This window comes from Panicum virgatum, chromosome 1K (genome assembly GCF_016808335.1).
Source record: "Panicum virgatum strain AP13 chromosome 1K, P.virgatum_v5, whole genome shotgun sequence".
In the NCBI taxonomy this organism is placed as follows: domain Eukaryota; kingdom Viridiplantae; phylum Streptophyta; class Magnoliopsida; order Poales; family Poaceae; genus Panicum; species Panicum virgatum.
The window spans coordinates 19,342,280-19,412,854 of NC_053136.1; the positions used below are offsets into that span (position 1 = coordinate 19,342,280).

At 43.8% G+C, this 70,575-nt stretch overlaps 6 protein-coding genes and 2 long non-coding RNA genes across 12 annotated transcripts in view; 2 read left to right on the forward strand and 6 right to left on the reverse strand.

Annotated features, from left to right (window-relative positions):
* Positions 1–1,770, forward strand: part of LOC120698650 (protein DETOXIFICATION 16-like) — a 3,448-nt gene extending 1,678 nt beyond the window's left edge. The window contains exons 5-8 of the mRNA XM_039982357.1: positions 1–104; positions 833–951; positions 1,058–1,144; positions 1,232–1,770. The exon at positions 1–104 is cut by the window's left edge and continues 135 nt beyond it. Of these exons, the coding sequence (XP_039838291.1) occupies positions 1–104; positions 833–951; positions 1,058–1,144; positions 1,232–1,357 (436 nt within the window). The 3' untranslated portion in view covers positions 1,358–1,770. The remainder of the gene's footprint in view (positions 105–832; positions 952–1,057; positions 1,145–1,231) is intronic.
* Positions 1,771–20,341: 18,571 nt separating this feature from the next.
* On the reverse strand, positions 20,342–21,626 carry LOC120653653. The gene is made up of 2 exons (XM_039931351.1): positions 21,437–21,626; positions 20,342–21,084 (listed from the first exon to the last, which is right to left on the reverse strand). The coding sequence occupies exons 1-2, from the start codon at positions 21,624–21,626 to the stop codon at positions 20,342–20,344; spliced, it is 933 nt and encodes a 310-aa protein (XP_039787285.1).
* Positions 21,247–25,820, reverse strand: LOC120698659. The gene is made up of 2 exons (XM_039982368.1): positions 23,099–25,820; positions 21,247–22,998 (listed from the first exon to the last, which is right to left on the reverse strand). Exons 1-2 carry the CDS (start codon positions 23,160–23,162, stop codon positions 22,088–22,090), a joined length of 975 nt encoding a protein of 324 aa, XP_039838302.1. The 5' UTR covers positions 23,163–25,820; the 3' UTR covers positions 21,247–22,087.
* An 8,022-nt stretch (positions 25,821–33,842) lies between these two features.
* On the reverse strand, positions 33,843–35,611 carry LOC120698666. The gene is made up of 2 exons (XR_005684977.1): positions 35,363–35,611; positions 33,843–34,952 (listed from the first exon to the last, which is right to left on the reverse strand). It is a non-coding gene; the product is annotated as an uncharacterized LOC120698666 (long non-coding RNA).
* A 428-nt stretch (positions 35,612–36,039) lies between these two features.
* Positions 36,040–40,150, reverse strand: LOC120653663. Its single transcript, XM_039931359.1, has 3 exons — positions 39,913–40,150; positions 37,414–38,239; positions 36,040–37,303 (listed from the first exon to the last, which is right to left on the reverse strand). The coding sequence occupies exons 1-3, from the start codon at positions 40,148–40,150 to the stop codon at positions 37,243–37,245; spliced, it is 1,125 nt and encodes a 374-aa protein (XP_039787293.1). The 3' UTR covers positions 36,040–37,242.
* Positions 38,588–43,204, reverse strand: LOC120698671. Of its 2 annotated transcripts, XM_039982389.1 has the most exons (3): positions 42,423–43,204; positions 41,975–42,045; positions 38,588–41,231 (listed from the first exon to the last, which is right to left on the reverse strand). In XM_039982389.1, exon 3 carries the CDS (start codon positions 41,218–41,220, stop codon positions 40,501–40,503), a length of 720 nt encoding a protein of 239 aa, XP_039838323.1. In that variant the 5' UTR covers positions 41,221–41,231; positions 41,975–42,045; positions 42,423–43,204; the 3' UTR covers positions 38,588–40,500. The 2 variants fall into 2 exon arrangements, 1 of the variants encoding a protein (XP_039838323.1); XR_005684980.1 differs by lacking the exon at positions 38,588–41,231 and having other exon boundaries at positions 41,472–42,045; positions 42,416–43,179.
* Positions 43,205–43,679: 475 nt separating this feature from the next.
* LOC120698682 lies at positions 43,680–46,406 on the forward strand. 3 transcript variants are annotated; one of them, XR_005684983.1, is made up of 4 exons: positions 43,680–43,855; positions 43,941–44,066; positions 44,573–45,236; positions 45,818–46,406. It is a non-coding gene; the product is annotated as an uncharacterized LOC120698682 (long non-coding RNA). The 3 variants fall into 3 exon arrangements; XR_005684981.1 differs by having other exon boundaries at positions 43,680–44,066; XR_005684982.1 differs by having other exon boundaries at positions 43,680–44,066; positions 44,573–44,668.
* Positions 46,407–48,040: 1,634 nt separating this feature from the next.
* LOC120698691 (ubiquitin-conjugating enzyme E2 variant 1C) lies at positions 48,041–51,298 on the reverse strand. 2 transcript variants are annotated; one of them, XM_039982409.1, is made up of 5 exons: positions 51,114–51,279; positions 49,817–49,936; positions 49,209–49,348; positions 48,691–48,816; positions 48,041–48,588 (listed from the first exon to the last, which is right to left on the reverse strand). In XM_039982409.1, the coding sequence occupies exons 2-5, from the start codon at positions 49,866–49,868 to the stop codon at positions 48,448–48,450; spliced, it is 459 nt and encodes a 152-aa protein (XP_039838343.1). In that variant the 5' UTR covers positions 49,869–49,936; positions 51,114–51,279; the 3' UTR covers positions 48,041–48,447. The 2 variants fall into 2 exon arrangements, with proteins under 2 accessions (XP_039838343.1, XP_039838347.1); XM_039982413.1 differs by lacking the exon at positions 49,817–49,936 and having other exon boundaries at positions 51,114–51,298.
* Between the last annotated feature and the right edge of the window lie 19,277 nt (positions 51,299–70,575).

Sequence of the window (70,575 nt, forward strand, 5' to 3'; positions counted from 1 at the left end):
ATACGCGTACAGCAATGAGAAGGAAGTGGCCTTGTACACCGCTAAGCTGACGCCGATCCTCGCGGTGTGCACCTTATTTGACAGTCTGCAGTGTGTTCTTTCAGGTATGTGACACACCTTATTTGACAATAGCAGCATCTAGCTATGTCTTTCAGAGGGTCGATTGTGTCAGGGTTCAGTCTATGATCTCATCTTCTCCGTGTCATTTTTTTCCGAAGGAGGAGGGAGGGTATGGTCATATGGACTATCTGATGATCTTATCTAGCTCAGTCTAAGTTGTAACTCATGGAAATAGGGTGCTGCAAGATTCTGTAGCTGTATTGTGCCGCGCAGGAAAATAGATCCATTTCTAAAACGAAAAAACAGAGAAACAGAAAAGTCCAGACACTTTGACATGGAGCATCTCAGCTCAGGTCCACGTGAATGTGGAGATTAAGCTTGATGGGAGAAGAAGATTTCCACAAATTTAGACTTTCAGCATTTGAGCTAATGCGCGCTTGCCATTTTCTCAAAATCTGTACTGTGCAGAAACAGGAAAATAAATGATTTCTTATATTAAAAAAAGAGAGAAACAGAAAAAATCAGATATTTTGACATTGAGCATTTCAACGGTGGATGCCCACATGAACGTGGAGACTAAGTGCGATGGGAGAAGAAGATTTCCACACATTTTGGACATTCGGCATTTGAGCTCATGCCTTTACCATTTCCTCAAAATGATGGCAGTGTCAGTAATAATTGACATTTTTTATTTTTACTAAACAAACAGGTAGTTTTTAGGTGTCATGGAATCAGGTAATTTACATAGGCAGGCTATGTACTTGATGTGCAGGTATTGTTAGAGGCTGTGGCCGGCAAAAGATTGGTGCCTTTATCAACTTTTCTGCATTCTATATTGTTGGCATCCCTGCGGCATCCATATTCGCCTTTGTCTGTCATCTCAGAGGAATGGTATTATGCTTTCTCATCAATTTCCTTTTGGAATAAGAGAATTTCCATTTCTTTTCAGTTTCGCAGTTAAAATACTTTCTTAAAAGGAACGGTTTGAACTGAGCAGGGACTCTGGCTTGGTATCTTGTGTGGAGTAGCAGTGCAGATGCTCTTGCTTCTCTGCATCACCTTGTGCACCAACTGGAACAAAGAAGTAAGATTATTAAGTCTGACCTTGAGTGCATCTTGATTCAGACTCTTTGTTTCATCTTGTTCTCAATGTTGCTTGTTGGGTTTCTAGGCACTGAAGGCCAATGATAGAGTTTTCAGTTCTTCTCTTCCTGTCGGCAACACGGTAACATCAGGTGGTAGCGAGCATCCAAATGGATGCAGTTTTGTTGGTAAGGGTGCGCAAGGGACCATTTGAGGGGACAAAGGGTTCTACCACTCCGAGCACAGGTTGATGGCATCATGTACTTGCTGCTTTGCCTTCAGTTAGAAGCTTTCTCCATCCTTGTCTCTAAGAAAAGAAATGCACTTAGGAATGTGTAGCAGAGCACTGAAGATGTATTCAATTGGTTTTAGAAGTCTGAAACCTCGGTAAGCAACTCGGTACCCGCCCCGCAGATTTTGTGGCATGGGATCAAATCCAGATTTGAAAATGCGTTGTAAATGCTGACGAGCGTTAGTAAGACAGATAGATACATAGCGCCTACGCTCTGAGGTTGAGAACTCGTCTTCAGCTCCAAATTCGAATGTGTCGCCATGCCAATAGGTGCACTGGTATGTGTACGTAGCAAATTTACCAAACAGTTACACTGTTTGAATTTGTTTCGTGAATGATTTGATTGGGAGATTGAGCGCTGTAACATCAAGAAAATCAAAGTTCGAAAAACAATCAAACTCAAAACTATTTTCAAAACCTTTCTCGAGCTCTATCTCCCCTCTTCTGGTCGAAACCTCGCTCAGCACCCTTCCCTTCTGGTCCAACCCATATATCTCCGCTGCGACTACATGTCGCGTGCACTGCAAAATTAATAGCCATCGCCTGAAGGAATTAGATGGGCCACCATAGGAAATCGGCCCAGTAAATTTGGAACCGCCAGCTTTGGATCCTGCTTAGCATGTGTATATGTGTTTATAATACCTGCACATCAAGTACATCAAGTAGTTTTTAGGTGTCATGGAATCAGGTAATTTACATAGGCAGGCTATTTATTTTTTATACACTAACTTGTTTAGCATGTGTATATGTGTTTATAAAAATATTTTTTACAATATAGATGCATTTGTTGTCATGTAAAATTATTTATATGTGTATAACTAATTTGTTCGCAAGGTCAAATTATTTGTTCGCTTAGTGGATTAAATTATTCCGTGATAGTGACTCATTTGTTCGTGATATTAATTTTTATTATTTATTCTATACAAACAAATGTTCGTGATATGTAATATTTTGTTCGTTGTACACTATTATTTGTTCATTATGTTTAACTTTTTTATTCGTGTAAAATATTCAGTTGTTTGTGTAGTTAAAATATTGTTCGTATGAGCTGAAAATAATTATTTAGTATTAAAAAATATAATTATAAAAAATATCATATAAATATAGTCAAGTGTGGTCTTGTTTTGAAGATCTTGTTATAAAAAAGATAATGGTGCAATCCAAAATTGATTTGGATGCTCGGTTTGATAGATATCAATTTTTTTAATTTCAAATTTGTCATCTCCTCTGGCGACACATAGTCTCACCCATATATCTCATGTTTCCATTTGGCCGGCCCAAGTCCCAGCCCACCGTCCATCATCTCGGCTTTGTACTACTCTACAAATTCCACATCCAGCTTGAAGAGAAATGGTACCTCAATTCGGCCCAATGTGGCCCAGCAGCTCCTCATCCTTCTTTCTCGCGCTCCCAAGTCACGAGTCTTCGGGTTTGGGTGTTTGGGTCCGGATTAGAGTCGGTGTTGCTCCCCGGCCGTAAAGAAGGGTCCTTGGGTGGCGGTGGGCCAGCAATGGCGACCGGTTGTGGGCGGGACTGTGAGATGGCGGGCATCGCCAGCCGAGGGTGCGGAGGATATCCGGTGGGCGAACTAGACGGTGGGGGAGTGTGGCAAGCTTCGCAGGCGGTGGAGTTGGTGGCGGAGACGGCGGTGAAGTTTGGCGGCGGCTATTGCGGCGAGAACCGTTGGAGACAAGTAGCGCAGGAGCGGGGATCGTGAAGTACTTGCTAGGGCAGGGGCAGAGGCCAGTCGCGGATACGAAGGCGAGAGCTGCCGGAGAGAAGGATGGTGAGGGGGGGGGGGAGCGAGGAAGGGGAAGAGGAGTTCATGAGCCTCTTTTCATGGGCCATCTTTCACGCAATGGAAATTATTTCCATCGCCCAACTATTTCAGCCTCTCAGATCTAATTACTCTTGAGCCTACTAGATGCGACTTCGTGTGTACATGTGCACATGTGCACAATGGCGACCTAGAACTTTTCTAGAGCCCGGGCCATGCATAAGAGAATGTAATTATATCATGTGATCTTTGCTATAGGTCTATCTTTTTTTAGGGCAAATTGTGTCATGCAAGTACAAGAAAAAGCATCATTCAGCAGGGGAGCCCGGGCACGTGCCCAGGTGGCCGGGCCCTGGGACCGCCCCTACATGTGCATTCATAGCTAGTGTGTGCTAACATATATATGAAAATCATTGTCTTCCCCCCTTTTTTGGAAAAATTAGATATTTATACCATTAAAAGATCCAAAAATTAGATATATACCATTGTGACCCACATGTCATTGACTCATGTGCGCCCCACACGTCAGTGAGATAGCGATGATATATATCTAACTTTGGAATATTTTAGTGGTACATATCCACCTTCCTTTTTCTCTCTCAACTTTTGACCGGTCTACCATTTGTTTTTTTTCATAATTTGTACCGTGCATTATTTTTTTCATCTCTTTTGTGTCATTTTTCCTTTTTAATTATCTTATATATATTTTTCTATTGCAGCCATGAGAGAAGATTAGTTTCTTTATATTCATTTATCTTTTCCGTGCCTATAGTTTTTGTTTTATTCTATTTATCATTTTCTACTAACTTTTTCCTTTTCTCATACTTATTTTTCTTTCTTTTTCTATTATAATCCACGTATGATGTCTTTTTGCTCTTGTTTATAATTCATGACATACACCTTTATTTTTTATAATTGAATTCAAAGATATGTTTATAATTCAAATATATTTTTAACAATACATATACTTCAAATGTGAAATAACTCCAATTAAAAGGAATAAATACATTTAAATCATAAATATATATTATTAATAAAAAAATCAAATTATTTACATAGACAAGCATATGAAATGAAGGTATTTAAAAATAATTTCTTTATAATTTAAAGATACAATTCATAATAAATGTAGTTCAAAATCTTCATTGTGCCTATAAAAAGGCAAAAATACATTTTGTGATGAACCTACTTTTGTCATGAAATTGAAACGTCACTAATGATTCCATATTTGACAATGAATTTGTCAAATCGTTACAAATTATTGCATCTTCTGTGGCGAAAAATTGTTTTCATCACAAAGATACTTGCCTACCTCAAATCAATGACGAAATTGCTTACATTGTCATAAAATGGCAACTATTCTTTGACATTTTGGATTTTTTTTCACAGCAATTTTCGTCATTTATACGAGTATTTCTTGTAGTGATTATATTTATTCATTCTCATGCGCGGATTTTGGAAAAGTTTCGTTAAAGCCACGAATGTGATATCAATGAAGAATGTGACATCAAGATAGACTTTCCGATATGTACTTGGTACTACTTTTGTATGTCTCATTTCAGGTGTTTCATGACCATAGACATTTGATGATTTTTTTTCTCCTAATAAAGTGTTTGAGACAGAAATAGGGCAACAATTTATATGAAACTAATTTGCGAGTTCATGCAGAGTCCAGTAGGTGACAAGTCATTTACTAATTGGGAAAATGAAATAAGTAAACAATATTTACAATTTCATTTTCTCCAATTTCTATGTTATTGAAAGTGATCTAGACCCCTAAGTGGGTTTTGGTGAATAATGACAAACCACATGTATATTTAATTGTGTAATTGAGCATGTGTGCTGGTGATGAATATGTATAGGTGAATCAAGTGATGACGTATGGCCCCCCAAAAAGGAAATGAAAAGGCGGTGTTTAAGTGTACTCATGATATTAGATGTTGTATTTGAAATTTGAGTATAGAGACGCCGTACTATCAAGAGGGACTTGATTTAAGGGTTTCGATTTAAATCTTGTGCTCAAAAGAACCTAGACAAACACATGTGAGCCACAAAATACACTCAAAAGAGCAAAACATGAGCTTTCATCCTGCCTAACCTGGATACTCCGGGTATAGGGCCGGATACTCCGGACCCCGTTGCCCGGAGTGTCCGGGTGCTGTTCATGGGCTGAAAAATTAGGGTTGCCCGGAGTCTCCGGGTAACTGTTCGCTCAACAGCTATTTTTGGGTCAAGGAGTATAAATACTCCCTCCCCTCCTTTAGTTCACCTACTATTGCCATTCTTTCGAGCTAAGCTCCTCCTAAAGCCAAAAGAGAGCTCTCTCACTCCCCTCTCTTCATTCTTGAGTGATTCCTTTGAGGGATTTGAGTGAGAAGCAAGCAAGAGCAAGGATTCGTGCTACTGAGCCTTATTCCCACCTCTTGAGCTCTTGGTTTTGGTCAAGCCCGTGGATTCAAGTTCGTTACTCTTGGAGCCTTGTGCTCCTAGACGGCAAGGCGTGCTTGTGACTGATCAATCAAGGTTGTGAGCTGCACAAGAAGTTTGTAAGCTCCATTCCTCGCCGAGGAATCCATAGTAAGTGACCTTGGGCTTGAGAGGTGATCTCGCCCTTGGGAGAGGAGCATAGGGGTTATTGAGCACCATCTCTCGAATTCTTCCCCAACGGAGACGTAGCACCTTCGGGTGTGAACTTCGGGAAACAAATCCTTGTCTCTTTCGTGTTAATTTACTTGATTTCATTGCTATTTGCTTGTGAGACTTCTTTTCTAGTGTTTGAGCTCGATCTACTCACTCACGAGTTTCTAGTGAGTTTTGTTTGTTGGATATCAACCTTAAGGAACCCCTGGTACTCGTACTTTAGCTCGATCTACTTTTTATACATAGATTCCTGCAGTTTCTTTTCAGTTTGTTCATATCCGGAGACTCTGGTTATAGCTCCGGATACTCCGGACCACAAAACCCGGAGTATCCGTGCTTATACCCGGAGTATCCGGGCTGAGTCTGCGTCTGACAGTTTTTAAGTGTCTTTGAGTTGCAGATTGGCTATTCACCCCCTCTAGGCATCTTAAGATCCTTTCAGTTATACATATATTCTTATTATTCATATTTTCAAATTTTCATATGTTCAAATTACTAGTTTCATACATTTTGTATTATACATCAATTTGTATATGCACTAGTGGGTTTCATACTCAAATGGATGTATAGCAGTAGTGTAGAATACATACATTAGTATACGAAAGTATGATTGAAATGAAAAAGAATTGAATGGTAAAAAGCATGAAAAGAAAAGGTACCTAGAGCAGCTCCATACATCGGCCGAGTCGTTGCCCCTTATTTAGTTCTATTTGGCACTTATCAACCCGAGCTAAAGGTTGGTTTTAGTCATAGGTGTAAAGATCGCGACCTTTAGAACCTAGATTTGTAGTCTCAGTTGGGAAATTAGGATAAATCTGATTCCACAATTGGTACCAAACAGCGAGCACCAATGGATGAATGTAGATAGGATACACATGCATACAACACATTTAAAAGAGGACAACAAAGTCCCATGCAGAGCAAAAAAGAAAGTCGCAGTCCAAGAAGGTAAACAAAAATCACAGCTCAAAATAACCACAACAGGATAATATGGCCAGGCAGTGAAGAACAGCAAAATCTAAAATTAATAATCTCACCTGGAGTAAACACCAATAGGAGCGCCAAAGACCCTGGAACCAAAGCATCCTTGTGGCGGTCTTCTTGGCTAGATGGGCAAGCACCAATGGATGTTTTCCCAGATTTATTTAGGCTGGCACGGAGGAAAAATTGGGTGATGAAAGATGAGCTAGTGAATTAAAGTTGGACAAGAGGGCTATGGCGTATGAGCACTATTGAGGAAATGGCCAGCTTTGTTAAACTGTGGGGTTGTGTGCAGCAAATTCAGCTTACAAGTGAACCAGATCAGTTATTTTAGAGATGGACTTGGGAGAAGATGATCGAACACACGCACACACACACAGAGAGACTTGGGAACTCATCTCTCTCTGGTCTGTTTGTAACCCCCTACTGCAAACTGAGTGCAAGAATACGAGCCACCTAAACTGGACGTAGGGACATTTGGCCCGAATCAGTATAATCCTTATGTCTCTTTTTGTATTACCATCCGGGTCCGTGACACGCGCACATTAATATACTCACCGGCGATACCCAACGCCGACACTTCCGCTCGCCGGGTCTTGCACAGGCAGGCGTGCGCGGCGCTGTCCGTTTCCCGCGGCCTCGCGACACAGTCGGGGGACGGGGCCCTCTGGAGCTCCTCAGCTTCCGCACACCAGGCGTCGCATTGGTGGGCGACTGGGCGTGCGGCGGCGACGGAGCCGTGCGGCGCACTCTCCTCAGCGATGCAACTGAGAAAAACGACGCACAAGTGAGCTGAGGGCCAACATAGCAGGCAACTGCACAGTAACGATGTGGCGTAGGAGGCACCGAAGCAGGCAGCAGCAACCAAAACAAGCTGAAATAATGCAGAGGCACGGACGACGCAGTGAGCGGACCACAGGAAAAGAAGACCCAAGAGAAGCACACAAAACACAAGAGAGGCGATGAGCAGACCAGCTCCCTTAGACTGTTCGCGCTGGCATCCCCTACAAGATCCTAGAGGACGCCGGTACAGGAAAATTGCCTGCAGCGGCGTCCCCTAAAGACTCCCCTAGGTCCAGGACGAGCGAAGGATCCTCCATTCCTAGAGGCCTTCGGGGACGTCGTCTATCCATTGCGGCCCCACCTCGCCTCCAGGGAAGCCGTTGCTCCCCGCGCCTGCCCAGGCCGCTGCCCGTCCGCGCCCGCCATGGCCGCCGTGCCGCCGAGCTCAAGGCGGCCAAGCTCGAGGTGGGGCTCCGCCGCGCCGCCAAGTTCGAGGCCGCCGAGCTCGATGCAGGGCTCCGCCACGCTCAGCGGATCCGGCCGCCGCAGCATGTCCTCGGGGCGGATCCGGGCCCCGCGCGGCCGGTGCGAGGCAGGGACCGCCGCGCGCGGAAAGGGAGGATGCCGGCGCGGCCGGAGCAGAGAGAGGGAGGGAGTAGGTCACCGCGCGCACGGCAGAGGTTGACGCGGCCCACCATGGCCCGCCTCTGGGCCCACTCACAACCGACACGCGCCTGCCCCGCCGCCCCGCCGCCGCTCTACCCCTCTGCGACCGCCGGATAGGCGCTCCGCCCGGCCCCACGCCACACCTGCTCGCTGGCCGCCGCTGCTCCTCCTCCTTCCCCTATGCTGCTCCGCAGAGGCACCGCCACCGCCGCCGGACGAGAGCTCCGCGGGCTCCGCTATGGCCGCCGGCCAGGGAGGGGGAGAAGGGGGGCGGACAACAGGGGGGCCAGATCCGGCCAACGCGCCGCTCGAGTAGGCGGAGCTCGAGCAGGCGGAGCTCAGCCGCGGCGCTGCACCCGCCGTCCCGCACGTGTGCCATGGGTAGCTCGTCCCCTGCCGCCACCGGATCGCACCACGGCGGCCTTACGCCGGGCGATGCGGAGGAGGGCGCCACCACGGCGGCCATGGCGCAGCGGCCGCCCTCGAGGACGCCTAACCACCGTGCGCGCAGGGCTGGCGGAGGATCTGCCCGGGGAGAGGAGGGAGGGAGCTCGAGGCCAGTGCCGCCTCACCGCCCCGACGCAGGGGGTCGGCGGAGCTCGAGGCGCAGGGGCCGGCGGATCCGGCCGCGGTAGATCTCGAGCAGGCTCACCGGCGGCGAGGAGGCGGCGAGGCCGATGGAGGGAGGAGGCGTGGGGGCGGCGCGGCGTGGAGGGAGAGAGGGGGGGCAGGGGCGGAGTGAACGATGGGAGGGGGGAAGAAAAGGAGGAGAGAAGAAAAGAGAGAATGACGGATGGGCCCCACTTTTGGTAGTTGGTATAGGGAAGAGATTTAGAGTATGGATGGGTGCAGAGAAATATAGTGTAGAGGAAAGAATCTCGATGACCAGGCTAGGAATATTCTTATAAGGAAGGGGAATAGAGGAGGATAAGTGTGGATAGCCTTAGCCCACGACCACGAGGATGGGGCACGCAGAACACATAAAGCAATATAGCAGACAGGAGGAGAGATGGGTTTGGCAGGAAGTACGCAGAGGCTCGCTTTTGGTTCAGCGATATAAGTTTTACTAGGTATATTGGCGCGCTGACGCTGGGCCTGTATGTGATGTGCGTTGTATGGCCTGTAGGTATGGGAAAAAATTGTGGAGGTATTAATGGCACGTTGAAGCCCATTTGTTAGATTGGGTCCATACTTTATCATTTGTGGGAGGTGAGAAGAAATGGCTGGGGCCCATTTATTTGCTGTACAACGACAGGTAAGTGTTGGTGTTGGCAGGTGGCAGTATGCCTGCAGTGTTTGGTCCATGGGCTGCGTGACTTGGCTTTGCAATATTGCTGCCACCTATATTCCACGGGGCTTTTTTATAGTGTGTGAGGGTGGATAGTGCTGTAGTAGGCTTGGAGCAGGTCGACATTTCTCGTGGACATCGATGGAAGCGGACTCATCAAAGGTGACAGAGATGAGATGTGGTGTCAAGAGGGCTGCTGAATGGGATCCGGGTGTCCGCTGTGAAAAGATGGCTCGTCAGGTGTGTCATCTGTTATTGCGGTTGCCTATTTGTGGTAGTTTTGAATTCTTAGTGGTGGATCTTTATATAGGGTATTGTGTCTGGAGAGGTGGATGGCTCGAGTACTGGTGTTAATCGATCAGAGTATCATCCTGTTGTGTTCATTAATGCTCCATTGGAGGCGTCCTCTGCTTTTGATTTCTCAGCTCTTACTGGTGCTCTGCAATCTGAGGTTTTCATGGGCCGACAGGGTTCTGATGATAAGCTGTTTGCTGATATCTTTGCTCCAGGGGTAAGTCTATTGACATACATTATGTTGCGTGCACCTGCATCTTGATGGCTGTTGTGATTCATTTTTTTTGGATTTCCTAGCAGATGTGATCGGTTCGTAGTTTACTTAATATTTTCTGTTTGTCTTTTAGGTTGCACGACCAGTGGTTATATCAAAGCAGTTGATTGCAAAGGAAATATCACGTTGCCTTCAGCATCAAGTACACGATTGGGGTATTGTTGATGAGTCAGAGGGTGGCCTTCGTGGTTGGATTGAGATGGATGTTCCCTGTGAGGTCGATGGATCACACGTGAAGCAGAAGTTCATTGGTGATAATGCTTTCAGTAGGTATGATGCTATGGAAAGTGCTAGTGATGATCTTATCAAGTGTATGTTTAAGCGAAGTGGTGTTATTATCAAGGATATCAATTATGATGAGTTGAAGAAATTAGAATGGAGGTTATCTGCTGAGAAAGATTGGTCAAAATTGTTCTGTGATAAGTTGGATCAAAGAATGAAAGAGGAGAAGCGAACGCGCCTTGTGTTGGCGCAGAACTAGGGCCAACACACGAAAACGCTTGAACGCGCAGCGAGCGACGGCACGATGCAGCGCCGATGCTCAGACCGGTTAGACCGGTCGGGTATACCGGTCAGACCGGTTGTCGCCAGGCAGGCCGGCGGCGAGACCAACGAACGTCGCCCGGGGAGGACCCGTCGGGGCAGGCGCACACAGGGTTGCTCTAGGGTCGGCAAGTCACCTAGAACACCCTCAATCGACGTAGAGATGAAGGAGGAACAGCAGATAATAGATGGGAAAAAGCTAGGGAAAAAAGAAAGTAAAAAGATAAAAGTTGTATTGATTTGATCGATTCGATTCCCTAATCGGCCGTGACCCTTTATATTTATAGGGTATGGTCGACTTATCCCGCAAGATATCCTATTACAAGATCTAAATCTATTAAAATCCCTAGTTGTACTCGGATTCCACTTGGACCGGTCAGACCGGTCGACCCTAACGGTCAGACCGGTCGGCTGCTGCAGGACCGACTACAGTGTCTGACCGGTCATACCGCTAGGGCGTACCGGTCAGACCGGTCTGTATTGTCTAATGCCAATTTTGGTCGTCAACATATGCCCCCCTGTTCTTTGGCAAAGCTTGCGTGCCATAGAACACTCTTCTGGACCAAAATTGTCTAAGGGCGATGAATACATCGGCCATTTTTTTTTGTGCTAAGGGCGATAATAATTTATCGGTCATATCTTGCTTCTTCTTCAAGCTGACGACGAAACAACTTGCTTGGGCCTCCATACCGGCTTCATGGTCGCCGACTTTGCTGGTATAACCTCCGCTTGCTGTTCCATAGACTCTTTCTTGCGCATCCTTTGCAACCTCCGCTTTTAAATGTGAGACAAACCTGAGGGACACCACCTCGGCTGTAGATATTTTGAATCTTGTTTTATGTTCTTCTCACACTCCTTGCTGCAGTCAGTGTCCCTTTTGACCAGATTATCGCTAATCGGTCTTTGCGAAGCAAAACTTGAATATATAGGAGGATAATGAATATAATATGACTGCATGTGCATCCTACTATAATCCAAAGGCATATAACAAGGATACCAACAATACCAAGGAGCAATCGGCCCATTAAATAAATTACCTTGGCTCAAACTCAATTGCACTTGAGATGATGATGGCTTTGTATCCTTAACCTTACCTGGCCGTCCCTTCTGCTTCTGGACGACTCCTTTCTTCTCATATTTGGCCAAGGGTTCTTTAAAACTCGGCCTTTCTTTTTCCTTATTGTTTCTGGAATTCTTTCCAGAACTCCCAGAGTGACCGGTCAGACCGGTTTCCTGACCGGTCACCGGTCTGAGCAGACCTAGCGCCCTTTTTCTGTTCTTGCCCCCCGAGCGTTGAATCCTTCAATAAATCTTCAGGGATCTTCTTCGCTGGAGCTTCCTGGTGAGATTTCGAGGGCTCAAATCTCTCTTCACCGATAATTACATTTTTCTCTCTTGTTGACTCGGCTTGATTCGGCCGAATTAACACTTTGGGATTACTCAACTCAAGCACATATGTATGTGCAGGAAAAGGATTCTGATCCACTTTCATTTGTGGAACAATTATTCAGCCTTCATTAACAGCCGATTGAATCTGTCTCCGAAGCACATTACAATCATTAGTCGCATGAGAGAAAGTATTATGAAATTTGCAATAAGCTCGCCGCTTTAATTCTTCAAGCGGCGGTATGACATGCGACATCTTGACGTATCCATTCTTATACAATTCATCAAATATTCTCTCTCATTTGGATACATCAAAAGTAAATTTTTCCTACCGATCTTTGTGAATCGGCTTAAGAGAACCGCAAACGCAAGGTTTATCATTGGAGGGCCAAACAAATTCAGCGGTATAAACATCTTTACCTTCATCGTCCGAACAATTGGAATCACACCCAAGCACATAAACAGGACGATTAGGTTTTTCGTTGGACTTTTGAGAATCTCTAACTTCTTTAGCTCGGCTTTCATTAGCCAGAGCTTTTTGTAGTACTTGACTAACATCTAGAAATTCTTGTCCCTCTAGCTTTGCTTTATGAAAATCAAGTAAACCAGCAAAAGCTAGATCAGCCAAATCTCTATCAGAAATTGTCAAACTATAGCATCGATTTCTAGTATCTCTAAATCTTCTAATATACTCAGAAACACCTATATGTATTTTTTGTTTAACCGATGAAAGATGTGACAATCTCAATTCAGTTTCACCAGTAAAGAAATAATCATGGAATTTCTGCTTTAGATCAGCAAAAGTAAAAACTGAATTGGGTGGCAATGAAATAAACCAAGTAAATGCAGCACCCGATAGAGATAAAGGAAATAATTTCAATTTGTAAATGTTATTAGTGCTAGCTTCACCACATTGTATTTCATTGCAACATAATTCAGGAATTTGCAGCACCAGTGAATTTAACAAATTCAGGAATTTTAAACCCTTGAGGATATGCAACATAATCGTAATTCTCAGGGTATGTTCTTTGATAAGATCGACATTTGGCTTTAGGCTCTATACCAAAAGTTTGCTGAAATATCTTAATCACCTCCTCTTTAATACTATCTGATCCAACATCATCGGCGTTAAGCCGATTAGTGATCGGTGTATTATTAGTTTGAGCAAAGTTCGGCAGTGTAGAATGTCGCAACAAACTTGATGTCCCATATGGCACATTGATGTTAGGTGATGTATAATAATTAATTCGGCTTCGCTGATTAGCCGAATTAGTCACAATAGCATTATTAGTTGGAATTGCCGAACCATACATTGTCTTATCGGTATTAGATGTAGATGCATTATTACCGACAGATTTCATACCAAGATGTATTTCAATTCGGCTAAAGCGATCGTCAAACATATTATGCATATTTTGGCCAATAAATTCCAACTTATTATTCACATGAGAAGAAACAGCATCATCTATAGCATTAGCTATTTCGGAATTAAGGATAGGCTGTTCGTTCTCATCAAATTTTACCTCAAACTGTGAAGCGTCGAAGGCGTCATCCGTCGTGACCTTCCCTTGCCGGTCGTTGGAGAAGTGCGAGATGTACTGGTTCATGGCTTCTTTCTTCCAACTTCTGGATCTCTTTCTTCTTCTCTTCTCTAATTTTCTAGATCTCCTTCTCCTTATCTTCTCTGATCTTCTTCTGGACGCCATCAAGAATCTTCTGATGCTCGATCGAAAGTTGTTGAACATTCAGCCTCCGGATATTGGCAGAATTAACTTCACCAGGTTTAGGAATACCGGCCATGGCAACCGATTTATTTCTTCTTTTCCCCAGCGGAGTCGCCAAAAATATGTTGGCACAGAACTAGGGCCAACACACGAAAATGCTTGAACACGCAGCGAGCCACGGCACGATGCAGCGCTGATGCTCAGACCGGTCGGGTATACCGGTCAGACCGGTTGTCGCCGGGCAGGCCGGCGGAGATACCAACGAACATCGCCCGGGAAGGACCCATCGGGGCAGGCGCACGCAGGGTTGCTCTAGGGTCGGCAGGTCACCTAGAACGCCCTCAATCGATGTAGAGACGAATGAGGAACAACAGATAGTATATGGGAAAAAGTTAGGGCAAAAAGAAAGTAAAAAGATAAAAGTTGTATTGATTTGATCGATTCGATTCTCTAATCGGCCGTGACCCTTTATATTTATAGTGTGAGGTGGACTTATCCCGCAAGAAATCCTATTATAAGATCTAAATCTATTAAAATCTCTAGTTGTACTCGGATTCCACTTGGACCGGTCAGACCGATCGGCTGCTGCCGGACCGACTACAACATCTGACCGGTCAGACCGCTAGGGCGTACCGGTCAGACCGGTCTGTATTGTCTAATGTCAATTTTGGTCGTCAACACCTTGGTTACAAAAATCTTGTTGCAGATGCCAAGAAAATGTGTCAAAAGTGTAAGGATGTTCTGCCTATCGAGACAATTGGTGAGGAAGATCTACTTCTTGGAATGAATGATGTGAAGGTTGTGTACAATGGTCCAAGGCATCCTGCATCACGAATGGAGCAGATCGCATTTGATTTAGTGTCTCTTGTTAATAAAAGCGCTGATATGGAAGTGTTGTTCCGTCAGATGGTAGGTTCTTTATGGTTAGCTGTGTATAAATTTATTTCTGGATGTACTAAATTGGTTAGCATGTTGTGAAGACTAATTTGATTTTAATTTGTTTCAGGAGGACATGGGCCAGGGGTCTTCCAAGTGCAAAATATATCGCCGTGTCTGAAGGAATGGAAGGAATTATTTTGGGCTTTTGTGCTGCAATATTTGAAGGCATTTTGGAGAGTGAATTAGCTAGGAGGGGCCTTTGATAGTCCGGTGTGATGGGGTTCTGAAGCTGCTATGCATTGTTGCGTGGGAGAGGGCAAGTGCAAGTCCTTTGTATATAGGTTAAAGTAGTAGCCTGTGGAGTCAGCATGTGTTGTTTGTAGATACTGTAGGAATGGTGTTTCTGCTATGGATGCAGACAGTGCATGTGTTGGACATGTTTGGATGTTTAATGTTATGGATCTGTGATATATTGCATCGCCTGTTGATGTTAGCTTTATTTTTTGGATCGTTGTTGTTGGTCTGGTATGTTTTTTCTTGAATTGCACTGGTATGTGTAGAATGGAATGTGTGATGGACAAAAAAGAGTAGCGCGGCAGTATCTAGAACATGTTTTAGGGTACGCAAGTGAAATACCTTGGGAGTAGATAAGAATAGTAATATTTTCATTGTCGATTGAGACTAAAAGATTGACTATGGAATATATTTATGGAATATACAAATTCCGTTAAGTTTATTCTACTTTAATTTAGAGTAAAGGAAAAGGAATTCTACAGTATCAGGTGGGTTTGATCGGTCAATAAATTGCATTACTTATAGAAATTATGAAAGATTAGTCTCTGAATACATTTTGAAGTTGCAAAAATTTAATTGAAACAATGTGAGAAAAAGATGGGCTAGTTGTACGTTCATGGACTGCTGCAGGCTGTGACATATTATATGATTTGCTTATTGTACGGGAATCTTTCGTGCTCTGCTGATTTGTAGCAGCCGTAGTTAATATAGACTTTTGGTAAACAACATCGCCTAGGATGGGAGTAAGGTGATACATGGCGTAATGTTTGGCAGACTGCGATAGTACAGATTAATAATTTACACATAGTAGTTGTTTGGAAGGCATAATAATATAGATGCTTAACTCGTAATTGGAGGCATTTGTTAGCATGGGAGTACGACAACACATAGAGCAGTGTGAGAAGGCATAATATAGATGCTCAGCAGGTGGCTAAGGATCTTTTTAGAAGGGTGCAGGCACTGTTTCGTTCATTAGATGGTCTAGATGGGCAGCGTAAGGAAGCACACTGCTGTGCTGCTAAGAGTTGATAGCAACTGTAGTTGACTACTTAATACACAAGGTGAACTGGCTGGCACAGCTATACAGTGCTGTGTCTAGGAAGCCATCATCTACTATTTAATTTACATAAGGTAGAGGTACGTCGGCTGCCGCAGTTTGGTAGGTAGCAGCATTCGTTGCCGTAGCTGTATCAGGTCCGTGTGCAAAATAGAAGGTGCTTATGTGTTGCTTGGCTACCCTGCATCGGAATAGTAGGTTTAATTTTGCAGTTAGGCTATAGCAGGGGAGCAAATTAAGGGGTGTACAGATCACCTAGAGTTCTTCATCTGGATTGGTGAGGTGTAGCCATCTCTTGGTATTTTTTTTTGGTGCTGTATGGATATCACTGCAACAAAGAGGAAGGCAGATTGTTTTACACATTATCAATATGGAAATCACTGAAATGTTGATTTGAAATGCATTATAAAGTATAAATTGCAGTATATGATATGATGTACTACTTTGGACTAAAATATTTGTTCTATTTTGTTAAGTCAGTGTAGTTGTCGTGGAGTTTAATATACCCTGGATCATCTTCTCTGTTGCTATGAGATGGTTCATCAGCTGAACGCTTGGTCTTTTTGGTCTTTGGGTCACGAACCTGCATGGGGAATGCCTAGTATAAAATTTTCCTACTATCTGATGAAAAGGTAATTGTCTGTCTATGCAATATGGTAGACATGGAGTTATGAGACATACCTGATTTTTTTCTAGGTCTGTAACTGACGGCGGAGTTGAGGCCAGTTTGGTTTCAGGTGATTGAGGAGCCTAAAGTTACATGGACACAGGTAGTGCATAAATATACTGATAATATGATTATGAGCACCAAAAACAATTACTGGTGTGGAATTGTACCTTGGTTCCTGCAAGGACTTGAACCTCCAAGTTTACTGCGCCCGAGACATCTACATCAGGTAATGCCGAGCTGGTGTCCTGACATAATTTTAAAATCATTAATTAATGCGCTGGTTATTTTTGTAATGGAACCAGGTAGCCTTTGTGTGTTATATGAATACCTTGCTGCCTTGAGATGGTGTACACCCAGAACCACTTGGTGCAGCGATGAATGCAGATTTATCAGTGGAGCTGAGTTCCAGATTTTCAGTTGCCGAGTGATGAGGAGACTGTCCTTCAAGGGCTGGGTAATAACAATTGGATAGGTAAGGTAATCAGCAGGTCAACTTAATATATAGAGCTGGGTTCAGTTTGTTTTGTGACATACGGAGGTGCAACGGAGGCTGTGTAGATGCAGGAATGTTGCCAATTCCTATAATGGCATCAACCTGATAGGTGATGTTGATCTGCTGTAGTGACATCGAAGAAACACTTATACGGAGGTCATAGTGCCTTCCATAGAGAGCAGTGATTTTTGTTGGGAGAAAGACTCCCATGCCTTTATTAGCAGCAATAAGTGCATCAACTGGACAGCCAATTATTTCTTCAGCTATGGATCCAAAGAACACAAGTTGAAGTGTTCTCTCACTTTGTTGTTCTGCTGGTGGAATAGGATCGGTTGCAATAATGGAAAGACGATACCTGCATAATATATGCAAATATTTAATGTATGGTATTATGGTGTACAAATATAATAATCTATATGACAGGATAAATTTATGTGCTAATAACAGCGTAAGAAAAGGCTATATGTAAGAACAGTATCACACCTAGGTCCTCCTGATGTTCCGGAACATGTAGGGTCAACACATCTATATTTTTCTCCATGTGGTTGCATTGATTTATTGCATAGCTCACAAGCCCAATACCATCATGGTTGATTAGGAACCATATGCTTGATCTTAATGTACCTGTTGCTCTGTGTGGAATAAGGCAAATAACTGCATGAATCTATAAGGGTTTATAAACCATGTAAGTATATAATTGTTACAATCTAATACTGAGTAAGTAGTGACATACGTAGATAACATGGGGATTCGTAAACTGGGACAGTTTTGTTAATGTTGTTCGTTCTGGTTCCATTTGTGATGCAGTTGGACCAAACCATGTAGGTGGAGGAAGTCGGCCAATACAACTGCAGATATATCATGTTTTGAATTACAATATAATTGGGATGTTATATCAGTACTCCTAGTGTGTTGTACTGATTTTGTAAGACAATTTATAATAAGTACCTGTCCTGTAGGGCAGCAGTCTCCAGTAGTTCTGGGTTGGCATACCATTTGCATAATGCAGATCCTTGAAGTGTTAGTTTATCTGACAATAGAAGTACATGATAATTAATCAAATGAATGGTGCAGTGTGTTCAGATAATGGAGGAGAGCATTATGGAATTGCTTGCTGAAGCAGGAAATGTATACCTTCAAATATGCGACATGTCATGCCAACAAAAAGGAACACAACTGGACCGTGGCCTGCCATGTCCATGTAATGCTCAGCGTCGAAGCTGTTCGCATGTTGATTCCATAAAGAAACAACGGCCTTCTCTCTACAGGAACACAATAGGAACTGTAAAGAACTAAAACCAAAAATGGAAATCTGATTGCATGGAGAAGAAAAAATTTTAGACCTGCCATCGGTGAGATATACATTTCGCAAACTCTTAGTTCCTCCTTTTGTTTGTTGCAGCTTGACATGTGAAAACTCCAATGGCATCTGTACAAAAGGTGTTGCATGCTTATAAGAATTACAGACTAATTGGTGGAGAAATGTTAGCCTAATTAATATCATGAAAGGATTAGTACTGAAATGGAAAAAGAAAAGTGTTACCTGAGCAATACTTTGTAATGCCTACTCTGTTTCGAAGCACATCATATGTGGCCAGCGCACATGCATACTTTGGGAAGGTGTCTTGGACATGCTTGACCTCATTTACTTTAGTATGAGCAGTGAACCTCATCATGTATGGATGGTCAACAGGAGAGTATGTTGCACGGGCATTGCGAACCTGGAAGTACTTGATATAGTAAACAAATCCTTCCTTTAGCTGTGGTTTAAATAATGGTACCCAACTCTCTGGAATTTGACCTTCCATGGCTTTTCCCTGAAAAAAAAAACAGTTTATCCTGGTAGCAAAATATGAAATTCAAAGAAGCGGCAGTGCAGATCTATAATTACCTCTTCATCGAGAAGTATTAGATCAAGCCTGAGGATCTTAGGGGGGTTGTCATTGCTTAGATACTCTGAAAACCTGACAACGCGTGTCCTTACAGTCCAATGTTGCAACTCAGAAGTGACGTCTTTCAACAATGAATACTCCATCCTGGGCTAGAAACCAGAGTGCATAACTGTTACTTAGCAATATTCTGTGCACTGGAAAATAGAAATGCAGCTAAACATAATTAACGGTAGCAGCAGCAGCTCCAAGGAAAATAGTAAAATAGAATATTAGAAGTGTAGAGAACAGCATGTAAATAAAGACGGTGCATTTCTTTTGAAGGGTTAGAACACTGTGACTGAATCTAAATATTAGAAGTGCACACAAGAGCATGTAAATAAAGGCAATGCATTTTTTTAGAGGATCACAACACTGTGACTAAATCTTTCAAAGGCAAGGAAATGACAGCAGAGGAGATAAAAAGAAAGATCAAAGAATCGTCATAGAAGAATAACTCGAGCAGTTCTAATAGCAAATATTAGAAAAGGGAAATGATGGACCAAATGTTTAGCTAAAACGGTGACACCTATTAGCGGCAACAATGAAGGGAGCAGTACACATATTTAGATAAGTTGTAATTAAAATAGATGGCAGTGCACCTGCATGATTTTTTAACAATGACAGCACACATCGAAAGATGAGGAAGCACACAGCAAAAGATAGAAAGAAACTACTAAAATAACTAAGGTAGAACACATAGAAAAAGGATGGAACATGTACAATAGGGATCTGCAAAATCTAATCAACTAATGGCCTTGATAGTGCAGTTGTTACACATGTTTTAAAACCTCCTGGTAAACAATATTTCTGGTTGTATCAGTCGGTTCACCATCATCATCCTCAATGAGTAGTTTGAGACCATTATCTGAGTTTACTCTTGACACGGCAACATATAGCTGGCCATGAGTGAATACTGGCTCGCGAAGATACACACCAACTTTTTCTAGTGTCTGGCCTTGGCATTTGTTTATCGTCATTGCATAGCAGACTCTTACTGGGAATTGTCGGTGTTGCAAAGTGAAAGGCCATTTTGGGCTTGTACCATTAAGAACAATTCTGGGTATGCAAACTGTATCTCCAACGTGAGTTCCGGTCATGATTGTACCTTCCAGTAAACGGTCACCTAATCTCTCAATCAGCAATCTGGTGCCATTGCAGAGTCCAATTGATTGGTTTATGTTCCTTAAAAGAACAACAGGAACACCTATTTTGAGGTCAAGACGATGCTACGGGAAATTATTAAGAACTATGGAGTTTAGAAACTCTGGTGGGTATAGCATTTGGAAATCTGAAGGTTGTTCAGATGAGTTAGCAATAGTATCAAAGCTCAGGTACTCACGAGTACAACCAGGCACTTTATCAAGCATGAAGCTGTTTATTTCATCAACGATAGTATTGACAGGACATATTATAGATCGCTGGGCAAGGTAGGGCATGGATGCATAGAAGAGGTGGAAATCATCATATATAGCAGTAGCAATGGCCGGTATCTTAGGACCATTTGGTGAGAGCACATAATTCTGCGGGATCTGTATCCAATCATCTTCTAGCTGGCGATTATTCTTGGCTGTCATTGGAATTCTGCCCTCACCGATTTGAAGAACCCATTGTGCAAACTTGTCCATTTGAATCTTTTCTTCTATAGAAAGAGACGGATTGCTTAGTCTCATATTTATGGAGAGGCGCATAACTTTCACATGTCTCCATAAGTATGATCCTAGTAAAGATGCTTTCACTATCTCAGTACGGTCACCGCCTTGAATAACAGGTAGGACCTGCCTAAAATCTCCACCAAGTAGCATTGGTTTGCCACCAAATGGCAGTGAAGCATTTCTCTGGTCATGAACAGCTAGAATATCACGGAGTGAACGATCCAGGGCCTCAAAACAGTGCTTGTGACTCATAGGAGCCTCATCCCATATAATTAAAGAAGATTTAGCAATAAGACCAGCAAGGTTAGTCCCTCTTCCTATTCCGCAAAGACTGTTCTCATGAATATCAAGCGGTATTTTAAACCTTGAATGGGCTGTACGACCTCCAGGAAGGAGAAGTGATGCTACACCACATGAGGCAACAGCCAACACAATGTGATCATGTGATCTCAGAGTTTTTTTTTTCTCGAACACGCAGGAGAGCTGCGTATCAATATATTAAGAAGAATAAAGGGGAAAAGATCCCCAAAGAGTTACAGAAAAAAGGGCCTGTAACTATGCTAGTCAACTATTACAAGAAAAAGAAACAAGCTAGACCAAACAACCAAGACCCGTATCACCTAGGTGACAGCAGCTGCTGGGGCATCCATAAAAAAGTTTTCCCAGTACCGCCACGTCCAGAAACAAAATAAACAAATGATTCGTACTTGGAAACAACATCAATAACAGAGTCATATATGAACCTCTGATCAGAATTCAAGGAAGCAGCCATCTTAACTGAATCAGCAAGTAATGCAACCTTATCGTAGCACATTTCTTCCATAATAAGTCTATTAGCACCGGCATCCATGGAGTTCATCCCTAAAACGGATAGATCATAGGATGATATAGAAAGGCAATTGTTACTGAACATAGCACTGAGTTCTTTCATAAGACCCGATTGCAGCACGGAATCAGGCACTATATATGATGGATTATCAAGTGCAATCCGAAGGCGGTAGCCAATATCATCAGCCATATATTTCCAATACTTATCAAATAAAGCTCTGACATTACCGACATCGCAGTACACTAAAACAGTCATAAATAAATTTCTCAGTTGATATGCAGTTGCCCAAATAATGGCCTCATCGAATAAAAAGGCCCATTCAGTGTCATCTCCAATGAGGCCTCGAGCCTGACATGCCTCTCGGAAAGTAGAATAGACAATTCCTTCATGGGTGCGTACCTCCTCATAGCTTCTGGCACCACGAACTACCATCAACAACATTCTAAGGTAAAACGTTTCACCAGTGCTAATGTGCACGAACCTGAGCCTTCCTAATTTAGTGCCCCTCTTGCGAACTTTCCATGTCTTACTATCCGAATCCCAGGTATATCTAGTTGGAAACTGACAGTAAGTAAGATCATGCCCAGCTGGGAAATCTGGTTTGCAGTGAACCATTCAGTTAACATGCTCTTTTCTGATTCAGGATCATCAATCACCTCTTGCAGGTCTGCATTTTCATCAAGAGTGACAAAGTTCATTCCTGGAAGATGCACAAAGAGTCTTTCAACAGAAGGAAATTTTCCATGTATTTCAAATCCAAAAAGTCTCCAAGTTGCTTCACAGCAAGATAAATATCTAGATCTGATATATTCTGCAATTTCATCTACACCACCATCACCAGGCTCTTGCTGAACAAATGCACTGTGTCCATGATTAGATTGCACAGCTGAACTGGATTGCTTTGTCTGAAATCCCACTCTAGCACAATCGAAGCCCTTGTTTACATACTTGAAAAGGTACTTGATAAGATACGTTTTATTGCAGGACTCAACATTGATATGTGCTTGATACTTCTTCAGCGCTGTAAGATTGTGGGGCACAACCCATCTATTATCCAGTTGGACATTGTTTTTCCATACTTGAATGCCATTATCTCTGCGCTGATATAAAGGATATCCATCCAAATCAAAGCTCGTTTCTGAACGAAAGAGCTTTGGATAATTTTTTGAGCACCTGCCACTCTTCATACATGGACTTTTTGGATTAGCTGCACCACATGGACCATGAATCATGAATTCTTGGACCAAAGAAAACCCCAATGGATCGACCTTTGGATCAGGAAGCTCAGCAGAAATATACTTATCAACTTCGGAAGCAGATGGTTCACGACCTGTCTCAACTTGCCACACAAGGATATGTGAATGCGGCAGCCCACATTTCTGAAATTCATTTGTATGTGCAACTACAAAAACATTAAAAAATGGATAGAATTAGAATGCATGTAATATGGAATCACACATAATAAAAACAGAATGGAAAAGAATTACTATGTAGGCACAAACCTGCACGGACAGGTCCAAAAATGCGTCCTTCTTTGATATCAGTAAGATATTCCTCCAATTTCATATGGAAAACTCAGACAACCATGTCGGCTCAGTCACAAGGTTTCTGACCTGGCTCAATCCTAAGTGCCTCGGTAATCTCAGGCCACTTGGAATTGCAAGTGAAAGTAGTGAATTTGTCTGGTGGGCCATATACACAGCAAATAGCCATGCAATCATGAAAATTCTGCTGCATGTATCTCTTACTTCCAATATGACTGGCAGGTAACATCTTCTTAATGCCAACATCTCTTCCTGTTGATGCTCCACGACATATTGCATCGGATATACCTTGGTAGGTCTCACAGCGAAGCAAATCTTGATTGAAAAAATAAAAGGCTAACTTATTGGCCTCAACACAGGAATAACAATTAACTTCGTACTGCTGTGATAATCTTCCACAACAAAGAGCAGGATTAGGTTCTCCTCTACGATAATGCATATAGTATGCGTGGTACTATAGCATAGACACCTTGTCTCGGCTAGTAGGGTGGTCATCTATCTGTTTCAGCATTATCCCAGTATGGAAACCAGGATCGCCGTGTGGGAAAAGTAGTGGATATTGCAATGACATTAGTGCTGGATGAATCGGAGAGATGTGCTTAAGCTCAGATGTATGGGCCTCAACAACAACATCAAAGGATGAAACGTTAGTTGACAAACCACCTATAAGCAAGCCAGCCAACTCAGGAACTGCAGGTAAAGACTACCTATCAGCATGACCATCTATAGTGCCAGCAAGCCTAATAGCAATTTCTGGCGCAGTAGGTGATAAGAGCCTATCACGGGCCATCCTAAATTTATGAACCAAAGGATTATTCTCATTTAACATCTGGATAACATCAGCAACAATTTGTGGATCTGGCCGGTCAGAGCCTTCAGCAGAGAAAATATCAAGCCCATTCTGCACTTCATTAAGCGTGTCATAAATATACAATTGCGTGTATTTCGGACGCCTTCCAGGAGCAGGAAGCAGCGAGCCAATACGGTGATGGACAACACCATTGATACGGAAAACATAGGGACCATCTCCGGTATTGATAGATTTGTCAACATGAACACCCAAAGAGGTGAAGGCAAACAACGAATTATATTGCCTAATAAGTCGCATGAAAGAATTGGACCGTGCACCTCCATCAAAACGCACTAAATCTTGAAGAAGTGGGGGAAAAGCCCTATGCTTAGGTAGGGAAACCCTGCCTCCATGACAGCAACCCTTATAAGAAATTTGATGGCGATTACTTTGGTTTTGTATTCTCTCATGGTACCAGAAAACAGCAAAGCAGTATTGGCACACATAATCAGGGCCGCCATAATAAGACCGTTCAGAATACATAGCTGCAGAGACACCAAAGAACGCGACAATGCAAATACGGCCAAAAAACAATAGTGGAATATTACCTAACTGCACAAAATCATCTACAAACGCACCTTTCAGCATATCAATGTACTCCTTAGGAAATGAGAATACAAGCTCAACAAAAGGAGCACGATAAAGACAATCTACAAATAATAGTGGGTGGCATTGCAAACATTAAATGAAGAACAAATAAAACACGCAGCCAATGAGGAAAGGCACGGACCTTGCCTCGCTGCCGCCTTGATTCTATTACAGCACATTCTTTTAGCACGATTCTTGTTTGAGTCAACACGCGGGACCAACGGACAGTAATGGTCTCCTATATTAACAGCATGACCATAGCTGGACTGAATAAAGGATCGAAATTTTATATGGCTGAGAATTGTATAGCAGAGAGAAGGAGAGGCACTAACTGACGACGATGCCCCATGAAGGAACAGCCGTGGAGGCTGCGCCTGATAGAGCAGAAAGGGAAATAAGAACAACCATACACATTGACAGAGGTGAGCAACCCAACAACAGCAAACATCGGGCAGGGAGACAAAATTGGAGCAACCGAGCATAGAATGAGCCATACTGAGCAAAAATGATCCTTAAAAAACCACAGACCTGCACTTAAAAATGCAGCTGGGTGACCTCCAATAAGACCTGTACGCACAAGACGGCCACGACAGCTCGCTGGACCTCTACCACGCACACGGCGAACAGACAAAGAAGAGCGGGCTGACGTAGAAGACGATGCGGACGCGGGTGACCCAGCCTTTTTTGGCCTTCTAGAAGGCATCGAAATAGAACTCAAGACAGCTATGCAATCCACACAGAGGAATAAATGCACTGGAAAAAATAAACAATACTGAGGCAATTTAGCAAGTGAGGATCGCAACTGAAGTAAAGTCCAACAGCAGGAGCAATTTGAAGGCAGAATAAAATGAGTGACAACCCCCCAAGAAAAGATCACTGCATAACAACAATATCCTAAGTACAAAGAAGATGTATTAAACCTAACTATGAGGCCAGTAACAGTAAAAGCAAACTGCATTCAAATAATGTAGCAAGCACATGACAATTACAGACCGAAATTGGGCAGAGCAATAATTAAATGAGAAAGCAAAGACTTTATGTTGACACTAATTTGCGCCAACACACTCGAAAGCGCTAGAACGCGCGGATCGTCGACACGATCTTCACCAATGGGCTCCCTGTGCACAGACTGGTCAGACCAGTTATGGCGACCGGTCGGACCGGTTCTATAGAGAACACCGCGAAAACCTAAAACCTCGAGCTCGGGAAGGACCCCATCGGAGCTCGTGGATCTAGGGTTGCTCTGAGGTCGGCAGGCCACTCAGAACATCCTCGAACGCCGTAGAGACGAGCGAAGAACAACAGATGAGATTGGAAAAGTTAGGGTTTGGAGGTAAAAAATAAAGGATAAATGTGTGAATCGATTGGGATTACCCTCAATCGATCGTTGCCCTTCATATATATAGGGTGAGGAGGTCTGTACCCGTTAGGAGTCGAAGCCCTAACAAATCCCGTGTCAAAATACAACTTCTAACTCGGATTGGGCGTTTCGGACCGGTCTGACCGGTCTCCGGACCGCCCCTGGACCGGTCTGACCGGTCTGACCGGGGTGCAGGTCTTCCAGGAGGCATAACTCCCTCATCCGGACTCCGAATTGGACGTTCTATATATGCATTTCGATCGTATCGACGAGATCTACGCAATGGTGCAGTCCAATTTGTAATTTGACAAACTTGTCTAGACCGGTCTGACCGGTTCATACGAGAGGTCTGACCGGTCTGTCCAGATTGTCCAGAAAATCTTAGTCGTGCCAATTTTGGGTGTCAACATATGCCCCCATGTTTCTTAGTACAGCTTGCGTACTAAGAAACATATCTCCAACCCCAAAAATGCACTTGAACAACGAGAAGCACCTACACATCAATCATGTCTTGCTTTGAAGGACGATATCATATATTGGCCATGTCATCTTGTATAAGTGAGGCAAGCCTGAGTATATACAATCTCGGCTGTGAATTATGTCCTTCAAAGGAACTGCTTCGGTCCATTTAATAAAATAATTTGTAGCAACTAACACGAAGCAATGCCTCTTCGAAGATGGAGGATTAATTTGAACAATGAAATCCAATCCTCAACCTCGGAACGACCATGATTTGATAATAAGATGTATCATCACAGCGGGCACCAATAGTAAATCACCAAACCGCTGATACTCTTCACACCCTTTTATACTTCTTGAAACAATCAAAGTTCATGATATACTAATACAAACCGGCTCTATCAAACAACCACTTCATCCCGGGAGCCGATTGATGTGTACCACAAACGTCTTCATGAACTTTCTTCATGGCAACTCTGGCCTGATCCGAGCTCAAACATTTAAGAAATAAAACTTCGGCTGTTCAACGATAGAGCTTATCATTGACTAAAATGTTTTTGAGTGTTATCCGCCGAATATCCCTTTTTGCATCACGACCAGGATCTTTAGATAGGAGATCATATGAACCCTCCAGTCCTGATCTTCGGCTTTAGTGATGAATCACCTTTCATAGCCGAATTGGTATTTCCAGTAATCTGGGCGGTCAGACCGGTCTCATGATCGATCAGACCGGTCTGGGCGGTCAGACCGGTTGCATCGACCGGTCGGACCGGTTCGTCCAGAACCTGCAACTTGGCCTTTGCTTGCATCGGCTTTCGAATATGAAAATATTTCTTCATAATTGATTAGCCAGATGCTTGCTTAGCCAGAGCAATAGCCTGTCTATTCTCTTCCCTTAGTATATATCTTATAATAAATTCATTGAAGGAAGAAATAATATCGAGGCACTTGTTAAGATATGCATTTAAATATCTATTATATCATTAGCATACCTCGAATACTTGCTGCACCATCAGAAGTGAATCACCAAAGGCTTCAACACGTTTTACGCCCGTAGATTGCAAATATTCCAAGTCAAATAAGAGGGCTTCATACTCAACTTGATTATTTATGCAATCCTCCTTTGATCGGTTTGAGAATTCAGAATACCACCACTTGGAGAAATCAAGACAGCACCAATTCTTTGACCATCATCACAAACCTATCTATCGAAATATAATTCCGTGGTGTGCAAGTAACATAGCCGATTTCCAAAGCATGCTTATCATTAATCCGATGCTCAACAATGAAATCCGCTATGATTTGACCTCTCATAGATTCCAAGGATTCACAAGCCAAATCATATTCAACTAAAGCATAAACCCACTCGCCGATTCTATCACTTAAAATCGGCTTTTGTAACATGCGCTTGAGCACATCGGTTTGACATACTACTATGCAAGTACTAGATAGTAGATAATGCTTCAATTTGGTACAAGCATAATAGAGAGACAAACATAACTTCTCAGTAAGAGTATACCTTGTCTCCGCATCAATAAGTCATCGGCTTATATAAGTGATGACATACTCCTTTTCTTCGGTTCTTGAGTCAAAACAGTCCCAATGACATTATCTTCAACAGCCACATAAAGCCTGAAAGGAACCCCTCTCCTAGGCGCCTTGAGCACAGGTGTTGAAGACAAATAAACCTTGATCTTTTCAAAAGCCTCTTGCTGTTCTGCCCCCAAGTAAATTAGGTTTCATTCTTTAACCGAAGAATAGGAGTAAAAGCATCGATCTTACCAGACAAGTTATAAATCTTCTCAAGAAATTCACCTTGCCCAAGAACTTCTTCAAGTCTTTTTCGCAGGTAGGAGTCTCAACATGCTTCATTACTAACAGTTTGCCAATTTTCCAGCTCGAATTGAAAAATTTCTAATTCGGCTTTTATCTACTGATGTTACAATTTTCAACCAGCTCAACACAAATACATAATCAAAGTCTTGAGAGCCCATTGCAAACTGATCTGTTGCATAGAAAATTCATGAGGTAAATTATCATTTGCCAATATTTTGCCCCCCGAGCACTTAAATGTCGTTGAACTCCATATCATTGTGCTTTTGGTGTAGTCTCATGTTCCACTAGCTCTTCATTGCCTTGTACCGAGAATGCTAGCGGTGTTTCTCCATCGCAAAGAGCCGAAACAGGCAATTCCAATTCGGCTTTCTATTCTGCTGCAACCTCAACCGGTCTGACCGGTTGCTCCGGGCGGTCAGACCGGTCGCTTGTACCGGTCAGACCGGTCGCCTGAGGTGGTTCGACCGATCGTGCTGGCTGGTCAACTGCTTTGACTCTTCATACCTTTTCCCGAGGGACCATAGGTCTGTAGTTGTTGAATTGTTTATCCCTCAGCCTCTTGAACTCTTGGTCCTTCTTCTCCTGAGCACGTAGGCGCTGCAACTTTCGTCTTTGAGTACGAGTCAACCCTGGAGGACACCACCTTGGTTGAAAGTACTTTGATGTTGAATTACTGCTGCTGGCCTCATGATCATTATCCATGATCGGCCTCTGGACAGGAGGATTGACCGATTTATCAAAAACTATAGGTCTTGTGCTCGCAACACTGACATCCACTTTGATATTGCAGATCTGCACCTCATCATCGGCTTTAGCTTTTTCTGGATCAACAGTGGTATGTACCTCATCTTTCTTTTCCTTGACACGGTACACTTGTATTGGAGAATGAACTTTGACCGGCCTCCGATGAGACCGGCCTGACCGGTCAATGGCGACCGGTCTGACCGGTGCAGGCTGCCGCCTCTGACCTGATTGGTGAGGTCCCAATCGGTCATGCACTGGTCGTGAAACCTTATCGAACGCACGCCTTCTGCGATCCTCCTCCCTGTGGTGAGATGGTGGGTATAGCATCGGATAACAATACATCCAAATTCCTTCATGCCCCCATGTAGGATAAGAAAAACCCGATGCCGGTGACGCCGACAGTGTAGTAGCGTACACCTTCTGAGGAGGGAATAATGTAGTGCTATCACCCCTACGCTTGCTGGATTCTCCCCTAGGAGAAGAACGCTTGCCTTGACGTGAAGGTGAACTTGGTTCTTTTTTTAGTAGCCGATCTTTTGGAACGGCCGTTGTGTACTTGTTCAGTAGCTGAGCAAAGGTGAGCTTCTGCTTTGTAAAACTCCCACGCACCTTTGACTCATTAACCTTTCTAGTACCTTCTTCCGGGCGCTTAGGCTTGAAAGTTCTGGGCCGGCCTTTCATCTGACCGGTCTGACCGGTTGAGGCGACCGGTCTAACCGGTCGTGCCTGAGCAGCAGGCCGACGCGTGTCTCGTGAGGAACTCTCTTGCCGCCCCAGGCCTTGAAGCTTTGACAGTGATCTTCAGTGACTCCTCTCCATCAGGAGTCTTCTCCATCGTCACTTCCCTAACCCGAACCTTGTCATTGATATTTTTTGGCCTTGGCTCACCAATGATAACCTTTTTTCCTTTTACTCCTTCGGCTTGTTCCGGCCGAATGAGTACCTTGGCTTCATCCAAATCAATCGTATGGACAGGGAATGACGCTTTGTCATCTTTTACCTCATGCATTGCCAATCGTCCTTCATTAACGGCCGATTGGATTTTTCGATGAAAGATATTGCAATCATTAGTTGCATGAGAAAAAGTATTATGGCACTTGCAATATGCATGCCGCTTTAACTCCTCAAGCGGCGGTATGGCATGAGACAACTTGATGTTTCCACTTCTAAGCAATTCATCAAATATACGATCACACTTAGAAACATCAAATGTGAAACGAACTTGTTCTTCCCGATTCTTTGGAATCGGTTTAAGCGATGAACAAGAACATGGCTTAACTTCTGATGGCCATATGAACTCAGCAACTTTCTTTTTCTCATCGTCCGAATCAGATTTACAATCAATATGTATGGACCGATGAGCATCTTTGGCGTTCTGGAGTCTAAATTCTAAACCCAAGACTTCCATGTGCAAATAATTAATAGTATGGTACTCAAAGCCTTCGAGTTCTTTTTTTCAAATAAGAACGCAAACCATCAAAAGCCAAATCAGCCAATTCCTTTTCAGAAACTGTTAAATTGAAGCATCGGTTTTTTATATCTTTAAACCTTCGGAAGTAATCCGAAGCAGGCTCATCTTGGCCTTGCCTAACCGATGCCAAATCTGACAGTTTAGTTTCATTGTGCCCATTATAAAAACGATCATGAAACTTACATTCCAACTAATTCCAAGATTGAATAGAACTCGGGGCCAATGAAGAAAATCAAGAAAAAGCGGTTCCAGTCAAAGATAATAAAAATAAGCGAATGCGCAAAGCCACATGGAAACCAGCTTTTCCTAATTGTAAGATATATTGGTCAATGTGCTCCCAAGGTGCTCTATTATCATCACCACTAAATTTCACAAAATCAGGAACACACCAACCAGCAAGAAAAGAAACTAAATCAAATTCAGCAGGATATGGCTTTTGGTATAATGTAGAATTACCTACATCCACACCGAATTTAGTTTTCATCGCACTAGCCGGATCCTCTTTTAACCTAGCGGGATCGGCTTTGCATCTACCACTCGTGGATGCTTGTGCTACAGAAGTAAGACGATGTTCTATATGATTATCTTGTACCATTGTCTGAACCGAACTTATCGGTGCATGTCCCGCAGAATTTTCATGTACATTAACAACAATAGGTTCATGTGGAGAACCAGATTCTTGTGAAGGAGAAGGCTGCACACAATTTGTCATCTCATTGGTTCGGCTAAGGGTTGCCGAGCAAGGAGTAGACGTGTTCGGTGTAGAGGTTACTGGGCTAACCACTGATGCACCGGTCTGACCGGTCTGTTGGACCGGTCCGACCGGCCTGTTGGACCGGTCCGACTGGCCGGTCCAGCCATGTTTGGCTGTGACGTCTGCGGTAGTAGTGTTTGCCCTTTATAGTAGTTCATCGGCATGGCATATGATGCTTCTTGGGCAGATGCTGGTGTAGCCGATGAACTAACAATTTGGAAAGCACAATTATCATCTACAGATTTTCCTTTTTTCATGATGTCTAATTAATCTTTTAAATCATTCATGGGCTTATATATATTAGCAATCTTCTTATCCATAATAGATGATAATTGGATAAACAAGTCGGAAGATGAAGTGCTTACATTGCCTACTACCTCGACTTGCTTATTCTTGAGCGTGAAGGAGGGCATCACGAAGTCTCGAACCCTCGTGACCTGGCCTTGCTGATTTTTCTTGAATCCCTTCAAGAACTGTGCTTTCAAGTGCTCCCTAACCACCAAGTAATCTTGGCGCTCCTCCTCGCTGAGTTCCTCGATAGATGTGGAGATGTTGCCTTCGTTGAGGTCGGTGATGACGCCAATCTTCTTTGAGAACTACATTAGATCAGTTTAAAAACCAGATTAATCTGTCTCCAGTGGAGTCGCCAAAAAGTGTGTTGACACTAATTTGCGCCAACACACTCGAAAGCGCTAGAACGCGCGGATTGTCGACACGATCTTCACCAACGGGCTCCCTGTGCACAGACTGGTCAGACCAGTTATGGCGACCGGTCGGACCGGTTCTACAGAGAACACCGCGAAAAGCTAAAACCTCGAGCTCGGGAAGGACCCCGTCGGAGCTCGTGGATCTAGGGTTGCTCTGAGGTCGGCAGGCCACTCAGAACATCCTCGAACGCCGTAGAGACGAGCGAAGAACAACAGATAAGATTGGAAAAGTTAGGGTTTGGAGGTAAAAAATAAAGGATAAATGTGTGAATCGATTGGGATTACCCTCAATCGGCCGTTGCCCTTCATATATATAGGGTGAGGAGGTCTGTACCCGTTAGGAATCGAAACCCTAACAAATCCCGTGTCAAAATACAACTGCTAACTCGGATTGGGCGTTTCGGACCGGTCTGACCGCCCCTAGACCGGTCTGACCAGTCAGACCGGGGTGCAGGTCTTCCAGGAGGCATAACTCTCTCATCCGGACTCCGAATTGGACGTTCTACATATGTATTTCGATTGTCTCGACGAGATCTACGCAATGGTGCAGTCCAATTTTTAATTTGACAAACTTGTCTAGACCGGTCTGACCAGTTCATATGAGAGGTCTGACCAGTCTGGCCAGATTGCCCAGAAAATCTTAGTCGTGCCAATTTTGGGTGTCAACACTTTACAACGGAGCACAGGCAACAGAGCAACTTACTTGCACACGCAAAGAACACACCATGCTCTTAGACTACGTGCACCAGCAAGAACAATCACAAAACGAATGAAAGGCAGGTGCGTAGAATAAGCAAGAAGCAAGCAATGGCTGAATGCATGGAAGACATCTAGAAAAGGACAGAATCCCTCAAAGGCTATGAACACCAAGGGAAAACAGTGACAGTGAAATAAGGGGAGCAAAAATCATAGCTTACAACAACCAGAACAGGATAATACGGGATAGTAGAATCTAAAAGATGACGTCTCACGTAGAGCCAACACCGAGAGAAGGGCCAAAGGCCCTGGACCAGGAAGACCACAGCGCCGACCAAGCGAGCGGATCCTGCACGGGAAAAAGCAAAATACCAGATCAGCACAGCAATGTATACGGGCGGCTCTGCATCTCCCCGGATTCCGCGCACCGGCCGGCACACAGACGCGCGCGCACGGAGCACAACTTCGTCCCGCGGCGTTGCGACGCCACCGGGGAGGGGCTCGTCATGGGTACCGGCGGCGGAGGCCAGAAACCAAAAACGGATGGAATAAATAGAAAGGAAAGCACGAAGCAAAAAAGGAGAGGATGGATTGGCGGGACCCAGAAACAAGCATGGCTGGAGAAAGGTCGGTAAGTCTCCGAACTCGTCAAAGAAGATTATCGAAAACGACTGGAGCAGGAACTTACCCGGAAAGGAAAGGAGGAAGACGGCTCTGGTCGGCGACGGGGCCGAGACGCGCTGTAGTCAGCGATGCAGCCGAGAAAATAACGCACAGGTGGCAGGAGAGAGACAGCACATGGCCGAAGTGGCGTAGGAGCTACGCAGACCCGAGCAGGCAGCGGTCCGTCAGCAGCAACGGGAACAGGGCAAAAAAATGCAGAGGCACGGGCGACGCACAGACCGGCCCACCGAGAAACAAAAGGCCCACAGAGAAGAATAAAAATCAAGAACGCGGTGATCAGCAGGCGACATAATCATGGGACACGCGTCACACGGACAGGGCGCACAAATCAAATTACTGGGCATGCAAGAGACACGTGGGGAGATTGGTTTGGCAGAAGGACGCAGAGGCCTCCGGAGTGTCCCTTTTGGTTCAGCGATATATGACTACTAGCAAGATTGGCGCGCTTCGCCGCGCCGGTGCTGCTTGTGAGCGCTGGTGTGTATCTTGTCCAGTCTATACAACAAAAAGCAAGACCTTTTTTAACGGCCGGCAAAGTAATACACAGTACACATGTATCAAGTAACGCCAAAGCATAGAAGTCAAGAACTGGCCACGGCATGCAATCATTCATTACAAAGATATAAAATAAAGATAGGACAATGACAAATGTTAATGATAAAGCACAAATAACTGCATATATGTAGTGGGTCATCTGAGGCTCTGAGCAGCTTGTGCAAGATAGTGGCCACCGGTTATCGGCTGCCCACTTTTAAACTGATACCTGAAAATGAATTAGTACTCAATTTGTTGAAGAGCCGACACATTATTTTATCTTGACATCAATACTTTCAGCAAGGAGACAACATGAGAGGAAAAACTATGGAATTGTGAGAGATATGTAACCGTTCAAATATCAAGAACTAATATTACTACCGTAATTCATAGGACCAAAAAAACATGCAAGAAAAGCCAGCAATGAGAAAAGAAAAGAAACCTATCACCCAAAGGACCAAACCTTTAGAATCAAAGGCGAAACTATCACTACATAGCAATTTCATGATTGCACCTAAAATTTTAAAATAGAAAAAAAGTATATTCATGGTTGTCACTCTTTGGAATTACAATTCATGGGGTAAAGTCTATAAAGGAATATCGGTATATGAAATCAATAACCCCTTAATTTAGTAATCAATAGTAAGAAAAAAGCACATCGCTACATATGGTTGATGCCTTGTTGGGTGCCTTGAGCAACATTCTAAATCCAATGTTTTAAACAAATAATCTGGTACTACTGGGGGTGAACAGACTTATCATGCATGGTTTGAAATGAGAATTCTGAAGGAAAAACACTTTGAGTATATATGCTTAAACTAAACTGATGTACCTTCTTATGTTATGAAGTTCTAGTATACTAAAATCATATATGCCAACTTTAGAACACTTCAGAACATTGGGTACCACAGATTGAGATAGAATTAGACCTGTAACGTTTTTTGCTATGCTGACTACTTCAGAACATTGAATAGCACAAAGAGCTGCAATATATGTCAAAGTATGTTAACAAAGAAAAGACTCGATGGAAATCAAAATAAGCTGAAGTCAAAGCACGATCTACTCAACTATGGAAAAAATTGATACATGTAACTTTCTCTTATGTCGATGTTGGTGGTCCCTGTTCCATCTGGGTAAGCAGAGGTAAATGAGATTACAGGGATCAAAGCAACTTGACGGGAAAGAAAATTAACAACAATGAAGTAAATAGCTTTCATAGCTAAACTATATAGCCTGTTTAGCATGCAAATGTGGGCTAAATTATTCAGATGATTTCCCAATATTGACAGCAAAGTCAAAAATGATTCTATATGAGGTGATATGCAAAGTATAAGAATTGAGGTGCAACATTTATGGTAGGTTTCAGAGTAAAACAACATACCATATACATCCTCAATTATTAAGAAAAAAGAAACTGATTTTAGAACCTTAGGAATATGAAAATGACACATTTATACCATGATGATAATAAGACAATTGGAAGACCAATATCTTTGAATCGAAAGGATTTAGTTGTTTTATAGTGCATAGATAGCCTACCTGTAATATGTTGTAACATGCTCTTTCACTTGACTACATTTCTGTTGTTTTGCAGGTCAATTCATCACCCGTGATGCCTCACTGGGATTGGCTGCGTGCTGGTTGCTCGACACCTGTAGTCATGAGCACACAAAAGGCTACAGGTAGTAGTCGCCGATGAATTTGGGAAAGAAAAGAGGGTACATGAATGGTTTCAATCCACTACTACACCATTTAAGGAGAGAGGGGAGCTAGCTGTACCCACAATTGGCACTCACGCGTGAGGAACAAATATGGTCAGGTGGTTCAGACCTGATTAGCAGAATTGAGACGGACCATCTCCGGCGACGGCGAGGCGTGTGGAGAGTAGCTGCCGCAGGAGGTTGCGAGCGAATCGCCTCTGGCAGAGGAGACGATAGCAACGTGAATCAGCAATGCCGGGGTTGCTGCTGATGGCTCGCTTGCTGGAGATGGCTTAAATCACCGACCATAACATGTAGAGCGTTGCAGTTGCAACTTGCAACCTGTCGGAGCGGAAGGGGGACTGCAGCTATGACAGCGTCGTCGACCGCGAGGTGAGGACGTCCGGCTAGATAACCTGGCACGATCGATTTTCTGGCAGTGAAGAACGCCACGCAGGCTTCCGCTTAGGATGGACGCAACCAGTGGCGGATGCAGGATTGGAGGCAAGGGGGGGCTGAAACAATAGAGATGTTGATTTGTGTGAAGATTTAATGGTGATTTGGAGGTCTTGCTACAGTGTTTTACGTGTAATTAGGGGAGCTTAGGGGGGCTTGAGCCCCCCTAGCCCCCCTCCTGTATCCGCCCCTGGACGCAACCTCTGCTCGGCAGAACACGGAGGCGACACGTTCGTTGGAAGGACGACGTGTGGTGACAGCCAGCACATGCCACGGGCCCACGTGGTAACAGTAACACATGGCTCCGCAGGCCACGGTTTGGTTCAGCGATATGGATGTATAGTTGGTGCTAGGCCGCCGGGTCTATACACCGACAAAATGTGCACATAGTTATATGTGGTTGATACCTTGTAGGTGCCTTGAGAAATAACACATATTCAATGCTTTAAAAAATAATTTGATACTGTCATGGGGCAACATAATACTACAAAATATAAAAGAGGAAATGAGAAAAGAGTCAATTTGATTGTACCTTCCTATCCTATGAAATTTTAAAGGGAAAAAACATCTGAGTATGCTCAATCTAAACTGATTGTACTCCTATCCTATGAAATTCTAGTATACTAAAATACATACTAATTTGAGGTAGAGCAAATTAGAACACTGAGTATAGGCATGTAACTTAATTAGAAATGCAATCTTTTTACTATCTTTCTTTATTTTTTAATAAAGAAAAGAGTATGTGTAATTTCTAATAAGTTAAAATCATTGCAGGGTCTACTGAACTACACACTGTAATTTTCTCTTGGGTAAATTGATTGTCCATGGTCCATGTGGCCAAACAGAGGTAAATAAAGCTATAGGGATGAAAGCAACATGATGGGGAATAAAATTTACAAACCTAATAACAGTGAACTAAATAGCTTCTGTAGGTAAACAATGTACCCTGTTTAGCATTAAGATGTAGCCAAAACTATCCAGATGATTTTTCAATATTGGCAGCAAAGTCAAAGATGATTTATATGAGGTGATATGAAAAGTATAAGAGTTGAGGTGCGCAGGTGCCAGATTTATGGTAGGTTTCAGAGTAGCAAAACTTGCCAAATACCTCCTTGGTTAATTAAAAAGAAACTGATTTGAGAATCTTAGAAAAGGAAGATGAACATATCTGTATCATGTTGATAATAAGATACTATTAAACATTGGGAAAATGATGAAATAGTTGTAGGTTATCACCTTTCCTTTTACTATTCAATGTATTCATCACCCACAGAGATGCCTCATTGGGAATAGCTGAATGGTCGAGCACATATGGTTGACAGACCTGCAGGAAAATCATGAGCACACAAAAGGCTGTAGGTAGGAATTGCAGATCAATCTGGGGAAACAAAAGGGTATACAGAAGGAATTTCATAGGATATGAAGATTGCTCACGAGCGGAGACGTAGCCGAGTAGCTGTTGCAAGAGGTTGCTCACGTGAAGGACCAGCCTCTAGCAGTCTAGCTAGCAGGGGAGCCGCGACGGGAATCCGCAACGACGGGATTGCCGCAGATGATTCATTTGCTGGAGACGGGCCTGCCACCGTGCAGAGCATGTAGAGGGCCGCGGCCGCCGCGGCCTGTTGGGGTGGAAGCGGAAGGAGGACCGCAGCTCCGAGCCTCCGACAGCTTCGTCGTGGCGCTCCGCCTTTTGCACGACCTACCTCTCTCTTCTCCGCGCCCGTCCGCCCGAACAGATCCAGCTGCTGCCTGCTAGCGCCGTAGGAGTAATTGCGTCCGATTTGGATAGAGATCCGCCCGCACCGCTGCCAGCCATGGACGCAAAGGCGGAGAAGTAGCAAGCCGAGCCATCCCCTGCACGCCGCTCGCCTACGCCGGCCGCCCCGACCATGGACAAGGGAGGAGCAGGCACAGACCACCGCTGCTGCTCCTCCTTCGCGCCCCGCTCCTCCTTGCCGCGGGCCTGATGCTGCCGCCGCCTTGCCTCCAGGCTGGACCTCCGCGGGAGAGGAGCTGCCGGCCGGCGAGGCGGATGAACCGAGGCGGGCCGCAGCTGCTCCCTCTGCGCGCTGCTGGGCAGGAGGAGGGGGCCGCGCCGCGTCCTCGACCTCCGGCGCGAGCTTCGTGGTCCGCACCACGGGGTGGAGCTCGAGGAGGGCAAGCCGGTGGCGGAAGAGTGGCGGCGCGGTGGGGGACGGAAGAGGGAGAGAGAGAAGGGAGGGAGAGGGCGCAAAAAGATGAACCAGGCACACACGATTAGCTCACCGGACAAGGAGGCCTCCCGCGGCATGTTCCTCGCATCGCGTACGACCAACGCGAAGTACGGATGGCTGCCAGCGACGCATGGAGAACAGGTGTGCAGCAAGGACGCGCCGAGCGCCGGATGGGCTCCCTTTCTTCCAGCGATATAGATTTACATATGACTACTAGGATGATTGGCGCGCTTCGCTGCGCGAGCAGTTGGGGAACGCAGCAGACCACAATATGCTGCCGAAGTGGCTGCTTTTGCGCTTCTAACGTTGGCTTGCAGCCTCGGACAACGAAGCAAATTGGTAATAGCGTAGTGCAAATCGCAGTCAGTGAAAGCATGAACCGGATCTGACTGTCATAGCAATCAAGACATACTGACAACATATTTTATATGTGATATACAATTTACATATTAGAAGTGTCCTCGGGCAATTGCTGGCATATTGGTGTGGTAGAGAAAGGACCGGGTAGCACAGTAGATCAGTATGAGTCTTCATCACAAAAAGTTAACCACATCAGGCAGTTTGAGACCAAGCCATGCAAACGCAAACACCTCCCACCTGTTCATTGGTCTTCAGGTATAGAGATGTCAGTTACCTATGTGGGTTGTCAAGTTTAGGTAGGTCTGCAACTTGGAAATCACATCATTTTGTGGTGGCATTGGACCATACCATGCTGGATTAGCTACTCTCGCAACACAACTGATAATGTAGAAAAGAAGTCTCAAAGAGGTCAGACCAATGATTTATAAGGGAGCGTAAGTAGGCGTTGGCCATGGAAAGCAACCAAATGGAACATGCCCATCCTACAGGGCAGCAGCCTCAAGAAGTTCAGGTTTGGCATACCATAAAAACAGTAGTGTAAATGCTTATAGACTCAACTTTCCTATACATGTAAATTGAAGGAACTGGCATGAGTGATCAATTATATTTGTGTTCGATTATATATAGTCTAAGATTAATATATTAGCATATTTTACCAAGCATGTCCGCATGTAAGTTTGAATTCATAGAACCTAGCATAGATCTTGAGCCAAATTAATATATAAATCTATGCAGTAACATTAGTACATTTCGAACCTGAACATGTATTTTTGATACGTTGAAACATATTCTGAATGATCCTATATCTCTCATCTGTACATCGTGTGCCTTCATGTGAAAGAACAGATTTTGCCTTGTAGTAGCTAGCAGCTCATTCCTCTTACCAATCTCCCAATTTCCGAGCAATGACAAAAGAAAATGCTCACGGAATTTTTTTTTTGATGGTCACGGAAATAGAATGAAATTCATCTTTAAGAGACCTGTAAGAGTGCAAGGGTTTGAAACAACTCTTCCAATCTTTTTTGCAGTGCCGTTGAACACAAGTAAACAGAATGGTAAATTCTTATCAACTGATAAATACCTGAAGTGAATTAAGTTATGAATACAAACTGCAGAGGTATCCATGTTCTGGGCATGAGAATACAAACTATGAGATAATGAGAGTTTTTTTTTATCTAACCTAGCTGATCCAACGATAGCGGTATGGGTGACTGGGTGAACGCTGATAAAAGCAAAGCAAATTCTACAATTCCCTATTGGTATGTGTTCACCTGAAACAAAATATAATTTGATCCTTGGAAAAGGATTATTCAGTAAAGCAATCTACAATATACTTTTGGTTCAGCGATATGGTACATACTGGAAGAAGGTGCACTGAATTTATTAGCTTGAACTTGAACTGGCATTTCATCAAATACCTTGAGTGGCAGCACTGGTGGAAGGCAAAGTGCTACCTCTGGCGTGGCCAGCCGCAAGCGTGGCCAGATTGACGTGCGGCAAGCACAGAGCAGGAAGCAGGGCAGCGGCAACTTCCTCCTGCCTGCCAGCAGCTGGCAGGATGCCTCAACGACCTTGATGATGGCCCTCGCGGATGTCATTTTGGCGTCGTCAGCATCGCCACGTCGAGGCAGGAAGCGCTAGATGTCCTCGGGCGTGGTAAGTACGACGGGATCAAAACGGAAGAGGAGGCGCCGCGCCAGCTGGCTCGCGCATAGGAGGGCCTCCCCACGGCTGCACGAATGCGCCGCCTTGGAGGCCATCGCAGCCGCCGCTGCCCATGCGCGAGTCGGCGCCGTCAGCCGTCACCTTTAGGCGACGGTCAGGCGCCGGAGACGGTCGCCGACGATTCCTCCGTCCCCTGCGCGCTGGCCTCGGCGGTCGGCGCGGCGGCGGCGGCGGACCGGGACTTGGCGAGCTCGAGGAGGCGGCGGCTGACCTCCTTGGAGTACTACGCCTGGAGGACCTCTATCCCCTCCTTGACAGAGGCTGGGGACGCGCCGGCGGCGGACTCAGAGGCGACGGCGAAGGCCTCGGCCTGGACGGCGGCGGCGGTGCGCTTGGCCTCGGCCTCCGGGACGGCTCCGTAGCGCTGGGAGAGGACGCTGGGCGCTGCGAGCGTTTGCACGATGTGGCGCACGATGGCGTCGCGCGTGCGCTGCGACGGCGGCCAGATGGTGAGCGATGGGAGCAGCGCCTCCGCGGCCTTCGTGCCTGAGGCCGGCGGGGCGGTGTCGGCGGATCCCTCGGGGGGCGCGGGCTGGGTGCCCTCGGCTGCGGCGTTGGGGGCGTCCTCCGGCTTGCTGTGCCAACAGGGGAGGAGGGGCCCGGGATCGTGCCGAAGGGCCGGCGACGGCGCTGCGACTGCCAGATGGAGGAGGCGACGGCGTGCGAGGCGACAGCAGCGAGGCGAGGCTAAGATGCGATGAATGAGGTGGACATGATTTGGTCCACGCACAAGGACGACGCGCAGGTCTGACGTGTGGGCCTCTCTTCTGCCACCAGCGGCGTACGACTGACGTGCCTGTAGAACGGCCGGATACGCGGCCACGACGGCGCGGAAGCCACACGGCGAGCTTGCAGCGCAGAGGCGCTGGATGCTCTCGCTTTCTTCCAGCGATATAGATTTACATATGATTTGTAAGAGAACAATGGAGGAATTCTTTTGCATTCATCCGTAACCTGGAAAATAGAGGAATCAAAATAAACATAGTAATAGCATAAAACAAAAGACATGAAGCGAAATAAGAATAAAATCTGTGGAACATAGTGATTGCATAATTCTTAGTTAGCTAAAATTACAAATGGGTAATCGATCATCAGCGAAGGTAATTACACATGTATTAGAATACCTTAGGAGTGCATAACATGGGTTGAGGGAAAACATGTTAGAGCTTCCATAAAAGAAATAGACACAAAGCAAGATGGATACACTTTTTTCTTTTATGTACAATTAAAAGGTCTGAAGGACACATAATAGTAAATTTTCAAGCCAATCTTTTCACATCAACCATATCACTCTTGCTTGCCAATTCATTTTCCTCATCACTAACAGTCTAACATTATATTATTTATGTTTGATTTCTTTCATAACAAAATAAGAAAACTCTCAGGCCCACAAGTACAAAAGGAAACAGAGCCCTACAATGCCATGACCTGTAATCAAAACTTATTAGTATTAGAAATTGACTAACATGAGAGCATGTTGAATCTACATATACCTAGCTAGCTCCAATTTTAGCACATCTTCAATCTTAATGCAAGGTGCTATATATATATATATATATAGTTATATCAGTATGTTTCTACCGAAAAAAGGCTGATGTATCAATTTTCCATGTAACCCTATCAAGTTAGATATTCAGAATTTTCTCCTGCTATCCCACAAATACCACACACAATGACAAATTGTTCCACAACATTACCTTAAAACTTCAGACAAAGAAGACAATGTGGCAGATCGTTTCATTGTGTATTTAATTGATAAATATCCCCCCTGCAGGTATTAGACTGTTAGTAAATTTTCCCCTTCTCAAACATAGAAGAAACACTCTAGGGTTCGTCCAACATACAATAGCTTAAAGTGAAGACATAATCAAATATATTGTAATCTGTAAGTCAAAGAGGTTAGGGTACATGATATATAAATCTAATGTGGTGGAACAAATTGGGATTAGAGCAGCACAACAGAAATATCGCAACTCCTATAATGCCAAAAATACATTTTGTTTTAGCTCTAGATTTATCAGCAAGTAACTACAAAATTAAATGGCTAGTGCTTGTCCAGCTTATCGAATACCCAAGAAAAAAACTTAGTTGCAATCAACAGAGAGTAGTATACGTGTAGGAGTAGTGGTGATATGGACCTGTCACCTTTAGCCAACATCAATTGATGATGGCGGTGACCCATTCAAGGAAGACCAGGAGGGTGAGGTAGCGAGGTGATGCTAAATCTGCATTCAGAAGCGAAGCACCTCAATCAAAATGGATGTGAGGCCATCGTTGCAGGAGGATAAAGGGGAGAGGGGAGGACAGGTACACGGCTGCCCAAGGTTGCATAGGAAGGATCGGGAACAGAGCCAACAAAGAGGAACGGGCTTGGGTCGGAGGAGGCCAGCAACGGCGCTGCGACTGCGAGATGGAGGAGGCGAGCGACTGTGAGGTGGATGAGGCGACTGACCGCGAGATGGAGGAGGCGAACGACCGCGAGGCCAGGTACGATGAATCAGGCGGAGACAATATGGCCCGCGGTCAAGGAGGATGCGTATATCTTCCATGTTGACCTCCCTCCTGCTACGCGTAGTGGCAGCATTTGCCGCCGGCGACGAATCCGCCGCCGTTTTCTCCGCGCCGACGGCATGGAGCCTTCTTCACGGCCAACAGGGGAGGAGGGCCAAGGGATTGAATCGAAGGGCCGGCTCTGAGGAGGCCGACGACGGCGCTGTGGCTGCGAATGACCGCGAGGCGTGGGGCGACTAATCAGGCACAATCGATTTGGTCTGCGGACATGGGCGACACACAAGTCTCACGTGTGGGCCTCCCTTCTGCCGCGTGCAGCGGCGTAGGATGGACGCGAGTGGCCGGAGGCTGCCGCCTGGGGACTCTCCGTGCAATAACTATTTACTTTGAGCGATATGTGGCACAACAGGACTGGTAAGCAGCGGAGAGGCTCTCGCAGGCCTTCTTTTGGTTGGGCGATATAGAGTTACATATAGCTAAAAGCATGATGATGCACGGATGTCCGGGAGCCGATATTATTGCAACTTGTCCAAAATCCGCACCAATATGGACGTCACCTTATGCTAACTCAACGCCTTGATTAATAAGGGCATCATCACTTTATGCTAACTCAACGCTACTATTTACAATAAAGGGCTTGAAGTTGCACGGATGCTTTATGGTGTATATGTTGCTTGAAGTTGCATGACAATGCCCAATGTGCAATAAAAGGGCTATCTGGTTTGACAGTGAAAGCTGTGAAAGCCGATATTAATAGCAATATGCAAATTTACTGTCATAAATTTGCAACTTCAAGGGCAATATATATGTCCAAAGGGCGATATATATTGCCCTTGTCCTGAACAAAATTTGTTATAGCAATATGCAATATTGTCACCAGAATACTCCTCATCGCACACTCACCGCCACCGCCTGGCCTACCTCTCCCCTTTCCTTGCTATCCTGTCTTCACTGTCCCCATCCTGGAGGCACGGCAATGGAGGTCGTCTTCTCCCACGGCCATCCTCCGCCGCAATCTGCTGGCCGGGTCTGACGGCGACACAACATCGGCGGGCTGCACGCCGAAGGTGCCGAGGGGGACCCCGGCGCCGAGCTCTCATCCATGATACCACGGGTGTTGTTGCTCTTGCGCATTAGCTCTCTACACTGCAGGACTGTGGAGGAGAGCTGACGCCGACGCTCGGTTCCTCCTCGCCGTCGTACGTCGCCGGTTAAGATGGAGATGAAATCGACGGCGGTCTTCACCTAGCTCATCCACCGCTGTAGCCGCACCTCCAGGTCCGCCCCCTCCCTCCCTCCGAGAAATGACCGCCTTCATCCCCACTGCCCCAGTCTCGGCGCTGGAGTTCTGCTTCAAATAATCTTCCTTCTGTCCATTTTTTTCTGTTGGCTTACTTGCTTCTGTGCTTTGGGCCGCTGCTTGATGTCGGCGTCACCGCACGACGCCCATCTGCATCGCATCCACCATGTTTCCAATACGCCATGCCTGCAGCTGTGCAGCGTGTAGCCCGTCATGGAGCTAGCAATAGATCTGCTTGTGGAAGGGCAACGTTCCTATCTGGTGGTGAAGTTGGGACAATCTGAGTCATTATTTTGAACGTTGGGACATTGGTTTCTAATAATGCAATTCATATGCGCAGTAGTATCTTCATAGTTGCGTGAATGGTTTTTGGCCAAATAGAATTCGTGTGTCTTTGTGCCCATATTCTATGTGCCTTCTCTATTAAACTTAGCACTTTACGGTCTTTAGAGTTTCCTCATTACTTTGCGTGTTTGTTTTTCAGGTAATTTGGGAACTTCTGCTGCTATAGATGACAGTAGGAATGTAGGATCCACCGAATGGATCAGAAGCGAGAAGATTGATAAGGCATTCTGAGATGGTAATAAGAATATCTGATGCTTAAATAGATGTACTGCTCCTGACTTAGATTGTTCCATTTACAAACCACAGTAAAATGATACACAATCATATAATATTCATGGCACCACTTTTTCCCATTCAGATTTGAGTTACAGGCTACTGTATTTTTGCCTTAGGTTCCAGTTTCACGTTAATCTTACCAAGCAACTCCTGTTCAACAAGATAAGATTGGAAACAATATAGCCTTTCTGAAAAATTCTCCATGCAAACTCCTTGCAAGGATTTTGTCATTAATTTCGTCAATTTTTTGTGATACAGCATTACTCATATCTTAAATTCGTAGTTGCTAAAAATATTGATTGTTCTCTTGCATCATCATACTTTAAGGTTCATCTTACAATAATATAGCAAAAATAAACTTAAAAAGACATATCCACGCACCTCTACAGGTATGGTAACACCCCAAAGCATAAATGTCAAAGTATGCACATAATGTATTAACATATACTTTTGTGGTTGCAAGATGTGACTCTGTGGCTTCACTTTTGAGTTCTGCATTGTAAGCTCTGCTTCTGTCAGAGTGCTCTGTGAGTCACTCGGCATATCTAATTGGATGGTGTTTTGCTATGGATTATATTTTCCAAATGTTAGAAGGATAGGCACAATTAATCTAAAAGTTTACCTTTAAAATTTATGATGATTTACTTTCTCTATAGTAGTGTTGAGCAAACAAGCATTCAGCTTTAGGATGCAAATTGTAGTAAGCTGGATGTTACTTTCTTCATGGTGTTCCTCATTCAGCTTTAGCGTAAACAGGCTAAATTTTCTGTGTATTTGGTTGCCCTTATGGCTGCTGTACCAAATGCACAGTCGATAGATAATTGGTTTATGTTTGGCAGTGCAAGTTGTATTCATTTGTAATGTCTAGGCATATTTATCTCATGTCTTATGTTTTTTTTTTCAATTCTTGGTGCCTCCATCTATTGCACACTTTGATTAGAGAAAACATAGTTCTCATGATTTGTGAGGTGCCTCCCTTTTTATGTGAACCAAGTTAGTAAACCTGAACATTATGTCTTACTAATTTCATCTTTCCAGTAAAATACTAAATGTTTCTATATGTACTTGAGTACCATGTAGTATAACTATAACATTATGTCTGTTGCAGCAGAGAAATAGGTGATGAAAAAGGACATTTCAACTTTTTTTGAGACCGAAGATAGTTGCATGATGGCCTGTGTTCTCTAAACAAAGCAGCTATCACGGCTAAATTGGAATTTGGGCACGAGAGCAGCTAGCGACGTAAATTATTTGTTATTTAACCATCTAAATGCAAATGTCATGTGTTACGCTGCAACATTAAGCTTTTTCATATAGGCAAGTCGGTGGACGGTGGATTTCATCCATTCACTGCAACCACAACAGAACAACGCTACTACTGAAAGAGAACTGGCAAGAACAGCAGACGCAGGCGCGGCGAAGCGCGCCATTCTTCCTAGTCTATAATCCCAGACGGAAGATTTTGGAGCCGGCTAGGTTGAGTAGATTGTAGTCGGCTGCCGGGGTCTGGGTTCGCGGCGGCGGCGGCGAGGCTGGACGCCGTCCGGTTGTCGGGCGTCCAGGACGTGAGAGGGCAAAATAAAGCTGAGCTGGATTGCTCATACTTTGTTGTCTATTGGAAGAATTGTTTATTTGTGTGAATGAGAAAGTTCAGCTCACTTAATTTTGCATATGGGTTAAGCAGTGCAGCGGACAAAGTGGATTAGTTGAGGAGTACAATGGACTTTTTTTTTCTAAATATGGGTTAAGCGGAGTAGCGGACAAAGTTAATTGGTTCATGAGTAAAATGGACTATTTTCTAAATACTGTTGAACCATATTTCCATCTAAAAATTACATCTATATGAATAAAATTTGTGAGTCCAATATGTGACACTCACGCTTTTGCCATATTAATTTTGACACCATTGCTAGAATGTCAAGATTAGAGTTCATACCGAAATTCGAATTAGTCAAAGGATCAAAGTGTCAATCGTGTGTACAAGCAAAATAACCTCAAAATATTTCAAGGGTTTAGAGGAAAAGAGAGACTTGACACCATTAGGTCTTATTCATTCATATCAATGCGGGATGAATGGATTGTAGTTCTCCGTAGGACATGTGACGTGTCCTACTATTGCATATTGCTATGAATGATTGTGCAGTGCCCCACAATCGAATTTATAATTAATGACAGTAATGAGAGTAACTCACCGGACATATAGGAGGTGACGTCCATATATAATATGGAGAACGATATTACACTGAACAATTTTGTGAATTGGCAATATATGTCCGGGATTTTGGACATAAAGTAGCTAAAAGCATCCGTGCAACTTCAAAAGCCCTTTATTGTAAATAGTAGCGTTGAGTTAGCATAAAGTGATGATGCCCTTATTGGTGAATAATATCATGCAACTTCAAGCAACATATAATGCCCTTTATTGTATATCGCCAAAGATGGACGTCACCTTATGCTAACTCAACTTTATGGTGTATATCGCCCAATGTGCAACATATAATGCCCTTTGGACATTCACTGTCAAACCAGTGAATGTGCAACTTCAAGTTTGTTATAGCAAACTTTCACTGTCATATTGCTATAACAAGTTTGTAAATAGTGACATATAGCTAAATAGTAGGACACGTTCATTCATAGCAATAGAAGTATGTACTTATTTCTCTAGTAAATGACCAGAAAATTGAACCCTTTACACTGTGAAGAGAGGGGGGCTATTTATACCTCTGTTCCTCGGCCAGATATCCCCAATTTGCCCCCTTCCAACTCATGTACAGCTCATTTACAGAGTGGGATTTGGTTCCCCAATTGCCGGTGTACTCAGTCATTGGCATATACTCTGTCCCTGTACATCATCATACTTTCACATCCCTTATGCGGGATGGCTGCCAGCGACGCATGGAGAACAGGTGTGCAGCAAGGACGCGCCGAGCGCCGGATGGGCTCCCTTTCTTCGAGCGATATAGATTTACATATATATATATATATATATATATATATATATATATATATATATATATATATGTGTGTGTGTGTGATCCATTGACACTGGGTACTACAGGTGGGGCCACCGGAATTTGCAGTGCCCATTGACCAAATCGCAAACGCATCCATAAGTGCTGACATATGGGGGGATCGCATCACGACCCAAATCTGGGACATCCTCGTTAAGATTTTCAGAAATTTAAGCAAAGAAACGAGATCATGCAACTCTTCATCGCTAAATAGGGTATTATACATCCATTTTAATAAAAAATTAAGCATTAGTTCCGTGTCTTTGTAACATACTTCTACTAACAAAGCATTTACTGAAAATATAACCGGCAGGAGGATATCGGGCCCAAATCTTCTGCAATAAGATACTGAAGAAGTCAACCTAATCGGGATCGAAACAAGAACAACACCACAAAGGCACTGCAACACTTCCAAGAGGTACTTGGAAGAACGCGCGCACACAGAGGCTATATTATATAGGTAACACGGAGATGTTGTCTATTCCTTAAACAGGGCACTACGACAGTTTCAAGATACATCCCTGGAACTTGCAACATCCCCAGCAGCCACCATGCAAATCGCAAGGGAGATACTTCGATTGTTCACAGCTGTTCACAGATTGAAGAACATAGCATAAGAAACTTGAAAACACAAGCACAGGCACCAGATGTAGAAGTTGTTTTCCCCCCCATTTAAACAACTTCAGTAACTGTTGTTGAATCCCAAGATGGGCCACCCAATTCTTCTTTAGAAGAATGTCCCTTCCGGAGGCTGCACTAGCTTGCGATTGTGTGAGGCAGCCATCTCCTTCTTGAGCTGGATTAGGATGTTTTCCATTGTGTAGTCCCGCTGCCAGTTTGCCAGCAGACCAAACTTCTTTGGATCAACCTACACGGATGTAACCAAATAGAAAATTATTCACTGCAGTTGTGTGTATCCCTTTCTGTATGATCACACGGACATTAGAGAGGAGAGAGAAAGAGGTCTTACCACTCCTGTCTCGTGATTAACACATGTCATGTTGATTCTTGAATGGAATCTGACAGATGGTGGCTTCTCAGGATAATCCTTGTCACAGAACAACTTAAGCTGGTAGATGCGACCCTCATGTACAGTCTGACCAGATAAATAGAAAGATGTGGAGGTGATTTAGACAATAGTTCAAGGAACTCAATGAAAGTAGCAGCATGCACATTCATTAAGTGTTTCTTGGTAACTCTGCAAACATTGGAATTGAGTTACAAATTTATTTCTTCAGTTTCTGGAAGGAAGAACCATCAATTTCAATCCTATTTATGCAACTACAAATTGTTGTGACCAGCTATTCCCCCCACACTGTTAAAGACTGAACAGCAATGTGGGTTTAAAACAAATAAACTACACATGTTTAGGTAAAATAAAAAGATGCAGCTGGGGTTCACAAACAAGGACTAGTTGAAATGTTGCCATGTTCATATTTCAAGAAAAGCAATGGCGAAATACTTGAGAGGATGAGACAGTGCTCTCACATTGTGAGGGCCAATGATGGTACCAGTCCATGACCTCATGTAGATATCATCTGCATCATCCATTCCATAGCTCACTGTCCCATCACCAATGCCCTTCTCTCCACGCTCAAGCTCTTCCAATAGCCTGAAGTTCCTAGGAACTGCAATTCTTATCATATGTCAGTTACACAAGCAGGCAATGCAATGAATTCTACTAGTAATCTACTAAATCAATCTTATATTCTTAATAACAAATACAGATTCCCTCCTATGTTGGTCCAATTGACAGTAAAATAGAAATTTTGATATAAACAAACAAACAACACTAAAGAAAAGCGTCCAACTGAAGTAGAATAAGAAATGGGGCAGAAATAAGGAAGAAGAAGATGATTGATACACAATCAGTATGCAGACAAGGTACAGAAACACAAATGTAACCGAGAAGATGAGTTAATCACGTCCAAAACATTCGCATGGCTGACCCAAAAAAAGAACAACAAATTTTTTTTTATCTCAGTGCTCATCTTCGTGTTGCACAGAAACATCTTTTACACAAACAAAATAAAGGCTAAACCATTTTCTGCTATATAATTCAATAATTCATAGACCTAGATGGAAACGAGAATCACCTTCTCTACATGGGCAAAAACAAAAGACACATGTTTCACTGGTTATCTCCATCTCACCACTCAATCACATTTTCCATGCACTTCAAGAACACTAAGCTCCCTATTGGATAGAACAGACACCTGCAGTAAACGAAAATCATCCCCAACAAGATATGAAAATTCCATGGAAGCAAAAGTGATGCAAATGCATCCACTGCCAGCCATCAGGCACAAAGTGAACAGAAAATATCTTTTTTTCGCGACCGTGCCTGAGCACGTATTTCATTAAGAGGAAGAAGAAAATGTAACCAATACATCTCGAGTTTAAGAACAGGGGTCTTAAACTCACGAGTTCTAAAAGATTTATTACACTGCCAAAACTAGGCGACCAGTAACACGCCCGCACGCCGCTGCGAACACACTAATGTGCCTAAAACGTGCAAGCACCCAAGAAGTGGCTTCGTCTTCAAGACAAGACACGAGCTCGCCCACTGTTTTTGCACGACTGTCAAATGTCCTTCTATTGCGCTCATTCCAGATCATCCATGAGGTGAGGATGACCAAAGAATCAAAGCATTTGCGATCCTCCTTGGCCAGACTCTTACGAGAAGCGGTCCACCAATCCGCGAGATCACACCAGCGTTGTCATTTTTATGATCAAGAGAACATAGCTGCTTACCGAATTTTCATAAAAACTCACTGTCGAGCTGCGGTGCAAACACAATAGCCCTAATCCAAAAATGGCACAGCTCCCCCTCACCCCCCCCCCCCCCCCCCCTCAAGCCCTTATTTATGCAATATAGACTGTAATTCAAACGAGTTATGAGGCAAAGATGCCCACAAGTGAGAAGAATCAGGAGGCCAGCAACAACACGCACTTGATCCCCATGTATTCATAGACTCGAAATGCTTAAAACATTTTACTTTGCAGCAAGAATCACATAATCTAACCAAAATCGGGATATTCCTAGCAAAACCAGCACTAATTACAAGCCAGGTTAAAGCTTTCAAAAGGCTGATAATCCCGCATGCACACAGCCCCCGCCGCTCCTCTAGCCCGCCTACGCCCACATCTAGGTTACCCGCGTCGCGCCATCCAATCAAACATTTAGTCCGACCCAACCCGTATAAGGGCACCGCACACCCGTCCATCTCCGCACCTCCCCGAATCGGATCGCGCGGGGCCAGATCGAGGGACGCGCGCACCACGCCCCAATTAGAGCTAGACCGGATCGGATCGGGAGATCTCGGGGCCAAAACCTCCGTCAGCAAAAAAAAATAAAAAAAAAGAGCAGCAGAAGGGGAGCAAATTCCTCACCGACGACGCTCGATCCGGCGCCGGAGCTGCCCAGCGTCATCGCCGACGGGTGGATCGGCCGCGGGGTGGGGGAGGGGAGGGTTTGGGGGTTTCGCCCGAGCGGAGAGGACGGGGAGGAGGAAAAGTTGCGGCTGCGCACACGCAAGGCGGAAGGGGTCGAGGGCTCGGGGTCGTTGGCTCGCTCGCTTTCCTCTTGTTCGTTGTGGGCTGCTTCGGGTAGGGTGGAAGGATTGTGACCGCGGACGGGAGACCGTCGTCCATCGGGAAATCAACGGGTGATGTTGATTGGATTTCTTTTATTTATCGTGGTGAATGAATTCTTGTCGGCCTACGGACAAATATATTAATATCGTCTAATAGGTAGTCTCATGCATAATATATAATTTTGAGACGATTTATTAGACAACTTATACAACATGTTGTTTTATAGGTTGTCTCATAGAAACTCTTTCATTCCTTAATTTGTGTAAATAAAAAAAAGAATGGCGTATGTTGCATGACAACTAAAACTCGTATAATGGTGGCTTAGTTGTCTCATAGTTCTAATTTAGCTTATGAGGCGGTTGTCTCGCGAAACAACGACTTCTTTCTCTTTCCTCGCTCTCTCTTCTCCACATCACTAAAAATCCTATATGGCATTGCATGAGACGAGTTATGAGACTGTTGACGTGTAGCAATGTACATGCTCTATGCCCTTAAAAATGGACACATTGGAGTGCTCGATAATTATATAAAAAAAGTGCTCGATAATTTTATCAACTTCCCGGTCCGGCGATCATGGATGCTAATAGAGGAAATTTCTTTTTTGGTTCTAAAAGATAACTCAACTTCTGTTTTGATCCTAAAAAATTCCTTCCCTATGTGACAGCGAGTTCTAATTTTGATTCCTCATTTGATATTTTTCATCACTTCACTGAGATAAATTGGGCAAAATGAGCTGCAAATCACTTAAAAATCACGAATGTTTTTAGGAGATAAAACAAATGAAGACAACCCCATACGTTTTGAAAACACACACATGTACCTTTGTAATTTTCAAAATGAAATTCACAAAATTAGGGTGCTTTTTAAACCTATCTAAATTTTATGGCACCAAAATCCTTTTAGAAAATTTTGGAACACAACTATTATTCTTTGCATTTGCTGAAGTAATCTATTATTTTATTTTCTAGCATAAGTTATGTAGGGAATTATTAAGAATGGAGTATTTGGAAAATTTTAGAAGAACCTCATGATTCTCGATGTAATGGATGACATGAAAGAATTTTATAAATTATTACATCCCATGTGAGGAATGTTAGTTATTTTCCCTTGATATTTTTTAAAGTAATTTGGTACCATAAAAATTCTTATAAGTTTTAAAGGTAGTTTAATTTGATGAATTATAGTTTTAAAATTGTAAAGATATATGAGTGTTTTTAAGCATAATGGGTCCATCTTCATTTGTTCTATGACTAAAAATGTTTCATGAATTTTGTAGATTATTTGGTGGTCATTTCACTCGACTTAACCAACGAAAGTAACAAAAATATCAAATAAGGGAAGAAAGTTAAAATGCAGTGTTAAGTAAGGGTCAAGAAAGGAATTTAGTCATCTTCTAGTGTTAAACAAGAAATTTTATTAAAGTAATATCATCATATAATAAAATATAGGATAGAATATTTATTCAATTTAGAATTGCCTAAATATTAAGAACATGTGTTATATATGTTTGTGCGTTGCATATCAATAGAAGATCAGTCTATTATCTACGAGATTTTTACATATGTACCATTATAAAAGTTGACTCTTACCTGTGTGCCATCAAAAAATTCTAAAGTTTTTCGGTACCTACCATCGAATGGAATTTTCTTTCCATACGTGCCACTGCCATCCACTTCTGTCCGATTCTTGTCATTTACCCATCGTGACATGTGGACTCAGTCCGTGAAACTCTCTCCTCCCTCTTCTCTCTCCATGTGTCAAACTGGGCTCACATGTCAGGACGGGCAAAAGCAAGAATCAGATGGAAGTGAACGACAATAGTGTATATGGAAAGAAAATTGCATTTGACGGTAACTTTAGAAATTTTGGATGGTACACGAGTAGTAAGAGGCAACTTTTATAATGCTACACGTGTAAAAACCTCATTATCTGCAATACACCGGATCCACGCGAAGGGGTAACTCATCATTTACCCATCACCCTTGATCTGGCTATCTAAGGCTGCACATCTTCTCTCGCTCACGGTGGCGGCAGTAGGCATGGTGACGCCATTCACTTAGCGCGGCTCTTTTTTTTTTTTTGAAAATAACTTAACATGGCTCATGGCTAGGACCTCGCCGAAGATAGGCTAGAACAAGCTGCGGTTCACAAAATTCAATGGGAACTAGATGAGTGCTCATGAGTTGCAACGGGTGATAATAGTACTTTCAAAAATAATATATTGATACTAAAATAATATATTTTTGCTATTGTTGCCACTAGGATATGTCTTAACACATGGAGGAAGGATTTTCCGGTATGCATTGCTGTCAAACGCCAAAACGTCAACCATGAAGTTCTGCCTCAGTAAGCGAGCATGCTGTGATTAAAGATTGTTGAATTTGTAAGTTTTTAGTGATAGATGAAAGTAATGTTTTTTTAAAAAAAATTATACACACCATTATATCTTTTTAAAATACCAATTACACACACCATAGAGATGGGCGTGCCTTTAGCTTGGTTCCATGTAGACATGCAACATAGAACGATGTATCCAGTCAATGCCTGACAATTACACTCTCATGGCAGCCAGATAGTTTAAACTCATGTATATAATAATTGAGTGCACATATTTCTTATATGGCAAGACTTCGCGCCATTTCGGTGTTGTACTTGGGTCAATCCAAATTAATTTTTTTTCTCCGTAAAGTCGAACAAAAATAGCATAAACTTTGAAGACTGCATCCATGGCATCATAAACTACAGGTAGAAAGATATATTAGATGGGACTGTGTGAGTATGTGCAGGGGCGGGCCCAGTATGGAGCAAAGGTATTTAGTTAAATACCCATTATTTTTGACAAAAAATTATATATATACACAGGTGTTTTTTAAGTATATGCAGGAAAAACAAAAAACAAACAATCTAATAGTATAAATGGGCTTCAAAATAACAAACAGCCCACAACTTCCCTTCCAACCGAGTGGCCCACGATCCCCCGCCGGTCCACACGCCCCTTCCTATCCTCCCCGGCCCACCCCACGCCCCCGCTTCCCTGCACTGGCCTCCCTCCCGTCTCCCAACTCTCCCAATCCCCATCCCAATCCGGTAGACGCGAAAAACCCTAGCGAAGGAGCAACTCTCGGCCACTATCGAACCCTCTCATCCATCTACAGTTGAGAGAGGCGAATCCGGGCGCACCGGTCTCCGCCGGCGAAGCCGGCGGTCTTCTCCGCCTCTGACGGCCCAGAGGGCGTCGCGAGGTGGCGGAGACCATCGGTTCTTTGCCGGCCGGGGGTGTAGGGGTAGGTTAGGTCCCAGCGTGTTTAGGTTTGCGTTTCCGGGCGGCGTCGGTGGGGCGGCGGCGGCGGCATCACTATGGAATAAGTCCTCCTGGGCTTCTCCCCGTCCCGTCGGCGCTCTACTCTGGTGCCGGTGGCGAGCCTATGGAGGTGGGTCTCCAAGCTTGGAGCCCTTGTACAGGAGTCGACCGGCAGTCGTGCGCCGTCCTTGGTGGCGGCAGATGGAGCTGGTCTTGTCTTTCCAGAATGCGGAGGAGGCTGTGGTTGCTGCGGTTGCTAGGAGGATGGATCGAGCTCGAGCTTTGCGCGCCGGCGTTTGTCGTCGGGGCGAGTTTCGATCCAGCGCCGAAGGAGCTCGGGGTGCAGCCCCGACCGATGGTTGCTCAGCATTGGCTTCAGCTCGTCTGCGGCGGCGAGCATCTACTGCGGTTCTCTTCAAAGCCTTTGCACGATGGGGTTTCCTTCGACGTTGGGTACGGTGGCGGTAGCCGGTGGCGGCGTTGGCCGGCGACGGAGCAGGGGATTTCGTGAATCTTCCGGCTGCCAAAAGTCCAAGGACCTGGTTGTAATTTTTGCTTTTCTTGAGGTCCTTTCTAATAGTAGGGGTCGTAAGCATCTAGGCCATCAAGATATGTTTCGGTGATTAATGACAACCATTATTGTGACTAATGAGTTTGTGTAGCTTAATATATCATTATCGCTCATTTGGTTATATGTCAAAAGAGGCCCCTCAATTTCGTTATCCAAAAAGGCGATCTCGGTATTCAACTCTTTAATAATAAGACTAAGGATCTTTCTAGTCCTAAGTGTCATAAGGTTGAGAAGGACACTTAGATTAGTATATGTTTTATAGTTTTGTAGTGATCGCACTATTAAGAGGGGTTAAGGTCAAGTAACTTGAGCATGGACATGGTCATTTGAAAATGGATGCACACTATGGTCACTCAGGTTCCTAGAAGTTCAAATAAGTGGTCTTCAACTTATATCTCAAGAATATTTGAATTTCACTCAAGACTCAAATCAGAAAAGGCAAAATCAGAAAAAGTCTATACACCGGTTTAACCGACGCTTCCACTTTTCTATACGTCGGTTAAACGCAGTCAGCAGAGTCTGGACAGGATCTATACACCGGTTAAACCAACGTGTTTGAATTTAACGTCGGTGCATTAGTCCAGAGTTGGTTTTTCCGGGGTGTCTCAAGGTCTATACACCGGTTAAACCGACGATGTTTGAAATCAAACGTCGGTGCAATTGACCAGTGAGATGGTTTTTCCAAGGATTTCAGAAGTTGTACTCACCGGTTAAACCGACGATAGGTTTGAGTTAACATCGGTGCAGTTGTCCAGAGACTTGGTTTTTCAGTTGATCAGTGGACAACTACACTCACCGGTTAAACCGATGATACGTCAGTTAATCTGCCCAAGTTGTAACGGCTAGTTTTCAGAAGGGGCAGTTTACATTCATCGGTTAAACCGACGCTGACTATTGGAGGTACGTCGGATTAACCGGCGCTACGCAGTTTTCTGGCAGCTTTTCTCCAACGGCTCTATTCGTGTGAGCTGCCTATATATACCCCTCCAATGGGTCATTTTGCTCTCTCTTGACACCAGGATATATTCATACACTCATACATTGTTGAGAGCCACCTTAAGCTTCATCTTCCACACATATTGTTCATTCAATCAATCCAGAAGCAAGACTAAGGACTTGAGTAGAGAGAAGCTTGTGTGCATCCGTTCTTGGTGATCGGTTCTTGCTCAAGTAAAGGCCCTAGCTTGTTACTCTTGGTGATTGGCAGCACCTAGGTGATCTTGGTGATTGAAGGTGTTTCTTCCAGAGCTTGCCAACGATTGTGGGAGGCCGAAGAAGTTTGTATGTGGCTTGAGCTCCACCACGCCGGGATGGTGAACGGAGACTCTTAGTGAGCGCCCTCATCTCGGTGATTTGGGAGGTGACAAGACTCTTAGTGAGTGTCACAACGTGGATTAGGGGTATGTGCCAACACATCGACACCACGGGAAAAAAATCTGGTTGTCTCTTGCCCACTCTTTACTTTCAAACACTTACTTTCATGCAATTATTCATGTGTTTGACCTTAGAGATCATAGCTTAGCTCTACCTTGCTTAGTTTCATATCTAGTTGTATCTTTGTTAGCTTGTGTAGTTTGCTTAGCTAGCCGGTTGGTGAATTGAGCCTTACTAGTATTGCATAGGTTAAGATTGTTTTACCTCGTTTTAGAAATTTGAAAAAGGCCCAATTCACCCCCCCTCTTGGTCCATCGATCCTTACAATTGGTATCAGAGCCTCGTTGCTCATTTGGATCATTAGGCTTCACCGCCTAGAGCTATGGCCAAGATGGGTGGTTCGCCGCCTCACTTCGAGGGCAAGAACTTTGCTTATTGGAAAGTTCGCATGGCCGCATATCTTGATGTGATTGCCCCCGAAGTGTGATTGGCAACTAAGACCGGGTTCACCGGAACTCCCACCACAGCGCAATTAAAATGGAATGCAAAGGCTAGAAATGCAATTTTCGAAGCCATTAGTGAGGAAGTCTTTGCTAGAGTAAATGGCATGGACTTAGCAAATGATATTTGGAAAGAGCTAGTTAAAATTCATGAAGGCTCTATAAAAGTTCGTGAGCAAAAGTATCACTTGTTTAGAGCTAAATATGATTCCTTTAAAATGCTAGCTCATGAAAATTGCAATGATATGTATTCTCGCTTGAATGTTATTGTCAAGGACATTAATGCTCTTGAAGTTTCTAAAATTGACAGTGGCTCCATCAACCGCAAGATTCTCATGCTCCTACCAAAACCCAAATACAACATCATAAATGCTATGTTTCAAAAAGAGAATCTTGATACAATGGAAGTGGGAGAGCTTGTGGGTGAAATTCGTGCTCATGAAATGGGGATCTTTTGTATGTCCTAAGAGCCAACTACAAGCAAAATAATTACTCTCAAAACCAAGGCCAACAAGCACCGCAAGCTCAAGATGGTCAAGCAAGAATCAAGCTCAAGCAATGAAGAAGAAGATGATGGAGAACTTGCTCTCATGATGAGAAAGTTCACACGCTTGAATGACAAGATCAATAAGAAGGGTTTCAACTTTGACCCTAAAAGAAGGATGTTCCGGCCATGGGGAGATGTCAAGAACAAAAATTGCTACAATTGTGGAGAAAAAGGTCACATTGCTCCAAATTGCCCCAAGCCGGACAAAAGAAAGAAGAACAACAAGAGCAAGCATCGCCATGATTCAAGCGATGATGATGAAGATGAGAAGAAGAACAAAAACAAGAAATTTGGGAAGAAGAAGAGCCATGACAAGAAGACCAAGCTCTTCCCGAAGAAAAAAGGCAACACCAAGAGAAGCTTCTTGGTAGAAAAACAAGAGTGGGTGACCGATGTCTCATCAAGCGAAGAGTCAAGTGATGAGGAAGAAGATATCGTCACCATCGCCCTCACCAATGAAGAATCATTGCTACCTCCACCTCCCATGTGCCTCATGGCAAAAGGTAAAACAAAGGTATGTGAGGTGGATAGTGACAATGATAGTGATGAAGAGCTTGACCCTTATGAGTTCACTAACCTCATTAATGAGTATACATCCGTTATCAAGAGGGAAAAGGGCAAAGTCAAGATTCTTGAGAGCACTCATGCCAAGTTAGAGCTTGCCCACTCCGATTTGCTTGGCAAGTACAATGACTTGCTCAAAAAGCACAATGAGTCAATTGTACTTGCTAAGCAAGTTGAAGAGAGCCACAAAAAACTTAAACAAGAGCATAGGGAGTTGGCTCACAAATATCAAGAATTTGAATTTGCCTATGAAGCAATTGACCCAAGTCTTGAGAACTTTGTCAATGAAACTATTGAAAAGGTCAATGCTTCTACTTCATGTGATGACCTACTCATTAATGCAAATGCCACTAATATTGTGCCCGAGCTTGCTCCTTCTAGGGAAAAAGAATTGATGGATCAAGTGGCAAGCCTCAAGAGTAGTGTGGAGAAGCTCTCAAGAGGAGAATACATCCACAAGGAAATTCTCTTCAACAATGCACGTGACTATGGCAAGAGAGGTCTTGGTTCATTTCCGGAGCCAAATCAAGGCACCACTCTTTCTTCGGAGATCAAGACTAGCTTCATCAAGGAAGTTGGTTCATATTGCCAACATTGCCAAGTCACCGGGCACCACACTAGGGAGTGCACCCTACCATCACGTCCTCTTCCCACCTTACCAAAGAATTACTCTTCAATGTTTCAAAATAACCATTTTCTTTTGAGTAAAGTGAAGGGCAAAGTGAAGGCCAAATTCATTGGCAAAATTGCTAAGGAGTCAAAGAAGAAGCTCCCCAAGCAACTTTGGGTCCCAAAAGCTCTTGTCACACATGTGCAAGGCCCAAAGCTTGTTTGGGTTCCTAAAACTCAAAAATGAATTCTCATGTGTGTAGGTGAACTACAAAGCCGGTGGAAAACATTGGGTACTTGATAGCGGTTGCTCTCAACATATGACCGGCAATGATAGCATGTTCACCTCTCTTGAAGACCCCGGCGATCATGAACATGTCACCTATGGTGATAACTCAAGGGGGGAAGTCTTAGGTTTGGGTAGAATAGCTATCTCTAAATATTTATCTATTTCTAATGTCTTGTTTGTAGAAGCACTTAGTTTTAATCTTATTTCTATTGCTCAATTATGTGATCTTGGACTAACGTATACCTTTGACAAGAATGGTGTTATAGTAACTCATGAAGAAGACAAGTCATTGGTATTCACGGGGTTTAGGCATGGCAACATTTACTTGGTGGATTTCTCTTCAAAGCAAACAAGCACCATGACATGCCTCTTCACCAAGTCGTCTCTTGGGTGGCTTTGGCATAGAAGAATTGCTCATATTGGCATGAGCAACCTCAAGAAAGCCCACAAGAGAGGGATAATCACCGGTTTGAAGGACGTCACATTTGACAAGAACAAGCTATGTAAAGCATGTCAAGCCGGGAAGCAAGTTGCAACACATCATCCCATCAAGACGATGTTGTCTACCTCTAAGCCGCTCGAGCTAATACACATGGATCTCTTTGGTCCAACTACATACAAGAGCATTGGTGGTAACCTCTATTGCCTAGTAATCGTTGATGATTTTTCACGTTATACTTGGGTCATGTTTCTAGGCGATAAGGGTGAAACTCCGGAAATCCTCAAGACATTTGCAAGAAGAGTTCAAAGGGAGTACAACTCTCCAATTTGTGAAGATCCTGAGTGACAATGACACCGAGTTCAAGAATATGAAGATTGAAGAATGGTGCGATGAAGAGGGCATCAAGCATGAGTTCTCCGCCACCTACACGGCTCAACAAAATGGAGTGGTGGAAAGAAAGAATAAGACACTCATCACTCTAGCAAGAATAATATTGGATGATTATGGCACATCCGAGAAGTTTTGGGCGGAAGCAATCAACATGGCTTGCCATGCATCCAACCGAGTGTATCCTCACCGACTCCTCAAGAAAACTCCATACGAGCTCATCACCGGGAAGAAACCAAATATATCCTACTTTCGAGTCTTTGGTTGCAAATGCTTCATTTACAAGAAGAAAAGGCTTGGTAAGTTTGAAAGTAGATGTGATGAAGGTTTCTTTCTTGGTTATGCATCAAACTCCAAAGCATATAGAGTATTCAATCAAACCTCCGGGTTAGTTGAAGAAACATGTGATGTGGAGTTTGATGAATCTAATGGCTCCCAAGAGGAGGTTGTTGGCTATGACAATGTAGGTGATGACGAGATTGATGAAGCTTTGAAGAATATGTCCATTGGGGATATCAAGCCGGAAGAGGTGCATGAAGGCAATCATCAAGGGGGAGGACCTTCCTCATCTACACCAAGCACCTCCACGGCGCCCCAAGTGGATGAAGATCAAGAAAAAGATAATCCACTACCTCAAGAAAATGTGCCAACGCCAACACCCCAAGTCCAAGAACAAGAAGAGCAAAATGTTCCACCACAAGTACAAGTCACTCATGATCCACCCCAACAAGCATCCACGCATGTACCGCTAGTGAAGCATGGTCGCATCTCCAAGGATCATCCAATTGGTCAAATCATTGGTAGTCCTTTCAAGGGAGTAAGAACTCTCTTTAAGCATGCTTCATTTTGCGAATATTACTCGTTTGTTTCTTGTATTGAACCCACTAGCATAGAGGAAGCACTTGAGGACTTGGATTGGGTGATGGCCATGCAAGAAGAATTGAACAACTTCACCCGCAATGAAGTTTGGGTCCTCGAAGCTCCTCCGAAAGACAAGAACATAATCAGCACCAAGTCGGTCTTTTGAAACAAGCAAGATGAACATGGGGTGGTGATACGCAACAAAGCAAGACTTGTGGCAAAAGGGTTTTCTCAAGTTGAAGGTTTGGATTTTGGTGAAACTTTTGCTCCGGTCGCAAGACTTGAAGCTATCCGCATCCTTCTTGCTTACTCTTCACATCATAACATTAAGTTGTATCAAATGGATGTGAAAAATGCATTCTTAAATGGCGTTATTAACGAACTTGTTTATGTTGAGCAACCTCCCGGGTTTGAAGATCCGAGGAATCATAACCATGTTTATAGGTTGCACAAGGCACTCTATGGGCTCAAACAAGCTCCAAGGGCTTGGTATGAGAGGCTTCGTGACTTCCTAATCATGCAAGGCTTCAAGATCAGGAGATGTTGGCGCTCCTTAAGTACCCATTTTACTATATGATTAGGAGTCGTTTTGGTAAATTCTTCGGGATGATTCATGTACTAACCCGCCATTTGGAACCCGAACTTGACCGTTTTCGATTTTGTCCTTGATTTTGGAGCATGTTGCATTTTGACAGGAAATTGGATATTTTCGGAGATGTTTTGACGCATGGTTACAACTGGGCTAAGATGAGGAATAAGAGGAAGATTCAACACACAAAAGATGGGACCGAAAGGGGCCAGAAAAGGCCCAGGCCGGCCGGCCTAGCCCTTTTCGGAGTCCAATCGATCTCGGTTTTCTTCAGCGCGAAGTATGCGTCAACCCTAATCTGTGTTTTACCAAAACCGCCGACTATATCTGCCTATAAATACCCCGAAGCCGCCGTCAAAGAGGAGGCACCGCAGGGGAGGACCGCAGAGGAGATCGCAGAGATCGCAGAGAAGAGTATCCAGAGATACATTCGAGTTAGACACAAGAGAAAGGCGACACCGGAGGCCTCATCGTCCCTCGACGCCGCTGCAAGTTGGAGGACAGCAAGGGATCCATCCCTTGCAGGAGATTTCGTCACCATGATCAACTACGCTTCGCTTAGCTTCATGGGGTAAAGTCCTCGTTTGTTCATGGGGTTGTAAGGAGATCTTGAGTTGTAATTGCCGAATCCTTTATGAGATTGATCTATCACAATTCTTGTTGATGATGCTTTGATGCCTAATAGTTCGCGACTTGGCTTTGGGTTTGCTTTGCTCTTGCATGGTTTACTTAGATTACATCAACTATCGTGTTCTTGTTGATTCGTTACCGATTATCCTCGTGTAGTGACAGTATGCGGGAGGGAAAGGTTTTGATCTTGGAACACACCTTTGGTAGATTAGATCTATTCTTCGTTGCTTGGCGATTACATCTCTAGTGATCCTAGACCCTATGGACAAATGCTCTTCATATCTTGTGCACACATCTATCATTGCTCACTAGTCTAGATTAGATTAGATCGGTTAGATTAGATCTATTTCATACTCAATCACTCAATATAGATCTTTTACCAACATCATTAGTGCTTAGTTAAGCATAGTAATACACTTGTTCCATGGATTGATAAACCTTGGGGGAATACTCTAAGGGAAAAGCTATACACGATCCGTGCGCTTGCGGTACGTAAATTGGCGCTTTAAGAAGCGTCAACAAGCTTTTCTGTCGCCGTTGCCGGGGAACAAGCGATTTTCCTACGTTTAACTTTGTATTAATTTTGTTGGTTACTAACACCTAACCTTTTCCCTAGAAAATTTTTGTTTTTGTTTTTGTTTTGATTGTCTAGATGGGCCATCTCATTCAACACGTGGAGGAAGGAGAAAAATCACTAAGGGATTATGCAAGCCCGCGATCGGAGGACTTCGACATGCAAAAATCAGATTCGGTGTTGCGAGCCACCGAGTACGAGATCAAGCCTCAAATCATCAAGATGGCGGCGGCAAACCCCTTTAGAGGAGATGAGACGGACAATCCATATAGACATATCAAGTGGTTCACAATGCTATGCAACACGGTACAACAAGATGGAGTTCCGCTAACTTGGTTTAAATGGAATCGTTTCCCATACTCACTTGTAGAAGAAGCGAGAAGATGGTTTGCACTTGCATCCTTCGAGGTAAAAGGAAATTGGGATGACTTGATGAAGAAATTTTGCTAGCGGTTCTTTCCGTTAAGCAAGGTTCAACATATTCGGAAGCAAGTGATCAACTTCGCGCAAGGAGAAGAAGAAGGGATAGATCAAGCATGGGATAGATTCAATGGATTGATTGAACAAGGACCGAAGCTTGGATTTTCTGGTGAAGTACTCTTGCATACCTTTTACTTTTCCCTAACCCCCGAGTGCATGCAGTTTGTCCAAATGTGTGCAGGAGGAGATCTCATGGAGAAAACACTCACGGAAGCTGCCCAACTCCTACAAAAAATCAGCAAGGGGGCGGCCATGCGAAGAGATTGGGAAAAACGATGTTCGGCAAGCCCCAAGGAAGAATCTCAAGTGCGGGTGCTTGCTGGAATTTTCAGAAAAGAGGCATCGGAAGTGAAGGAAGAACAACCGAAGTATGGGAAAGTCATAGAGACAAACCACGATGAAGAAGCATCGATCCGGAGTGCAACGAAAGATGACCCGAAAAAGAAAGGAAGAACCATGGGCACCGCCAAATCGCTAAAGGAATTCGAGCAAATGGATTGGATACCAATTGACTTCGGAAGATTGTTCGACAAAGCAAGACCGCATCCAAATCAGCGAGGAATATCGAAGGTGATAGCTGAAGACTTCCCACCGGATAATCACACGGGATATACATTTGGCAAGGAATCAGCCGGTGATATTATTCGGAAACTTTTTGAAGAAAAAGAGGAAGAGATTGACTTGGAGGAAGTGCTGGAGATCAAAAGGACCCTGGGAGTGAACTCGGAATCATCACCTTACGCGCACATAGCCCAAGTATATGCGATTGGAAGCGATCAAGGCAAAGGTAATCCATCACCCACACCTCGTGTTGATTGCATGATTGAAGGAATAGAATGTTGCAATGTTCTATGTGACGTTGGCGCCCATGTTAGTGTGATGAGTTCCAAGTTTTATGTTGAGCTTTTTAACAAAACATCAAACCTAGATGCCACAATCATTAAATTGATCATGGGAGATGGTAGATTAATCAAACTGCTAGGAGTGCTTAGAAATCTAAATGTTGCTATAGCGGGTAAAAAAAATCCTACCGATTTTTTTGTGATTAATGCTAGTGATGATGAGCATGAAGGCATAATCCTTGGAAAACCCTTTCTCAAATTAGTAAATGCTGTTCTAGATGTTGGAAAAGGGATTGTCACTTTTGATCTAGATGGAGAGAAGTGCTCATTCGAATTTCATTCAAAACCGTCTTTTGCTTCACCTCTACCTCTTGATAACGAAGAGGTTGAGAACATTCGTTCCATTGATTCTTTCAGGGATCCTCTCCAACGCGCTTTGGAGAATGAAGATGCTCAAGATGATTGAGACGGAGAACTAGTGGAAACAATGGAAGAGTTGAAGCCGCAACGGGAATTTGGAGGAAGAAAAATTTGAAGACATTGGAGAGATAGATCAAGAAGAGGATGGTGCGCCCGATGTTGAGATGAAGCCACTCCCTAAGGGATTGAAATATGAATTTTTGGGAGATGGCAAGACTTTTCCAGTGATTATTAGCGACGAATTGAGCCCGGAAGAGACGGAGAAGTTGCTGAATTTATTGAAGAAGCACAAAAAGGTGATCAGCTACTCGATTAACGACTTGAAAGGTATTAGCCCCGCTTTTTGCACACATCGTATACAGCTCGAGGAGCAATACAAGCCGGTCGTAGAGCATCAAAGAAGGTTGAGCCATGCGATGCGTGATGTGGTGAAGAAGGAGGTTATCAAATTGTTGAATGCCGTAATAATATACCCCGTGCCCCATAGTGATTGGGTAAGCCCCGTTCATTGCGTTCCGAAGAAAGGAGGACTCACGGTTGTGAAAAATGAGAAGGAGCAATTAATACCACAAAGAACCATCACGGGATGGAGGATGTGCATCGATTATAGAAAATTGAATAAGGCAACAAGGAAGGATCATTTTCCACTACCATTCATTGACGAGATGCTAGAAAGGTTGGCAAAGCATTCACACTTTTGTTACCTTGATGGATACTCGTGATTCTTCCAAATACCTATTCATCCGGATGACCAACATAAGACCACGTTTACTTGCTCGTATGGAACTTTTGAATATCGGAGGATGCCTTTTGGATTGTGCAATGCGCCAGCTTCTTTTCAAAGGTGCATGATGGCTATATTTTCAGATTTCATAGAAGAGATTATGGAGGTATTCATGGATGATTTCTCGGTGCATGGTACTAGCTTTGATAATTGCTTGGCAAATTTGGAGAAAGTTCTTAAAAGGTGTGGAGAGGTTGATCTTGTGCTTAATTGGGAGAAGTGTCATTTCATGGTGAAAGAAGGAATTGTTCTCGGTCATGTTATCTCCGAGAGAGGGATAGAGGTGGACAGAGCAAAGATAGAAACCGTTGAGAAGTTGCCACCACCTACGGACATCAAGTCTTTGAGGAGCTTCCTCGGTCATGCCGGATTCTATAGGAGGTTCATAAAGGATTTTTCAAAAATCACCAAGCCATTGACACTTCTCCAAAAAGATGTGGAATACATCTTCGATAGTGATTGTCTTCACGCATTTCGAACACTCAAGCAATCCCTCATAAGTGCTCCTATCATGCAACCTCCGGATTGGAATCTACCTTTTGAAATCATGTGTGATGCAAGCGACTACGCCGTAGGAACCGTTCTTGGACAAAGGAAAGAGGGGAAGGTAAATGCTATCTACTACGCAAGCAAGACTCTCAATGAAGCCCAAGTTAATTATGCAACAATGGTGAAAGAATTGCTTGCCGTGGTATTCGCCTTCGAAAAATTCAGATCATACATAGTAAACTCTAAGGTGATAGTTTATACCGACCATGCGGCAATCAGGTATCTCTTGTCCAAGAAAGATGCTAAACCATGCTTGATTCGATGGATCCTATTGCTACAAGAATTCGATGTGGAGATAAGGGACAAGAAAGGGGCAGAAAATGTTGTGGCCGACCACCTATCAAGGATGAACCATGGTGATGATGGAAAAGAACCTATCGAGGATCAAATGAGAGATGATCACCTATACAGAATTCTCGACAAAGTTAGTAGGATGAATGAAATAATAAGGGCAATAAAAGGGATGCCCTTGGATCACTTGGACAAGAATGCAAAGAGATGATCACGGAAAGAAGAAAATACTATTGGGATCCACCATACTTATATAGATATGGAGAAGATGGAGTCCTAAGAAGATGCATACCGAGAGAGGAACGTGAAGAAGTTCTAAGAAAGTGTCACTCATCGGGATATGGAGGACATTATGGGCACTTTAGAACTCAAGCTAAGGTATGGGCTAGTGGATTCTATTGGCCCGAGATGCATGAAGACGCGAAAAGATTCGTTTCGACTTGTCCGGAATGCCAAAGGACGGGGAATATCTCGCAAAGGAATGCCATGCCATTGAACTACAATTTGCAAATAGATCTATTTGATGTCTGGGGAATCGATTTCATGGGACCATTTGTGAACTCACATGGATTTGAGCATATATTGGTGATGGTGGACTATGTTTCGAAATGGGTTGAAGCTATGCCATGTCGGAAGGCATCAACGGAGGAGTCCATACACATGATTAAATCGGTAATCTTCCCTCGATATGGCGTACCGAGAATATTGATAAGTGATGGAGGAACACACTTCACGGGCAAAGACTTTGGTAAATGCTTGAAGAAATTGGGAATTGAATATAGAGTGTCCAAGACTTATCACCCCCAAACAAACGGACAAGTGGAAACTTCGAACAAGCAATTGAAGGATATTTTAAAGAAGACCGTGGTAAAAGGGGGAAAAGATTGGTCGAAGAGACTAGATGATGCACTATGGGCATATCGTACGGCACATAAAACCCCGATTGGTATGACTCCTTATCAATTTGTTTATGGAAAAACATGCCACTTGCCGGTATTGCTAGAACATAAGGCGTATTGGGCAATGAAAGAAATGAACTTTGATGCGGAAGCCGCTAGAATTAAAAGGAGAATCCAAATAAGCGAATTAGAGGAGTTAAGATTGAAAGCGTACAATAGTGCATCAATTTACAAAGAAAGGATGAGGAGATGGTACGACAAACGATTACAAAACAAGGAATTCAAAGAAGGAGACAAGGTCCTACTCTACAATTCAAGATTCAAACTTTTTGACAAAGGAAAATTACAAAGCAAATGGGATGGACCATACGTCGTACACTCGATTTCACCCACGGGAGCGGTGACAATCATGGATGCGAAAGGCGACCAATATGTGGTGAACGGACAGCGACTAAAGGTATTCTTGGAGCCCGACGTCGTGCCCCTTCATTACATCGACATATACACCATGGAGGAGGAACCGGAACGTCAAGCCTAACGACGTTAAGCAAGGTAAGTTTGTAAATATTCTCTTTTAGATTTTATTTTCATAGTTTTATTTCTATTCTGGATGAACTTTGAGTAAAACATAGGCTTCTAATTTATTGGTGTACACCTCGTAAAAAGTTGGAGTCCAGGGGGCTGAAAAACCCCCTGGGCCGGCCGGCCCAACACCCCTAGGCCGGCCGGCCTAAGCCAATTCGTGTGCGATTCGGTCTCAATTTTTGGTATTTGCGAGATAAGGAAATTTCAAACCTGTGCCTTATAGATTTCGCGTGCCAAAACCGAAGAGATTTTGGACTTCTCGTCCAAGTCTTTTCGGGGTATAAATAGAGGGGCAGGGTAGATCTATTCTCTCATACTTTTCAATCTATACCACCACCTCGAGAGAGACGTCGACAATGGCCGGTCCAGAGAGCGCAAGAGCCATGATTGCAGCAATGGAGATCGAGGAGAGGGGTTGGACGCCTGACACCCCCACGCCAAAGACGCCTAGCCCCATCTTAGCAACCGGTGCGCAACCCCTCCATGTTGAAGCAAAGCGATGTGAAGCGAAGGCCCCTCCGAAGAAATTCAATACCCAAGCACGGATGAGCGTCGGAGGGAAGGGCCGTCAATGGTACAACGAGAGGCTAGCTCAAGCCCAAAGAGTGGTCGTCGTCATCAGCAGTGACGAAGACGAAGGCGAGAAGCGACAAGACAAAAAGCCACCCGCACCTAGGCGTTCCTTGCGCCTCCTCGGAGTCAAAAGAAAGAACTACATCGAGCACACCCCGGAGCCGAAGGATTATGCTGGGGACAGCGATTGGGAGAGCATCATGAGCCCTGGTTCATGGGGCGCCACCGGTCGTGACTACGATGATGATTGGCCGGGGTGGGCCGAAGAGGAGAGACGGGAGGAAGACGACCCCTCCGGAGGTGATAGCGGCAAGAAGAAGAAGGACGACAACGAGCCCGAGGACGACAGCCCCAACCGCAGCGGGCATTACTCCGGGTGCTGTTTCAAGTGCCGCAATGAAATCGCGGATCTCCGCGCCACCATTGATAGGTGCCATGATCGAATCGTGGCAATGGATCGAAGGATGGACGACATCGAGAGCTTGGCCGAAAAAGACTACAACTTCCTTGTCCGCAACATAAGGAAGTTATTCGGGCTGGTCGGAGATCTACAAAAGCAAGGAGGAGGGCGCCCAAGATGCAATTGCCCAAGGTGCTGTTGAGACCACCAGCGAGCGTCACACCCGTCTTTTATATCATTGCGACGAGGACGCCGCATAATCTAAGCATGGGGGGAGGTTTGACGACTCCTAGATTGAATTTTGGTCTTTGTTTACTTGAAAGTTCATCGTGTGAGTGTGCTTTAATTCCGCATGTGTGAGAGTCATAGTTTAGCATTGTGTGTTTTATTTTTCACATGTGTGAGAGTGAGTCTTAAATTAGCGTTGAGTCATGAAAACGAAATAAAAAGAGTCTTTGTTTTTGTTGGATCGTGCAATTTTATTTGTGCATTTAGTTTTACTTTATTTTCTTTAAAAGCAATTGTTCACGAGCGTTGTCTTGAAATTTATATCTTATTTGTGGAGCTTAGTAAATTATTCATCCATGATAATAACCACACTTGAGCTTTGATCTAGCACTTGGTTTTGATTATGCTTGCGAGTAAGGCATGATTTGGAGGACTTTAATTTCATAAAAATAATAAAACCCATACAAACATAAGGTTGATCAAGTCCTTGACAAGTCGAGAGTAAAAATCCTATCATCCAAAAGCTTTATTCGTTCCACCATAAGTATTGGATGTACTTTGAGTTGAGTTAGGATTTCTTTCTCTTGGGAGTTTTAATTTCGAGCGATGATCATGTCCGTACTTTTCATCTCTGAATTGCTAGCCACGTCAATATTCGGTAATGAGAATTCTTCACTGGAACAACTCATGAGATCTACCGGATTCCAAAACCCGAACCCTAGATTATCTTGATTATTATCATCTTCCTTGACCACAACCAAATTATGAGGATATGTTCTGTTTCTGCGCATGATTTGTATAAAACATAATTTTGGGATGAAGAAAGGAAGTAGTATGCGAAAGATGGACTGAATCCGACCTGGGAAAGCCCCAGGCCGGCCGGCCTACACCTCCTGAGCCGGCCGGCCTAGGCCTCTCTGGTCTCGGTTCGGGCTCTAAAAATTTAGGGAGACACTTTGAAGATTTTCCTATCTATGTTTTATAGAAAGTGTCCTATGAAAAGGTTCGGAAAAGAGAAGAAAAATTCGGGAGAAAGAAAGAAAGAAAAAAATGTATGAGAAGAAAAGAATAAATGAAGGGATTCTATGGTTAGAGAAGTGCAAAGAGATATCACCTTGTTGTTTGAGAACAATATCCTCAATTCCAACCATGTGCAATTAGACAACGAGGACGATGCTTGTGCCTTGAAGTCAATCTTTTTGTATGCCTTTGCACATGTCCACCATTCTAAATCTTCTTACCCTTGAACCCCTTACATTATGGAGAAACTCTCATGATCATTGGCTCGGAAGGTAAACAATCATTAGAAGGTTTTCTTAATTTGACAATACATGTATATACTTTGCTAAGCCTCACCTATAGCCTCACTTTATACTTGAGAGACTTTCGGGAGATGAGAGCTTGCAAATAAAAATAGGATAGCCACTTATATTGAGAGACATGAAAGGACTTGTGCAAGAATTTCTGGTCTAACCTTTGTTGCAGGGTATATTGTTTCCTTAAATAAAAAAAAGAGAAAAACCTCCATGGATGGCGAGAAAAGCAAGTGTTGTCGATATTCGAGTTGCCGGCTAAAGGTAAGAGTTGTGGAGTAATATTGGATGAGTTTTTAAACGCCCATGATATGATTATCCTCGCTGCTCCTCTGACCTTTGTTTGAAGAAATATTGTTAGACTTATTTGCATAAGTAAATTTTGCAGTTCGAGAACTCTTGAGCAACCCATGGAAAGATTTGATGATTTGATTTGCTTGAGGACGAGCAAAAGCTAAGCATGGGGGGAATGTTGGCGCTCCTTAAGTACCCATTTTACTATATGATTAGGAGTCGTTTTGGTAAATTCTTCGGGTTGATTCATGTACTAACCCGCCATTTGGCACCCGAACTTGACCGTTTTCGATTTTGTCCTGGATTTTGGAGCATGTTGCATTTTGACAGGAAATTGGATATTTTCGGAGATGTTTTGACGC

Excerpts from the sequence above, each read along its gene's own strand:
- LOC120653653 (XM_039931351.1), bottom strand. The coding sequence starts at position 21,626 with ATGAACTCCATGGATGCCGGTGCTAATAGACTTATTATGGAAGAAATG. Across the intron at positions 21,085-21,436 it reads TTTTGTTTCTGGACGTGGCG|GAAGAGGGACTAACCTTGCT; the intron begins GTACTGGGAAAA and ends TTTGCGGAATAG.
- LOC120698659 (XM_039982368.1), bottom strand. The coding sequence starts at position 23,162 with ATGAAATTGGAGGAATATCTTACTGATATCAAAGAAGGACGCATTTTT. Across the intron at positions 22,999-23,098 it reads TTTTGGACCTGTCCGTGCAG|TTGCACATACAAATGAATTT; the intron begins GTTTGTGCCTAC and ends ATGTTTTTGTAG.
- LOC120653663 (XM_039931359.1), bottom strand. The coding sequence starts at position 40,150 with ATGACATCCGCGAGGGCCATCATCAAGGTCGTTGAGGCATCCTGCCAG. Across the intron at positions 38,240-39,912 it reads ATTCAGTGCACCTTCTTCCA|CTAATCGTGTGTGCCTGGTT; the intron begins GTATGTACCATA and ends TTGTCCGGTGAG. Across the intron at positions 37,304-37,413 it reads ACTCGGCTACGTCTCCGCTC|GTCTGTCAACCATATGTGCT; the intron begins GTGAGCAATCTT and ends ATTTTCCTGCAG.
- LOC120698671 (XM_039982389.1), bottom strand. The coding sequence starts at position 41,220 with ATGCAAAAGAATTCCTCCATTGTTCTCTTACAAATCATATGTAAATCT.
- LOC120698691 (XM_039982409.1), bottom strand. The coding sequence starts at position 49,868 with ATGGAGATAACCAGTGAAACATGTGTCTTTTGTTTTTGCCCATGTAGA. Across the intron at positions 49,349-49,816 it reads TTTTTGCCCATGTAGAGAAG|TTCCTAGGAACTTCAGGCTA; the intron begins GTGATTCTCGTT and ends TAAGAATTGCAG. Across the intron at positions 48,817-49,208 it reads CCATCATTGGCCCTCACAAT|ACTGTACATGAGGGTCGCAT; the intron begins GTGAGAGCACTG and ends TTATCTGGTCAG.